Source organism: Alligator mississippiensis, chromosome 1 (genome assembly GCF_030867095.1).
Source record: "Alligator mississippiensis isolate rAllMis1 chromosome 1, rAllMis1, whole genome shotgun sequence".
Lineage (NCBI taxonomy): Eukaryota > Metazoa > Chordata > Crocodylia > Alligatoridae > Alligator > Alligator mississippiensis.
In genome coordinates this window covers 233,231,040-233,303,128 of record NC_081824.1, presented here as the reverse complement: position 1 = coordinate 233,303,128, position 72,089 = coordinate 233,231,040, and positions in this window count along the sequence as shown.

The window sequence follows — 72,089 nt, the reverse complement described above, 5'->3', positions numbered from 1 at the left end:
TATTTCCCATAGAAGCATGCACTATTTTTGTTTTGCAAAGTATTCTTGAACAGCCATCCAATAAATACCAGTCATAGGAAGCTATATGTTGAGCAGACTCTTTTTCTGGAATAAACTAGCTTCCAAGATAACATTTGCAAGACATTCAAGGAAGTACACAAAATGGGATTCAGTCTAGGGACCCAGGAACTGAAAATAATATTTATCCTGTAATCTGTAGTTTGTATGCATGATAGAAAAAGCAAAACGTCAATGCATATATAAGAGAGTTGTACACACCCAGGCATGCAGGGGCATGGTCAGAAAAAAAAATAGACCAGCCAGGTAATTCTGCTTTCAGATCTCACTCAAAATCCCAATATCAGATCCTGGCTATGAATACAAATGAGCAGTATTTAAGCTTAACAACCAGCATTTACCGCCCATCATCTGTCCAATAGATCTTGTAATGAGAAAACCTTCTCAGCAAAGACCCTATTCAGCAAATCATCTCAATTTGGCAAAGCATTTATCCATGTATTTTAAAATTAGGTGTGGGCATTTCTGCTTTGATGAAGGAAGGCCGAAGGCATTTCCATTGTTTCTGAATAACAGACACTTTAAACATGTTCCTGTTAAGTAGACCTGTCTTTTCAAATATCTGTTCTCTAAAATAATTGTTACGCTTGGACAAAATGCAGTAGTCCTGTCTTGTGCAGCATGAACTATTACCATCGTAACTTGGGTGCACTTCACTCAGTAGTTTACACTAATTAAATCAGTCAGAAAGAAATTTCAGCTGAGTGTGCATGTTCCACCCAACTGTAATTACCATTTAGGTGATTCCTAACTTAAAGTAAAAGAAAAATCCAATTAACCAACATGCCACACAAAGAAAAACATTTGGAAGGCAGTGTCAATAAAGCATGCTCTGCAATGTCAGCTAAACAAAGAATTGGGACAGATTGGGTCTGGGCTTTTCAGCTCTCTATGTCAAGATGGCAAACGGTAATTTTCCAGCTAAGCCAGAAGTGGCTGTCTAGCAACTTTTAGAGCCTGGCAAATTTAGCAACCCCAGCTGTTAGGTTTCATTTTGCAAAAGGGAGTAAAACTTTTGAATGATTAGGCAGCAGTCAGAGAGTTTAAAGGCAGTTATTTTTTGCCAGAGAGGGATGTGCTATGGTCCAATTTGTCAACTGAGTCAGCGTAGGCTTTAGCTTGGAATGACCTGGCACTGTCACTGCTGCTGTTGCTACAAAACACAATTTGATTAGATTCTGAAAGAGAAAAGGCCTCTCTCTCATTCTTTGTTAGACCCTCAAATTGCCGGCCAAAGCAAACACAATACAGAGATATGTCTTCACTGCAGACACAATCACAGCTGCAGCAGCATTTCATTTCAATTTACTTGGGAATGACATTCCAGCTTTAAAGCGGCTCATTTCTTAAGAAACAGCCTCATTGGACACCTTAGTTACCTGTGGACAAAAGCTCAGAAGTATTTTTTTCTATTTCTCTTAGTCAAATGATTGATGTTTAATCAGGTGCTGGTTCCCATGGATTCCACTGTGGCAAAAACAGAGTAGTCTTGATTGCCGCTTGTTTTTGTAATGTTTAACTTCTGTGTCCACGTGCATGGTTTTCTCCCTCCCCTTGGCAATTCTAATGTTTCCTCAGAGTGAACCTTACTTGACTGTCACTAGGCATAATGATATGCTTACTTGCACTCAATTCCCAGTCAGTCATGGTGTGTGTGCTGTTGAGAATTGCAGCCTAGCAGGCAGACACCAGAGATATTGCTGGAACTCATACTGTGGTGAATCCTGTTTGAATCAGTAGATTGCAGTCATTTGGATCATTGCTGGATCAACGTGGGGAGCTGCAACCACAACACTCAAAACCTCAGCTCCTGCTCTATCATGCTGAGCAGCAGAGTGTTGTGCACCTGTCTGGCAAAAGTCGTCACACACATCTTGTTGACACTCAGCTAAATGCAACCACGCGTATCATAATTGCAGCCCTCCGTCAACTCCCCTCCTCTGGCTTCCAGTCCTTGCAAATATCACTCCCTCACACATCTGTCAACTGATGATGACCCAAAAGTTGGTTGAAACTATTGGTGCTGCACCTTACCTACCACTATACCATGACCTGTTTGATCCACCCAAGGCTGCCTTCCTTTGTGATGCCCCTTATGGAGCATCCTCCCTGACCACGATTTGTCTGCAGATGCCCTTGGATCAAGGAATGGGAATCGTGGGAAGTCACAAACAAGTTCCTTGTGATAAACCCCACTCGTCAACCTGCTGGCTTTGAACTAGCATGGAGAGAGTGGGCCCTGCTAAACAGGTTCAGGACAGGCCAAGGCCCCTGCACAGCTACACTTCACTGCTGGGGCCTCAGTGCTAACCCATTGTGCACTTGTGGAGAGATACAAACAATGCCACACATCACCAAGGAGTGTCCCTTCTACAGACTAAGAGGTGGATTAATAATTCTGAGCTCAGCTAACAAGGAGGCTATTGCTTGGCTTTGCAGATTTGCATTTGCTAAATAAATAAATCATTTGGTGTAATATACGGCTCATGTTTAAGCTGTATTTTGACTCCATACAGCCTACACTTTGGTGTGAGACTCCTTTTCCTTCTCAAGGAAGGCTATGTTTTCTTCTCCTACTCTCCTTCCCTTACTTCAGTGGAGGACTGTTTGAGCTGCAGGATTAACAGCAGAACAAACAAAGTTCTGCTTTTCTCCTTTGGGGATACCAACAGAATCCAGTACACTTAAGACATGTTTCTTAGAGGAGCAGCCATTTCAGTTATTCAAATGGTACTATCAATTTGCCAATTTACATCCATTTCAATATTAAAAACACTGCTTAAGTCAGGTTTAAGCATGCCAACTCATATAGCCTGCTCCTAGGTGCTTGCATCTCAGTGGGTGCATCTACATGTGCATTTGCTGCAGGGTGGGTTTACTCTAGAGTAAACCCATCCTGAGCAGGCATCTACACATGCAGGGATGTGGGAGCAGATTTGATGCAAATGGCAGCGATCTGCTCCTGCCCTGGTTGGCCCTGCAGTGCCCCTGTGCTGCTGCCAGGGGAACTGGAAGCTCTAGCTGCAGCTGCCTGCGTCCAGAGGCCATGTTTAAAAGGCAGCCCCACACACTGCTTCCGGGACACCAGGTTTCCTGGCTTGATGTAGTATGCAGAGCACAGTGGCAGCACATGGTGGCTTTGTTGCTGCAGCCTCCTCCCAATGCACTGTACTGCTCCACCCCCAGGTACTGGAATTGATCTTCACCACTCTGGGCTCCTGTTCACCACTGTGTTCACTCTGCTGGCCTGCTGCGGAAACCACCGCCTGGCCCAAGTCAGTCTTGGCCCTGGTGGCCCTGCCACATGGCATGGCCACCTGGCTTGGCTCACTGTGCCATTCCAGGCCACCTGCCACTGTGCTGCTGATGCCCAGACCCTGTGCTGCTGCCTTGACCCCAGCAGGGATGCCAATTACATGCTTCTGGATGCCACTGCTGGGGCTGTCCATGCATTCTTGGGCCTCCAGCCCTACTGCAGCCTCTGGGCCTGCCCAACCAGCCAGGACTGTGGCTGCATGTCATCCAGACCACCTGAGATGATGAGCAGTAGCTTGAGTCATTCCGGATGAACCAGGCCACCTTCTAGGACCTCCTTGAGCAGCTCTGCCTGCACCTGGAGCAGCAGAACACCACCATTTGGCAGCCTGTCCCCGTGGACACCTGGCTGGCTATTGCTCTGCTCAAGCTGGCCTTGCCTGCCAGACTTTGCTATGTCAGCCACTACTTTGGTGTGGGCAAGGTGACTGCAAGGGAGAACATCCTGGAGGTGTGCAGCACCCTTTAAGTTGTGCTGGGGCACACTGTACTCCACAGGCATGACCCCCTGGTGGTGGTGGCAGGGTTTTATAGCCTGGGCTTCCCCCAGTGCATCAGAGCCTTGGATGGTACCCACATCCCCATCACCTGCCCATCCTGTGGTGACCATCCCTACTATAGCCAGTGGGGCTTCCACTCCATTGTGCTTCAGGCTGTCATTGACCACCACAGTGCCTTCACAAATGTAAATGCCAACTGGGCAGGCAGTGCCCACAATGACTGTGTTCTTCAACTCTGCCCTGCCAGCCCTGATGGAGAGTGGGTGTTTCTCGTTGGGGGTGCTGGAACTTCAGCTGGGCGCAGTGGTGGCCCTGCATGTCCTCAGTGGGGACCCTGCCTATCCACTCCTCCCCTGGCTCATGTAGCCCTACACTGGTCAGCTGGACCCCTGACAGGCACACTTCAACTGGTGCCTGGGCCAGACCTGCACTCTGGTGGACAGTGCCTTTGGGATCCTGAAGGGATGTTGGCACATGCTCACTACCTGCCTCGAGGTCACTGAGGCCATCCCCTAGGTCATTATTACAGTCTGTGTGTTGCATAACATCTGAGAGGCCTGGGGGGAGCTGTTTTGCGAGGCTTGGTGGAGGAGGTGCAGCGGGTGGAGGACACCTGGTACCAGGAGCTGCGGCAGCAGTGACAGTGGTGTCTCCCCAGGTGAGCCCTTCAATTACCAGTGGAGGCCAGGGTACCAGGTGCAACAGAGACTGGCTGACCAGCTTCTCCTGCACTCCCTGCTGTAGTCTGACTGGACAGCTGCCCATGGACCCCCACCCTACTGTGCATCCCCAACACCACACTCACTGCAGACAGTTCTCTGAAAAAGCATTTTATTCCTGTCCACAAACACAGATCCCCCTTCCCCCTCCCTCCCCAGCAACAAAGCCCATCTCCTCTCCTTCCCCCACACCAGACCAGATCCCCACTTTCCCCATTTCCACAGACTCCCTCCCCCACCCGCTCTCCCCACAGAGCCCCTCCACCACCCACCCCACCCAACACCAATAAGATACCCTCTCCCCCATGCAGCTCCTATGTAGTACTGTGTGTGCTCTCCTGGGGTGGGAGGAGGTGGGATGGGGGTGCTTAGGGGGAAGAGCCTGGGAACTGGTGCCCAGCACCCTGGCCTCTGGCTGCTCTTTTGAAGCTGCACATGCCACAGTGAGGCTCATGGGTGAAGGGATCGCTTGGGGGTGACAATGGTTACTGCTCTGCCAGCACACTCATCTCTATCTCCTGCAGCCAGTAGGTCAGGATAGCAGGGCCTATGTGTAGTCCTGGACCCACTGCAGGCAGCTCCTGCTCTGAGGCCATGTGAAGCTGAGACAAGCAGCAGGGCTAGGCCTAGGAGGGCAGGGCTGGGGTGGGGGGGACCCAGGGCAGGGGCCAGGGCAGGGGCTCCTGGTCGGTGGAGGCATTGCTGCACCTTAGCCCAGGCCCATGGGGGCTGCTGCTAGGGAAAGGGCAGTGGGCAGAATGAAGGCGACAGCCAGGGCCAGGACAGTGTCCAGCACCCAGCAGTCTTTCTTCATTGCCTCTATTGGCCCAGCCCTCAGGGCTGCCTGCTGCTCCATGGCCTCCATCTGTCTCTCCTTCAGGGCGAGGAGCCTGTCCCAGAACTCCTGGTCCACCTGGTCCCTCCGCTGGTCCTTCTCCTTGCTCCAGTCCCTGGCCTCCTCTCAGGCAACATCCTCTGTGCATCAGGCCTGCAAGTCCACCAGACACTCCTTGGCTGCCTTGATCAGCCAGTCCAGCAGCTGAGTCTGATCCTGGGTCCTGCGCTGCAGGAGCCATTACATCCATAGGGCCCCAGCCAAGGCTGGCAGTGAACCTGACAGTACATCCCAGCTGCAGGTCCTACAGAGCCTGGAGAGAGAGCTTTTTTGTGAGAATTTGCAACATTTCTGAGATAAGATGCTCTGTACCAGGGAGCTGTGTGCCGCCCAGCCTAAGATCAGGGATCGTGCATGCATGGGTGCCCAGGGACCACGATAAGTTGGCCAGGCAGGCCTTGGCCTAGGTCGCCACTGGCTTAGCCCCTCATTCCCTTTAGCTCTGCAGGGGCTGGCAGGCTGCTAGGTGCTGGCTGCAGGCAGCCTGCCTCCCCCATCCCATTCCCAGGCTGGGGCAGGTCTGGCTCCTGGCAGCACCTGTTGCCACCACTCCAGAGCCACTCCCCTGCACCCTCTTCCTGCAGGCCAGGCTGACTCCTGTGCTGCCACCAAGCACATGGTGCCTGACCGTGGGGGCAAGGGGCTCCCAGCTGGGTGGGACACCCTGGGGCAAGCCCCCACCCATGCCAGCTCTGTGGCCTGAGTGTGCCTCTGCTTTAAGTGTCCTGGGCATGGCACAAATAGCTGTTTGTATGGACTAAGGGGTGCCCAACCCACTTTGCCCTGCTGCTACTGATCACCATTATGCCCCTGGCAAACCTATGAACATGGCACTGGTCCCTGAGTTTTGATGGTGTGGAGGGCAAGCCCTCAATGCTATACAACTTCTGCGACCACCTGATGGGCTACCTGTGGCTGAGCTACACATCTCTGCCTCTGGAGGCAAGGAGGACATCGCTGCTGGCATCAATGTGTTCCTTGACATGTGGGGTGCACAACATGCCACCTAGCTTCAGGGGCACAGGCTGCTCAATAAAGAAATTCACTGTCTCCTGCCTCCCTGTATGCTGCAGGGTGGGGGGTCCAGTGACCAGGGGGAGCACAGGCAGGCCAGGCAGGGAGGGCCCTCACCGCAGTGCGGTTCTTACCAGGTGGGGATCACAGGTGTGTCCAGCAGCCCAAGTCAGTCCCCATTGCTGGCAAGGATGTGCAGCTCCCAGTGATGTCCTGGAGTGAAGGCACATGGCATCTGGCTGCCCAGGCAGGGCTCCACTCCAAGGAGGAGCTGGAGCTGCTGGAGGCCAGTGGTTCCAAGGCCAGGTTGGCATCCTGGGCAGGGATGAGCACCTGGAGGTGGCAGGGCAGGGTGCTGGCCTAGGCTCCTGACCAGCCAAGGGACCCTTCCCTAGTGACATGTCACTGTAGGTTCCAGGTCACAGTGGAGACTCAGGCAGGCCACCCAGGCCAGGGTCCCAGAGTGCAAGGATGTCATTCACCTGCCTCATAAAGGTCATGGACTGCAGGCAGTCCCTGACCTGCAGTGGTGATCAATGATGGTGGCCCACTGTGCCCAAAAGGCCTTGACCTTTATGGGGCACTGGTGTGCCAACAGGTTGTGCCTGCAATCCCACATGTGGCCTGACAGGCCCTTCTACGTGTGCACATTGGAGTGCCCACTCTGTGTAAACTGGCTAAGGACCTCAGCCTCTCTTCACAGCACAACAAAATCTGTGATCTCCTCCTGGGACCAGCTGGGGCCCCAGATGGAGAATGGCATTGGGGAAGATGCCAATATGGCTCCCTCAGTGACTCAGTGGACCTCCATGCAATAGTCCTGGTGCTGGAAAGACTGGGCCAGCACCCAGCAGAGGGGCATAGAGCAGGACAGACAGGTGCATGGCGAAGCTGTGTCAGGCACCAGCAGTGGGTCTGGGTAGGCTGTGGCAGGTGGCCTGGGCCCAGCTGGAGCAGGACCCAGTGGCCAGAGGCTGGCTGCAGGTGCCCCAGTGTGCTGGTGAGGCTAGCACCCAGAGCAGGGGCACAGTGCTTGCCTGGGAACTGCATAGCGAGGTGGTGATGGAGTGGTACTGGGGTGCAGGCAGGCCGCTGTGGCTGCCCTGGGGCTTCTTCTCTATAATGCATTGGCCAGAGGCTGGCTGCAAGTAGCCCAGGCCCCAGCATCCCCACAGGCTCACATGCAGAGAAGACTCGATTGAGTCTGCTCCAACCCGCCAGATTTCTGGCATGTCGCAGGACAAAAAGGTATTTGTATAAATGCCCTTAGTGGCAAGTCAGAACTGTGCAGACATGAAATGGTATTAATCCTGAATGTGTGACTGCTCATTCTACAGATTCAGTATGGTCTAAGGGTAACGTTTAGCTTCACCCTCGGAGTGAAACTGGGGCTGGCTTTCCTACTTCTCCAATGGCCTGATATGCTACACACTGCGGTTCCTTGTGGAACAGCTTTGTGCCCTGCAGTGCCTAACACAATGAGGCACCTGATCTCAGCTGGGAGCACTAGACATTACAGTAGCACTACCAAATCACACTAGAGTTTGCCTGTCTTTATCATAGCTGCAAATCCTAATATAGTTGTCAGGATAATGAAATTTAAAACTCAGAGATCCCAGGAGTTGTTCCTTTCTTCCTTAATCAAAAACAAATGGACTGTTACATCCCCTATGACAACGCCATTCAATACCCACAATTAGCCTAATGAGAAACTAATAGCCCAAAGGACTGTTCCCAGTGAACACTTATGCATTTCCTTATGTTCACTAATAGAGCATCCACCCTGCTTCTGTATGGGGGAACCAAGGCACTTCTACCCAACTCCAGAAGTAGAACAGGATTATAAAGTGCGATTTATACTCAATTTACTCACACTCTCTCCAAATGAGCTGCATAAAAAGGTCTGTAAATGAGAGAATCAATGAAGATCCATTCCCCTCCCTCTCCTCATGTACTAAAGAGAATCAGAGATATCACCCTACACCAGCCTTAACTCGTTGTGATGCTGGCATAATGGCTGAGCAAGGGGAACAAAATAGATTGTGACTCCTGGTTCCCCGTTTTGCGACTTTTTTCCTTGGAGGGTTTTCGGAAGAAATTGGCACCAATCCTATTCCTGGTGCAGAATACTTCCCCTGCCAGCCAGCTGCACTAGCTAATGCACTGCATGGGAAGGTAAGGCCCCCACTACTCCCTGCCCCAGTCCACCCGCTTCCCACGCACCTACATGGGAGATAGAGTAAAAACCATGAAGATTGCTTCCCCTCCCACCTTGTTACAGATTCTAGTAGTACCCAGTGCAAAAGAGCAAGGTAGCATTGTAAGGAAGGCACTATTATTTGGGTTGTTGGTAATAACAGGAGGACTGATATACTAGGTCTGACCAAAGATCCATTGGGTTCAGGGTCCTTTCACTGACAGTGGCAAGAGGCAGAAGCTTTAGAGCAGTGGTCACTAACCAGTGGATCTTGATCCACCGGTAGATCTCAGAGCCTCTTGGAGTCGATCTGAGGCTGGGGGGGGGGGGGGGGGTGAGTGCCTGCGTGCATGCACATGCATGCCCCAGCCCAGCAGGTCAGTCCATGGGGGAGGGAAGGGGCGGGGGCTAGATAGAGGCCCCTGCAGTGAAGGACAGTGCTGCAGAGGCAGGAGTGGGGTAGGCTGAGTGGGGCCCTGGCCGGGTGGGACTTACCTGCTGGGGAGGCGTCCCCTCCCCCCCACAATTTTTTCTCCTTCTGCCTTGATCTGCCCCCCCCCCACCCCTCCACTGCCTTCCCTCCTCATAGACTTAACTACTGGGGGGGGAGGGGTGGTAAGAGAGGGGGAAGTGGTAGATCTTGGTTTTCTTTTAAATGCCAAAGGTAATCTCCTACTTAAAAGGTTGGAGACCACTGCTTTAGAGGCAGAGTTTAAGATACAGGACATGGGTAGATGGATCCATTCCCTGTAAGACCCAATCACCAGGACTTATAGGTCTATGGATGTCCTGAACCTGAGGTTACATTCTTGACTGTTGTGTTTAGTAGCCCCTATTGGACTTTGGCTGGGATGGTTTAGTTAGGGATGATCTTGCCTTGAGCACGGAGCTGGATTAGATGACCTCCTGAGGTCCTATAATCCTATGACCCATCATCCTTAAATGAATCTTAACCTTCTTTGTGCATGGTTATACTATGAGTCTTCACATCATCCTGGAGCAATGAGCTCCACAAGTTATGCAGTATGCAATATGGTACTTTCTTTTGTTCTTTTTAACTTGCTGCTAGATAATTTAATTTCATGCCTCCTAGTCTATGTATTATGGGAAAGTTCTTTATTCATTTTTTCTAGTAAGCAGGGAAAGAGAAGGATTCCCTGAGAGAACTCCATAATTGACAAATTAAATGGCCTCTTTACTAGGATAGCAAATTACATGGATGGTTCAACTGGCATTAGCATTCCAGCCATATCCATACATGCTGACCTGTTGGTGTCTCTTCCACACGTTGCCCTCCTAGAACCTGTGTTTCTTCTTTCAAGTTCCAGACTGGTTGCTGCATGCAGTAATAGCGTTGGCATCTAAGGAATAACAAGCCACATTCAGCAAAACACTTTGACACCTCCTTCAGCACCTGCACGGTCCAGTGAATTTCACTGGGGCCACTTGCATGCTTCAAGTTAAGCATATGCTTAAGTGCTATGCTTGCTAGCTCTGGTTTAGCAGTTTCTTGATGCCATTCTAAGACATCTCTGTGGGCTATTGTCTCATCATCTTCTATTGGGAAGCATCTGGAGTCAATCTTGCTGAAATATTTAATACGCTCTCACACAAATCTATGGGGTCTTCTAAACAGGAACCCTACTGAAACATACCTGTGCTGACAATGAATATGTATTATTTCATGGAGCAGTCATAATGCAGTGGAACTGATTCTGTTTGTATTTTCACAGGTGTAAATCTAAACTAACTCCATAGACCTTCCACAGACCTGTAACTCACAGGAGTAACTTGTCACTAATGCACCCTGGGCAGTGGTGGCACACAGTATAAGAGAGGCAGCAGCAGCAGCTAGAAGTTTGCTGTTGCAGGGGGAAATACCACCTTTTATTTTGCTGCTGGCAAATGTGCTAAGCAGCCATTTAAACATTAATTTCAGCAGCAAAAAAAAAAAAAAAAGGAAAATTTCTCCCAGCATTAGCAAACCTCCAATAGCTGTTCCTGGACCGTGCACTGCCACCATCCTGGGCACTGTTACTGCTGCTCTGGCCAACTCACTGCCACAGCTGGAGCCACTGCAGTGAAGACGCAGGATGTGAAGGGCATGGGGTGGGCAGGAGACAGGAGGGTGATGCACCCCCCCCCCCCACTTGATTTCAGTGACCCCACCCTCATGGCCTGCTAACCCACCCACTGTTATACTACTGCTGTAACTGAAAGCAGAACTCTGGCCCTGCGGCTGTTATGTGAAACAATAGAAACTTTATCTGGCATGAGTTTAGGAATAACATCCTTTCTATCTTCACTCACTCTCAGGAGAGCCTGAAAAAACATGTTATTATGGAATTCTTTTTTACAGTTCAAGTCTGCTTTCATGAAGCGATTGTTGGATGTTTGGCACTGTAGCAAGAGGAGAAAAATACCCTCTGTGTGTCTCTATGGTATCTCCTCCATTCATTTATAGTTCCCCAGCAGACAGCATCTGGCAGACCAAAGCATAGCCTGTCACATCCACTTCCCAGCGATTATTTCCACTGCTTGACATTGGCATTGATCACTGAGACAATAGACCTGTTACTCTGATTAGAAGCTTGGAGACAATCACTTTGAACAACATTTCAGACACGTCTAAGCACTAGGCCAACAAGGAGGTGATTCCAGACTCAAGCAAATTAATACCTAGATAGAGTGCATGGAGATCAGCCTGTGAGGAACAAGAGAGAAAAAAAGACTCACTGTCAGCATGAAGAGAAGTTAACTTGCATAGCATGTAGAACAATTCTTGCTGGCTTTCAGCCCTGGCACTGGAACTCGGCATCTGGCTAATGTCAGGAGATAAGTGGGATGGAGCTGGTTCTGAGCATTGTGGGTTACAGAAAGGAAGGTGCATCAGACAGCTTTACCCCTGTGGGGCTTGTTCTACTGCTAGAGAACACCAGACTGCTAGGGATGGGGATTCTTCCCCTTTGCATCACTTATATGGTGCAAAGGAAGCTGGAGAAGACTGAAACTTTAACTCTGTATCGGTACTGTATTATTATGACTGCTGGGCAAGATTTTTCCATCACAATCATTTGCTGATGGACAGTGCAGATTCCACAACAAATATATAAATAAAATATTTAATTAAAATTGGAACTTCTTGTTTTTATGAATGGACCTGAAATATTTAGTTTTGAACTGTTTAAAAAATAATTAAGCTTTATTTACCTATGGCATATTGTTTGATGTAGTTGTAGCTCTGACTTTATTTTTCTGCTGTGCTCTAGAGGACCACATCTCCCATAATGCACCTTTCACAACACATTATCAATGCACAGGACTCATTTGACTTTGAGGACTATATGGGAAGTGGACCTAACCAAGGAATGTGGCCCAGAGAAGGAATTGGGGAGCGGGGAGGGGAGAAACAGAGCTACAACTCTCTTCTGGCCATAGTGAGATGCTGATTGCTGCTGCAATGTGTTCCAGCATGCTGAAAGGAAATGTTTCTATTCCAGGAAAGTCAAAGTGTTTTGTTCTTTGATTGAAAAAGTCCACATGAAATTATTTGATATGTTCTGTATCACACATTTTTTTAACATTCATTCCACAGAAAATTTTGATGTTTCAAGTTTCCACCCTGTTAGATGAAGAAAATGTATTGGAATGGTCCTTATGATGGAAATATTGGATGCAGCTCATCTCTTCTTTCTTGCTTGCTTCTTTGGATTTACCCTTCCTCCAGTGTTGAGAGGTCACTTAACATCATAATGGTGCATGGCCCTTGATAAGATTGCCGACTTTAGACAATTTTTTAATACTAACTTGCAAAATTTTACTGACTTCCAAACATTTTACTTACATGTGTTTTTATTGACATGATGCATATTTAATCCTTCTGCCAGACCCTGGAGAAGGGCTGCATTCAAACCATAGTAAAAAAGTCTGGCTGTCAGTAAAAAGTGTGCAGATTATCAGTAAAAACATGTTTCTTGGGTGGGCAACCCTGCTTGACTGCAGCAAAAGTTTCACACACTGCTGCCCATACCTCAAGTGTCCCTTACTCACCCTCACATCCTTTTATCCCTGAATGCACCCCTCACAAAGTTCCCCCACCAACCCCACTCCATCCATTCCAGCACAGACCCCTAATGAAGGACCACTGTCTACCTACCTGTCACCTAGAAATATGACAGGCAGATGGGAGGCAGCACCAGGAATGACTGCAGCAGCAGCAGCAGCAGCACATGGTGGGGGGTTGCGGAATGAGCTATGGAGTATCCTGTGATCCACAAAGCCCTGAGAAGAGCTCCCTTCAGGGTGCTGTGCTCCTGCCACTAGGTGGCACTTCTATTCTTTGTCTGTGTTCCAGTGCTGCATCCAGCTTCTTTCCCACCATGAAGCATTAATCAGTTTCCATGACTTTGTGTTTTTATGGGCAGCTCAATTTATTTATGGACTTTACGGACAGGTGTTTTTAGCCTAGTTATTTAAGGAATGTCCATAAATTTACAGACACTTGGCAACGTTGGCCTTTGGTCAGGCCTCCTCTACAGGGATGAAGTTCACGACCATGAACTTTACCTCTTCTTCATAATCTTTAACAGAGAAACTAAATATAGACCTACTGTTGTGCCCCTCCATTGACTCTATACTCTGCCATTTATCAGCAACATTTTATTTAAAGTCCTTCTAGTCTTCCTGGTAGCCTCCATATCACAATTGGCTTAAATTAACTTTGAATGGAAGATTTTGTGAAAATCTATATTCAATGGTGGATTATGCTCCAAATATGTTATGGGCCAGCTGCTCTGCTGGGGTAAATGAAGCCAATAGAAGATCTGACCCATTAGTTTCATTTTTCCTCCATTCACTACATTTCCAGTTGTTCACGCATGCACGCGCGCGCACACACACACACACACACACACACGCAATACATTATGGGCCATATCCTTGTCCACCTATGAGGCACATGAGTGGATTTAGGTGCCTAAGCATGACTCTATAAAACCCAGCTTGCATCCCTGAAAAACAGCCAAGGCAAAAGGTGGATGGGTATTTCCCCTCTTTGCTGCTTTTATGTGACTTTGCCTTAAACGTCAGATGACGGCAGTGAGTTACAAAAGCTAATGCATTCATGGATTTTCAGGGACTCTAACAGAGGGAACAGAATCACATTTAACCCCTAAGTCTGCTTAGATGTCCAATAGATGGCAAAGAATCAGCCCCTTTAACTTCTAAGTGAAAAATAAAGGCAGCACTCCTGGACTTAAGTGGGACCACATACTGTTACCCATACACACAGCAATGTTTTGCTTCTTAACAGCTTCTATTCGCAATAACTTATATAGTAACATTGTATGCAATGCAAGTAAGGAAAGAAGGTTCAGCTTCTGTGCAAAGATTTGATCTGCATGGCCTTACTCCCACTTATGACCCATTTACATGAGTAGAATGGTGTAAACTGGCTTGATGATAAATTAGAAACAGGGCCTTAACATTTAAAATGCTTCCTACCGTGATTAATGTCATTGTTCTACTGGTGACAGGCTTGTGGAAGAGTAATTCCCAGGATCACTTCCCTGATTTTTAATGGTTGCTTCATTGACTTGCCTTCAGTCCCGTGTTGCTTACCTTGGTTTCAGTTGTTGATTAAAGGGACTTGGGTGCAGTGTGCTTGTTTGCTAATTGTTCCATACAGCCCCTGCAGGTCCCCTGTTCTGATGAGTGTGTCCATGTACAAGAGCACGGCTTTCAAATCTGGTTAAGCAGGTGCAATCCTAGCTGGGCAGGGCCAGTTCCTTAGCTTGTTTGTGTCAGCACAGGAGTCAATGGAGCTGAGCTAATTTACATCAGCTCTGGATATGGCTCGGTGTGCATAAAATATGTTCTAAATTGTAATGAAAATGAGCACAGATAAGGCCAGTTTCTAATGGTCCCTGATTTCACTCTCTGATGACTGTGAAGGGGTAAAACAGAGGTCTGCAATTTATTTTTTCAATGTGGAAAGATAAGCAGTAATTCACATGTAAACTTGGAACTGGCCTAAGAATTTTCCTAAAAGCTTTCTGTTCAGCACACAAGATAAGCTGTAGTTCAAAAAGTCTGAAGGCCTCAACAGAAACAATCACAGGTTATGCCCTGTGGGCTGGAGTGACAGATGGAGCTGTAAGAGCCTGGAAAAATCAGTCTGGTGAGCAAAGTTTTGTTGACAGTGTGTGTATTTATGAAGTTCCTGAAAGCCTCAACACAATAGTCCACAACAGTAACATCCAAGGAGGTGATTCTTCTGCTCTACTCAGCACTGGTGAGACCGCAGGTGGAGTACTGCGTCCAGTTCTGGGCACTGCACTTTAACAAGAACATGGAGAAGCTTGAGAGAATCCAAAGAAGGGTGACCCGTATGATCAGAGCCTTACACGGTGAGCCATATGAGGAAAGGCGGAGGGATCTGGGACTCTTCAGCCTGAAGAAAAGAAGGCTGAGATGGGACCTGGCAGCAGCTTACTGCTGTACGTACTAGGGGAGTACATCAAGGGCTCGGTGAGCAACTGTTCACCAGGGAAAACCAGGAGTAATGGCCACAAACTCTTAGAAGAATGTTTCAGGCTTAACACTAAGAAAAAAATTCTTCACACTTGGGGTGTCCAGACTGTGAAATAAACTCCTTTCAGAGGTGGTGCAGTCGCTTACCCTGGAAATCTTCAAGAGGAGACTAGACAGTCACCTTGCTGGGGCCACTTGACCCTAGTCATCTTTCTTGCCAGTGCAAGGGGGCTGGACCCCATGATCTTCCTAGGTCCCCTCCAGCCTTATAATCTATGAATCAATAAGTTGACATCAGATCTACCAAAGCATGATTTCCATGGAGGAGTCGTTTGGGAGTTTGTCGCTTCCTTGTGAATATATCCCTGTTGCTTGTGATCTGCCTTTGCTCCAGCCAGGGACACAGTCTGGCAGTCAGCCTCTGGATTGCATTAGAGATGCTGCAATGAGGCATTACCCCACTCCAGAGAACTCCCTTGCTGCAGATACCTGGCCCCTGTGCAGTGATGCTAAACAGGCACATAGAGCAGCAGGGAGGAGGATGTTGCAGAGGTTTGGTGCATCTGTATGCTACCAAGTCTTCCAGGCTGGGTCAGCCTTTCCTAGATCAGATCCAAATATTTTGCAGGCTGGATCCAGCCTGGGAGCCAGAGGTTGCCAGCCCTATTCTGGAATGCTGCAGTACAGGTGATGTTGACTCAGCCTTACTTCTTCCCTGCTCCCTGGAGATAGTATGTTGTTCAATGATCACTCAGAGACAGGCTGTCTGTCAGTGTCTGGGTGCTTAATGATCTGCATTGTGGCATTCGAGTCCCTGAGCAGCACAACCACCCTGTCCAGCAGGCTCATGCTAGACCCTCTAAAACAGTGATTTTAAATTAGAGTGTCAGGGCTTCCTGAGGTGCCGTGACATCTTTTTAAGGGTGCCATGGAGTGCCATGCAACATTAGCACTGCTAGGTATGCAAACACTTACACATAACTCACAAGATAAACCCAGATATTTCAAGTAGGAATCCATAGTGTCAAAACTATTTTGTCCTGTTGTAGTGTTTCTGAGTTCTTTGTAACACCAAATTGCTCTGTTATTTTTCTGTAGTTAAGAAATGCATAAAAACAAAAAGCTGGCATTTTCCAAGTGCTGCTTTGATTTTAACAAAGTTGCGAACCACTGTTCTAAAAGGTACAGCTCCCCACACCTGTCTTTGCCAGCTAAACATAACAATTAACCATACAAAGGACAGGACGGGACAGTGGTGAAGTGACTACTCATGGAAAGCGTTGTTAGAGGCAGGGATACAGCCCACATCTTTTGACTGACACCCAGTATGAAGGTCAATGCATTAGGCTGCACATCGTCTTTACTGGGTATGTCAGGAAACTGGCTGTGCTCAGTGGGAAAAAGGGGGAAGCACTGCATATCACAGCAGGACAGAAAACCCTGGCTTATGAAGCATGTTGGGCCACATGTGCTGAAACATAATGGTGTAATGACACTGAATACATACCATGCCAGGCAGCTGTGCCTTCAGACACATCATGCTACTTAGCTATGCTAACTACCCTGCCCTATGCACCGCACAAATGCAGGAATGCTGCTCCCAGTTTAGGAGGTAGCTTGCCAAGAGCAACATGGCCTGCTTGAGGGCACCACTGCCTGGCACAGCAACTTTGCAATTTACACATGCTTGAAAAGTTTTGCTACGTAACAGAAAGTCTTTAATGCTGGCAACCTCAGACAAGTCTGCCCCCCCCCCACGCAACTGAGGCTTTCTTCGGAAGTGCTGTTCTGAGTGAAATGCTGGCCTCTCAAACAAAGGTGTATTTCAGACTGTATTGATTGGGTGTGCTCAAAAGCAATTGCTAGTAAAGTGCAGCTTAATCTCTACACCAAGGAACTGCCTTTCCTTTCCCCCTACCACCACACTCTGAACAAAAATGAAAGCTGCTCTTCTAAAGCAGCAGTGAATAATTTCAACCCTGCTCTTCCCCCTTAAAATAGGGGCTGTCATGCAGCAAATGGTAGTTGATTGACAGGCAGGAACTGCAGGCAGGAGAATTTATACTCACATCCATGCTTAGCTCAGAACATGTCAGACCTGGATGAGATTTAGCTGTGTCCTATCTCAGAGCCAGGGTGACATGAAGGAGAAAAGAGAGCCTGGCTCAGAAAACAGCAGCTGAAGTGGTCTCTGAGGGGCTCATCCTGCTCATTTCTGGTGCTTTTTCATCAAGTCATTAAAGATTTCAATTTTACACTTTAAAGACCTTTGCCCCCTGTTCTCCCCACTGTAGTGGAGCATGTCTCAAAGTGGGCAGTTTTATACCACAGGTCTAGCTGATGTAATTAATTTCTGGCACAAGCTTGTAGAGTTGCAATGGCATCAGCTCAGGGAATGTATATCTTCTGATGTTTAAAAGCCCCGTATACCTGCTAGCATAACTCCACTGAACTCAGTGCTAGCAGAACATGTACCATCTACATATGTGTAAGCATAATACATACTGGGTGGGTTCAGCTAAGGAAGATTGAATCCCCGTGCCCCGAGCTGGTGTGGATCAGTGTAGCTCCATTGACTTGAGAGGAGTTACAAACCAATTGAGAATCCAGCTTCTCCTGGATGCACATGCATATGCGTCAGCCTTGCAGAATTCTGCTTGCCAGCTCATAAAGAGAAGGCTGTGTGTTTATCAGTGGGTGAATGAAGTGTTGTAACCTTCCAGGGGCAGATCCAGAGGGGGTGCGGTGGTGCAATCATGCTCCCCCGCTTTGGATGTGTGTTGCATGGGCAGTGAGCTGTCAGACCTCACCAGCACATCAGTGCAGTTCCTGCTGAGAGCTCCAAATGTGCTTTGAGTTCTGTGAGCTTGAGTCTTCTCAGAATCCCCACTTTCAAGCAGCTCTGGAGTCTGCTGCTCTTCACTTTTTTCTTTCTTTTTCCTCTGACATCTAACAACTCAGCAGCGGGGGAAAAGAAGGGAGAGTGGTAATGGAAGGGGCAGGAGGCTCAGCTCCTGCTTTCCCAGAGTCGGGGGGCTGTGTACTACTTCCTTTCCCCTGCTAGTGAATTTGGGGAAGGTGCAGGGGGAAGGAGAGAAAGAACAATCAGAAACAGGGTCTGGAGCTTAATGAAGGTACTCTGGGTAGATGCTGCACCAGTGAGCTCATAGAGCTCACAGAAGATGTGGAGCTGCACTGACTTGCTGATGAGCACTGAGAGCTCACTGGCATCCAGGATCACAGTGATGGACGGTGGCCTCACCACCCCCCCACCCCAAGAAGCATGGCTGACCTTCTGTCACCGTGATGCTGGATGTATCCATGTTTCTATCTTTATAAGCACCATAAAGGTGAAGTAATAGAAACTTGGTAAAAGTCTCTAAAGCACCTCAGCCCGATGCACAAAAGTCCCATTTCAGAAGTGAATTAGGAGCTTAGTTTCTTAATGAAAGTCAGTGGGTCTTAGGCATCTCAGGCCCAGCCCACAAACAATATTTAAAGGTCAGATTGCACCTGTTGGATGTGTAGGTGGATTTAGGTACCTAAGTGTAGTTCTGTTGCACTTGGCTTGAGTCCTGGAAAAAGAGTTAATGGAAAAGATCTGTGTGGATGGGTGGGCAGGTTGGTGGAGGTAGGGGTGGGGGGGAGGGCTGTTTCTCATTGTTGCTTTTTTCTGACTCAGCCTTAAGGGTCAGAGAAGATGGTGTGTAATGGAATTAAATGCATTTTCAGGACTTGAACAGGGTGGAACAGGATTGCATTTAGGGACCTAATATGTAGATTAGGATCTGGTCCTAAGTGTCTGATTCCCAACAAAATCAATGGGACTGATTTAAAGCAGTAGCAGGCAGGTACCAATAGGTCTCTGAGGATCTGGGCCTAAGCCAGCAGACTACTTTGGAAAATGTTATCCACTGTAATTGGGCTAGTAAATTTCTATGCAGATTTAGCAAGGCTGACACCTGTATATGTAAATTGAAGCCAATTTATTCTTTTCCCCCAAAAAACATATTTTTGGTTAAAAAATGGCTGCTTGACTAAGACAAATTTTTCATACAAAACATTTCAAATTGGGTCAAAATTTTCCAGTTTTCATACTGAAAGCCCAGAAGTAATATGCTGGAAAGGACTGTCATGTAATGTTTGAAGAATTAAAAAAATGCATTATTTTTCTGAATTAGTAACATGAAAACCCTTACAAAATAATTGGCAGTATTGAACAAGCCCATGACATGTGCAACCCTTGAAGTCTCTTCCTGAAAGCTGACTATAAATATATGCAGATAGAAGTGTTGTTAATGTGTGCTGAACATGAAAAGAAACTAAACAAAAGCAAAGCAACATGTAACAGTGCAAGACAATATTTTGCCATGATACAAGGCAGGGCTTTATATCCTGATCATTTATTTTTTATATGATAGTGGAACTAATCCCATTAATGTAGCCTTCTCTCAGCCCTGCAAGCAAGAGAAGATGAAGAGTGCATTTGGAAATGTTCTGTATGAAGTGTTTAAACAACAAGATGATTTCAATGCAATTCAAAGCCTAAATTATTAGTAGGAATAGAAAATATGAAAATGTCATTGGGGACTGTATTGTGCTAAAGAATGCAGCCAGCTTAAAGTTGCATAATTGTATAAAGGCCAACTTGAAATTAATGAAATTGAGAAAATGGAAATAAGCCATGTTTTTCTTATTGAAACAAACTATTTTACTGTTACTAAAATGAAAGGAAAAAGTGGAAATGAAATGGTTTAATATTTCCCTGTCAGAAATATGGTCAAAAGCAACAAAAAATGTTTCAGTATGAACAATGTTGCATTTTTCTATGGGAAACGTGGGTGTTGATTTCTTTTCAAGCCACTACAAATAGAGGCAACGTATCGTGGTTTTTAGACCATTGGCCTGGGACTCAGGGACATGAGTACAAGTCTTGGCTCTGCCACTGTCCTGCTGAGTGACCCTGGCCAGGTCACTTTCTCTGCCCGTGACTCAGTTTTTTCCATCTGGAAAATGGGGCTAATGATGCTGGCCTCCTTTCTAAAGCACTTTTAAAACTACTGAAGTAAGGGGCTCTGTAAAACCTAGGCATAAAGAAAAGCTACAAGGGCAAGCAGCAAAACTCCGCTTTGGAACCTACTCTGGTTTGAGGTTTGGGTATTGGAAGGGGGCTAAGGAAGTTAGGAGCCCAGCTCCCATGGGAAGGTCTTTGAGATTATTAAGCTTCATATATTTCTCCTCTGACCTTACTGTGCCTCACCCACTTAGTAAAGAACCACCATGCACAGGAACAACGTTTGCTCAGCTGTCTGTGTAACACCTTTCCCAAGGAGCTGAAGATGTGATGGTGGTGTCTTTTGTGCTCCAAGGGCTAGAGCCTCTAAAGTGCCAAAAGTCTGGGCCTGATCTAGCAATGTGTTTAACTGTGTCCCCTCATGACTGCTCAGATGCATGTTATTAAGCACATACCAATTTTCCCTGCTGAACTGGGAGCTGCGTGCCTCCACCAACATGCAAGCCCCAGTCATGCTACAATATCAACTTTAAAGTGTAGTAACATGGTGCACAAGTACAATAGGCAGCATCATCTCAAGTAGATCAAATGCTTCCAAAGCTCTTTCTTTTCCTTTCCTTCCTTGCTTCCATCACTCTCTTTGAATCCAGTCATTGCTGCTGCGGTGTAGCTCTTCATTTTTGTCTCTGGACTGAGATACTGTTATTCTAGATCAATAAAATAGCTACTGTGGGGTTTCAGACCAGCCTGTCCTTCATTACTCTGATTTATGGATCCTCTGGGAGCACAGCATGGCAACGGTAGGCGAACTGTGGAGTCCGTGAGTAATTAGAGTGGATGAATTTATGATGTACCACAAGTTTTAGGGAATCAAAGAGAGACTGAGACAGAGCTGGCGCTGGCCTATAAATTTAACATGGAAAACAAGTTTTTTTCAGTTTACTTTTTTGCATGGCGGGTGCCTCTTGGTATCATTCAGGACTTGGTAGCTAGGTTGATTAAAAAAAAGGTACAGGAATTGACTTGGTATTTATGTGTTTTGGCTACAGACATATGGAAGTTTATCGTGTGTGTGTGTGTGTGTGTGTGTGTGTACACAAGAGTCTGACACCCTTATTTTTCCTAAATACTACCCTTGAGTAGTCCTGTTTGCATTCACAGGCCTGTCTTCAATATTCTGATGTTTGGTAATTGCTTGGAGCCCAAGGTGCTTGAAGGGGCATCTCCTTTCTATCATGCAGTGCCAGCTGCCTTTGCTCAAGATAACATGTGGTTCTCCAGTGATCCACACATCTCAACTGAGAATTGTTGAATTTCAGGGATGGAAAAGATCTTGCAGGCACAGGTAAGATGCAGGATGTGTTGTTTCTAACCATGCCAGACAGATGCCTGTCCAGATTCTCCTTGGAAACCTCCAGTGACAAAGATTTCATAACTTCCCTAGGAAGTTTTTTCCACTGCCCTACAGTTCCAACAGTGAGGGAGGGTTTTTTTCCCCCCAGATATTTAATCTAAATCTACTCTGCCATCACTTAAACCCACTGCCTCATATCCTGCCTTCTGCAATGAGGGAAAAACAGTTATTCTCCTGGCTCTTTATGGCAGCCTTTCAAATACTCAAAAACTGCTATCATACCACCACCAACCTACTTTTCTCTATGTAACCTGTGCCAGCATGCTACAGCCAGGTGATGCGCCGGATGTTGGGTCCTCAAGGTGCCAGTAGACCTGCGAGCCCCTCAGGGAGACTACTGATTGAGGTATCCTGTGGAGAGGTGTGTCCCTCACCCTCACTGCCCATGAATTTGCTCTGAACCCAATGAACACATTATTCTTTGTTATACACAACCAACTTATATACAAAAAAATAAATAAACAACAATATAATAACAATAGTTAATAACAAAACTAACAATTTAGATAAACTTCACAACTACAAAATTAGGTAGCTAATTCCAGCACACTGGGTGATCCTACTTGTGTTAAACAACCTAAATAACTAAATTCACCTTGTTATAGCTCTTTAAAACTGTTTCCCCCATAATCCAATTGATTTCCTCCTGGGCACAATCCACTTCCCATAACACTAAATACCAACACAGCTATAGCTATGATCCACCACTAGATGGCAGAGGCAAGGCTTCTACTGCTCAGGGGAAAATGGGGTCTTTTAATCATTCCTGGTAACACAGTGAAACAAACTCTAAAACAGCTACTGCAGGCAATAGGCTCCGTTTGTTTACTGCAGATTGTTCTTGTACTCAGTTTCCTTCTGAAAACACAAGTGATTAGATGTCCCCTTACACACCCATGCTGGTTTGTTTTCTTTCAGTCCACTCCCTCTTGGGGTTGTCTTCCCCTCCCAGCACATCCACCAGAAGACAGGGGTTTCCCTCTGCAGGTCTTCCAGCTCAGATTTCACCTGAGGGTCTTAGTCAGACACAACTCACAGCCTGGCCATTAACTGTTCAAGGGTTCTGCTGCTTTGCTCAGCCCCAGCAAGCCTACCAGCCTTGCTTACCAACCCCTCCCCTCTCTTTCCCTGGCACCTATGTCCTTGGTTGCACAGCACAAAACCCAGTGGGGAATCAGCTTCTCATGGGATGACACAGGTTCTACCCCATCCTGATGCCTGCTCCCAGGGCAAGTTTCAGCTTGGTCTCCCCTGGCTTAGGCTGAGTCTGTGCTCCCTCTCTCCAGGGCTAGAGTCTGCTCTTTCTTTTCTTCCTCCGAGCTTCTCTTCCTCTAAATTTTTTTTTTCTTTTCCCTCCCTTAGCTTTTATGGCTCAGTAGCAGCCAATCAGAGCCCCCAGTTTGCAATGTGGGCCCTGATCACAATTTAAACACTCCAATAGGAAACATACATCATGCAACACATACCATCCTGTCTGGTAAAACTTATGTACCCTCTGCAAAGATTTGCAGAGTCTTAAGGACGACTTACCCACTCGACTTGCAGCCAGGCAAGCTTTGCAGCTGTTACATCCAAATGCATCATACCTGGATCTGTTTGTCTTTCCTCAATGTTCTGTGTCTAGAAAGCCTCTTTAAAGCACAATTCCAAACCACAGTCTGCACAGGGTCATGATAGAGGCTTGTAGTTCATGTCAGAGGTGTAACAAAGCAACTGGATGCCATGGCAGTGGGATGCATGGGGGCAACAGTAACTTCTGGCTGCCACTCTGCCACCAGTGTAATTGCATGACTGTGGTGGCAGCTGATATTTTTCCACCACCTTCCCCTTCTAGAGCTGGAAACTTCTGTGGTCACCCTGCCCTAGTTACACAACTGGTTCATGTCTTGGACCAACAACATGAAACTAACTGTTCTTTTCAGTCTCGGAGAGCCAAACAGGGTCATGGCTCTCAGTGGGCATGTCTACACATATGCTTTACTGCCCATTAGCCTATTTTAATGCACATTAAAGCACAAAAAAGTGTTCTTTAGCTAATGCACATGAAAATAGGCTAATAGGCATTTTTCTAGTACCTCACAGTGGAGGTACTAGATTTAATACACATTACCTAATGCACATTAATGAACATGTAGATATGCCCAGTGACCAGCCACTTGAACATCCTTGGTTATTCAGGTTTCAGTGTTTCCACTTCCTGCTGCTGTCTTCAGATAACTGACCTTCTACTGAATTGCATATTTATTGTCAGTCAGCAACGGAGAGCTTCTTGGTGCTCTTAGGGGTATGCTTTTACTTCAACTAGCATTTGCAATGGTGTGAGGCATGACTAATGCAAGGCTCTGAGGAGGCTGGGGTGGATTTTTATGGTCTTTCCAAAATGTAAAAAGTTGGACAAGATCCTCAGCTGGCGGAAATCAGTCTCACCACTCCGAAATCAATCACTTCCATGTCAGCAGTGCAGTCCAAATCCATGCCAGACAAGGAGATGGCCTGCTCTCCATTTCAGTTCAAAAACAACACACACAATAAGCTTTTAACACAATTCTGCTCTTGCTGTCTGACAAACACTCCATATGCTAACCCACATTCTCTCTCCCAGGGAATGTTTGCAAGCTATCTTTAATGTGACATTTTCATGCTGCACCTATTTAATAAGAGCAATGAAGAATGATGGAATGCTGAAATGGTAACACAATGCCCATGCACTTTCACCTCTCTTATTCAATAAATCTCCTAGGGAAATACTAGTTGATAGTTTTTTTCAGTGCCTTGCTATACCAGTATGCTGGATTCTTTACCTTGTATGATCATAGCTCACCCCATCACTTATAGTTTCAATTGTTGCTTTTTAAAGAATGCTTTGGAGCAGGAGGTGTTTGGACAGAATTCAATAGCCTCCTCTCAGATGCTATTCTGCTATCACTGGGCTTTTTCCCCCTGTCTTCATGTTCTCCGATTCACTCAGTCAATGCAGTGCCTTGCACATGTTGTACAACACTGCACTTCCAACATGGTATGGACTGTGCATCTCTGCAAGGCAGCCTTGTGGCTGGCTCAGGTTCCCTGCTCTGCCACAGAGCTCTTGGGTGATTTCAGGCTAGTCACATCATTTTTATTTCCTCCCCCACATCCTTCACCCACCTCTTTTTGGACTGAAAGCTCTTTGGGGCACAGGCTGTCACTGACTGTGTTTGCAGCTCTCAGCAAAATGGAGCCCCCTAGATGCTGTTACTACTAGTATGTCTACAGCTACTCCTGTATTATTGCTTTACTGTTATACTATACTATAATATTACAGTAGTGCTTCATTAATACATATAATACCGTATCTACTCAAATCTAAGATGACATTTCCCCTCTGCATTCAGCATGGGCGAAAACCCTTGTCTTAGATCCAAGTACAGGTCAGGCAAACTGCTGCTGCAGCTCAGAATGGGGCAAGAGTGGCTCATGCAGTAGCTAGGAGGTGCATGGGAAAGTGTGGGAAAGGGGCCTGTGATGTGGGGGTTCAAGGGGGAAAGGGTGGCAGGGGATTGTGGGGGAAGGGACTTGCAAAACAGGGGGAGTGCAGGGAAAGGGAAATGTGGAACATGGGGAAGTATGGAGCAAGGGGAGCACAGTGCATGGGGAAGTGCAGGGGAAAGGGTGAGTGGTGAAGGAGGGAGAATGGGGGAAGAAGTGACAGGGGGGCATAGATGAAGCAGGGGGAGCATGTGTTATGTATTACATTACTTCTTATGTACTATTGATGCTCTATTTATTATGTAACTTCATAATGTTCTATTATTTCTGTTGCTATAATGCAGTCAGATGCCTAGTAGTAGCAACATGAAGTCCCAACACTATGATGCTTCTATGAAGCTGTTGCTTTTATAGAGAGTATCATCTGAATACCTAGTAGGGAAAGGGTTCCCAGGGAAATGTTTCTGTTAAGTGTGTGTTGCTCTTATCAAGTGCAGCTGCAAATGGATGTCAACCAGCTTACCTCAACCAAAAAGCAGATTCTTTTCAACATACCAGCTCACTAGTCTCTCGAGAATTGGGACTAATGGGTTGCTAATAAGTGACCATGTGTTCCATTTTAGCTGGTACGGTCCTGGATCTCACAGGCTAGTACCAATCAGCTGTTGGGAGTTATAAATGGGCACCCTAGAAATGCAGGGGTGCAGGGTGCAGTCTGGCTGGGAGCTGGAGTGGTGTGGAGCACCTTGCAGGCAGGCAGGCAGGCATTGCTACCTACCCAGCACGCAGCCCTGCTGACCTGTGAGAGTGCAGTGGGGGAGTGGGGCAGTGTCCTGCATGTTCCAGATGATGTCCCAAATTTCCAGGACTTCCATATGGTCAGCCTACTGTTAACACTCAATATTGCTCATGGATCACTGCAGCCTTGTTATCAGACTTTTCACTGTGAACATGTTGAGACAGACCACACCATGCTTTGTCTATGTACTAACTGGGGCCCACTTACATAGCCTAACTGACTGCTAGTAATCTGTGGATCACTCTGAGGGGCTGTTAGAGTGCATGCAGCCTTTGTGTGTCTGAGCAATACTCTGGGTGAATGGTGTATTTTTCATATCTTCTTAAACTCTTTTGCTATGTCATTGTGTGCTGCTTAGCAGCTGCTGTGTACCACCCCAGAGGGGCTGGCTTTCACTGCATGGAACTTCATATTTCCAGCATACTTCACCAACAGGTTATGAAACTTTATTAGCGGCTTGGACAACGGGGTGAAGAGCAGCCTGTTTAAATTCATAGATGACACCAAGATTTGGGGTGAAGTGGGCATGCTAGAAGGGAAGGACAGATTACAGCAGGACCTGGACAGGTTACAGGGGTGGGCAAATGAAAATAAGATGGGATTCAATACTGACAAGTGCAGGGTGCTGCACTTCGGCAGTAGGAACCAGCAGCATACCTACAGGCTGGGGAACTCCCTTCTTGAAAGCACAGTGGCAGAAAGAGATCTTGGAGTCATAATTGACTCCAAGATGAACATGGGCCGACAATGCGAGAACACGGTCAGTAGGGCTAACCTAACCGTACCTTGTTATGCATCCACAGATGCATCTCAAGGAGGTGATCCTCCCCCTCTATGCAACACTGGTCAGGACACAGTTGGAGTACTACATCCAGTTCTGGGCGCTGCACTTCAGGAGGGATGTGGACAGCATTGAGAGGGTCCAAAGGAGGCCAACTCGCATGATCTGAGGACAGCAGGGCAAACCCTATGACGAGAGGCTACAGGACCTTAACCTGTTCAGCCTTCAAAAGAGAAGGCTGAGGGGGGACCTGGTGGCCATCTATAGACTTACTAGGGGGAACCAGCGGGGTTTGGGAGAGACCTTGTTCCCCCAAGCGCCTCCCGGAGTAACAAGGAATAATGGCTGTAAGTTGCTAGAGAGTAGGTTTAGACTAGACATCAGGAGACACTACTTCACAGTCAGGGTGGCTAGGATCTGGAACCAACTCCCAAGGGAAGTGGTGCTGGCTCCTACCCTGGGGGTCTTTAAGAGGAGGCTTGACATTTACCTGGCTGGGGTCATTTGAGACCATTTTTCTCTCCTGCCCGCGGCAGGGGGTCGGACTAGAAGATCTACAAGGTCTCTTCCGACCCTACTTCTATGACTCTATGAAAGTTAACAGATATCAGTTTGTAAAAAAACCAGCAACAATAATAACAACCAAAAGACTGATTTACTTATTCATTCATTAATTTTAAAGACTATGGCAAATTTAAGAGAAAGTATAGCACCACTTCCCAAATAAATATCAGATAACTGCCTCATGGCTTTGAGAAAGGAACACAGGTTTTATAGCGGCCAAAGGACAGGAGGGAATGCTGTGGCAGTAGTATCTCCAGCTACCATTGGCACCAAACCCACTCACAGCTGGGTTGGGTGGGGGTGGCACAAATCATACTCATGCATCTGAATCAGTCATGAGACATCTTAATCGGCCATTTCACCACATCTCTCAGTGGGGATGAGAGAGACCCAAGTGACACAAGAGCTATGCTAGGGCCAGATGCTGCCATTTCATTCCTTCAGAAGAGTTATTGGAATTGGGGTCTGTGAAGTGAGGAGCTGTTCTGGCCTCTGCAGGGGACAGTAGCAGAGGCTCTGCCTGAATGCCTACCTTTGCTTCTGTACTTTGATTTGGACTGCATACCAGTGACAAGATCATAGGGAAGTAAAAAGACGTGTAATATCCTGCAGTAAAAAATGTGAGATATCAGGAAAGATCTTTGCCTGCAAGGTAGGTTCTCAATAGTTCACCTCATACCCTAAATAATGAGGATTTCTCCCATCCAAAATTCATGTTAATCTTTTCATTTTTTACTGCAGCAGCCCAATAACCCTCCCCACCTTTTTTTGACTCCTTCTGTTTGTCTTAATTAGATCTTGTGGCAATGAGTTCTCAGGGTAGCTGTGTATTGTGCAATAAAGCATTTCCTCTCATCAGTTTAAAATTTGGCATTTCTCAAGTTCACGGAAGCTCCCTCATTCCTGCATTAAAAAGTAGAAAGGGGTAGCAGTGCTTCCTATATCTTCTCTGTCTTACTCATAGTTCTCTATATCACGTCCTCTCTAAGTAAGAGGCCCCAATTATCTTAACTTTTCCCAAGTCTTTCCAGTGGTATCTCTAGTTTTTTTGCAGCCAACACACATGGCTTCCATCCACATCTCTGAATATGTGTGATTTAGCTGGCAAGCACATGTTCATGTCTACCAGCCTGTTACAGAAATAAAATAGGCATTAAACTCTGGGAGCTATATGCCCGTGTAATAATTGGCTGTCCATGTTATTGTCACTGAGATTATAAAAACAGCACAGTACAAAGCATGTGCTGGGGACCTTGGAAAACACCTTGGAGACAGTATATCAGATCAGGAAAGTTTAAAGGATATAGAATTGGTCACTAGAGAATGTGGTGAAAATATTTTCACTGAGTACAGTGAAATTTCTACTACTCAGAAATTGGGTCAAAGCTCCATTCTGGAGAAGACATCAAAAAGGAAATTAGTTCACCTCTTTCCCAGTTCTGTGTGCCACTCACAGCTGGTAATTTAATTGTACCAGGATGTCATCTGTCAGATGAAAGATCTACATGGGGGGCCACTGGCCTTGCTTCAGGTTGCATCGAGCACATTCTTGGAATGAGTTCTAATGCTGTGGGCTCCCAGAGACAGTGCCCAGGGTAAAGTTCATTCAAGAAGCCATCAACTGCAGGGTATTGCAAAATATGTCACAGATAACAGAGGCAGATTTCATTCACCACTACAGGGAAGCAATGGCAAGCGATAAGTTGAGTGGGTGAGTATTGTTCAGTTATATGCAATCACAGTCCATTTTAAACAAGAGATGCTAACTAGGCAAATAACATAGAAACTACCAACACAAATAAATAAAGTCTCCACGCAGCTTGTTCTCCAGTTTTTGTTTACCAGGGACAATATTCTGTTTGGAGAATGAAGAAGCGCATAGAGACCTCTGCTGACAGAATAATATACTGTAAGTCAACATATCATTGAAAAGCCAAATACACTACATTTAGTATTTATCATACCTCCAACTTTAACAAAATCACTGGAATTGTTTCAAACCTATTCGCCCACTAGTTTATGCTTCTGTAGAACTGTTCATTTGGTTACTTCTTTTGAAAAGCCATCACTAACACACACACGCATACACTTTAAAATACCTTTCTAAGAAAATACCATCCCAGATATAATATTCTTCTGGATTTTATTTTTTTAAGTTTTAAGATTAATTTTATTTTCTTTCCTTTCTGTGAGACCTATAAGAGTCAGCAGAGTTTCCAGTAAACTCTATATGCCCTTTGTTTGATATCAGATCAAATTCTCTTCACACAAGAACAAGGACCTATGCCATATACATTTATAAAGCATTTATATAAGTGGTGTTGATACTACTTCTCTTCTGATGTTCTTTTCTGCTACTGCTTAAGAAGCACAAATGAAAAGGCATTTTCCAGAAAAGGCTGTGATAATAGAGAATTGAAAGGAACAAGACACAGCTGATTGGGCTTTGGTTATAAGGTAGTGTTGTCTCTTCAAAGAGAATTAGGCCTGCGCACTCTAGTATATCTTTTTAATGACACAGCTGTGTGTCAGAACAAGCTACTTCCTTATTACCAAGGCTTTTCAGTTAGCCAAACTTCTACAGCTTATCACAAGACCATTCAGAGACACTCATGCAGGAGCTGATTCCTGTTAAGTCAATACCACCACTAACTTGAGCAGCACATAATGATGCCTATAATTATGAACAACCTGTGTCAGGTCACTGGAGCACTAAGCCTAATGCCCCATCTCCAGTGACAATAAAATTAGGGCTGGGGGAAAGTTTTTAGCCTGAACATTTTCTAATGGAAAAATGTAAATCTGATGACTGGATTTGTGCCAGTTTTGCTGGGTTTGTCCTGTTGGGAAAAAAAGTAATAAAAAATCTACATGGTTTGACTTTGATTCAAAATGCATTTCATTTTGAAAGGTTCTTCAATGCAAGAAATGCAAGAAAATAATGCAAGAAAATAATCCTTACAAACTGTTCACATTCAAAACAAAATGTTTTGCTTTGGTTTGAATGACACATTTTATTCAATCTAAACTTTTTTCTTTACTTTTTGGTTTACCAAAACAATCCCAAATACCTTTGTTACAGGTGTAGCTAAAATAGCAGGGGTACTTTTTGTTTTTGCTGTTTTTCCAATTTTAGATAATTTCTAGCAACCCCACTCCCCCACAAAAAAGAGAACTCCCCTTCCCAAATTATTTACACAGCTCTAAACTTGGTGCTTTAAAGAATGCGTGAAAATGGTCCACGGGCAAATTCCTTCCTGTTCTCTGTCAGTTAACACCCAAAAGCCTGAAGTTAAATTGTGTGTGTTACTATAAAAACAAGGTCCACTGATTATAATCACAGGTGTCTATAGTTTCTGGAAATTCTGCCATAAGCTAAACAAAGATCTGGGTCCCCGTGCTATTATGTGCCAGTGTGTTAAACAAGCTGATTACCCTCTGTCTAAAAAAATGTATTTCTTTGGGTCATTTTTCACCATGTTCCTATTGATTGTAATTGATTTTCCCCTGCTTCTTTCAATTCTGAGAAACTGAGTTTAGCTGGAGCTGCCAGGTACTTTTGTAAAACAGGTTATTCAGTGGCTAAAGATGAGTAAGAGATTCCAAAGAGAGACTCTCAAGGAGCTGTGCGTTTCTAAGTCACCCACGTTCCTGGAAATTCACCCACAGGCACTGAAATTGAGGCATTAGTATATACAGGATAGATACTCCTTGCTGCAGCAGCCTAAGATGGTTTAATGGAGAGGGTCTTAACCTCCCTAGCTGTGACTAAGGAGGTGATTGGAAACAACTGGTATAAAAGGCTGCAGCCCAGACAGAATGGGTTTGGCTTGCGGAGGGGCTGGGAGCAACTCTGGGGAAGCTTTTGAGGTGCAGGCTAGGAGAGCAATTGTGGTTGGAGAAGCTGATATGAAACGAAGAAAGCAAGAAAATGTCTCAGGGAAAGAGCAAGGGACACTCCTTAGTTTCTTAATAAAGGGTCCCTAACTTGAGTTCTCCTTCCTGAAAGAGGGGATATGCTACTTCTGAAAGCAGAGAGCTGAAGGGCTACACTGGGTCAGAGCCCTGAACTTGGCTTCTTAGTTTTCTGAACTCTATCACCTTAAAGGGGGAGATCTTAATAGTGTGGCCAGAAAAGAGCAAAAGTGACCAGTGCTGCTGTTCTAGAGGTGGCATAGACAGACAATCATTTTTTAAGCTCCCTATTAACTGGTCTGAGTCAAAATGTGGTCTTGTAATGAGGTTTGTGGACTGTAGTAATTAATGGCATTCCTTTTCTCTGTCCTCAAAAAGGTTCATGAAACTTCCTCAGCTCCCTAGAGCTTGGATTGCTCTCAAAGTGCATATACCCATGTGTAGGCAATTGTAATGCCAGGAAGCCAGTTCACCACGCCACTGACATCCAGGCAGGCTTTCCCCTCTGTGGTGGTAGTCCAAGGAGTATTTGAAAGCCATATTTCTATAATACTCTACCTGGACTTTCATAATAAAGATGCAGCTTAAAAATGTTCAGACAGATTGAAAAGTCAAGTACAGAAGGGTATGTATTTGTTTGCCCAACAAAGAAATTAATTTTCATGAAGCATAGCCGGGGCTTTGCAAAATCAGGTGACACTTTTTTATGTGACAACCTACAATTCCAGTGGAGTTGATTTGGTATCCTGGCCTATGAGCTACCTCCCATGTTCGCAGCCTGCTCACATTTGGCCATCACAGCTCCAAGGTGAGGGCCTGATCTCCAGTAGCACTCTGCTACCCCTTTCCCCAGTGCAGAGCGCAAACTGTAACATCAGCTTCCTGCATGGAGGCAGGTGAACACTGAGCCCAGAACTGCCTTCACCAAGTTAAGGGTCACAGAATCATAGAAACATTGAACTGGAAGGGACCTGTAACATCATCAAGTCTGGTCCCCTGCTGTGAGCAGGGAGTTATTGGGCTCAGATGAGCTTGACAAGCTTCTTCTTGAACACCTCCAAGGAGAGTGACTACACCACCTATGATAGGAGTGTGTTCCAGATTCTGGTGACCCTTCCAGAGAAAAAAGTTTTTCCTTATGTCCAACCTGGATTTACCCTCTTTTAGTCTATGCCCATTAGTCCTTGTCCTCCCTTGAGGTGCCCTCCTGAATAGCTGCTCTCCTAGTTCTTGATGCACCCCCATAATGTAGTTGTAGGCAGCTATCAAGTCACCTCTCAACCTTCTCTTCCTCAGGCTGAACAGGCCCAGTCTCTCCTCATAGGGCCGATCCTCCATGCCCTTAACCAAATGGGTGGCCCTTCTTTGTACCCTCTCAAGCTTAACCACATCCTTCTTAAAGTGTGGTGCCCAGAACCAGACACAGTACTCCAACTGAAGCCTCACCAATGCTGAATAGAGAGTGAGGAGCACCTCCCTGGATCTATTGGCTGATGTATGCCAGAGTTTTATTTGCCCTGTTGGCAGCCTCATCATACTGTTGGTCCTCTCATTAGCCTCACCACATGGACTGCTGGCTTTTCTTCTGTTTGAGCCGGTCATGAAGCAAACAGCACAAGATTGACCAGAGGGGAATGGAGGGAAGCCAAAAATTCCCTTAAGTTTGGCTCAGTGCTGGGATATTACAGCTTTACAGTAAGGGAACTGCAGTGCTTCCAGTGGAGACAATGCAGATTTATATCTGAATGAGAGAGGGTTTTTTTTCATAGTCAAGATAACTATTGACACACTGGACCTGATTCTCAGCCAAAACTCTAGCTTTACATGTCTGTAGTTTTAAGTGATATGATTTCATATATACACCAGCCTTTAGTAAGAGAAGAATCAGATCTTAGCACAGGTTGGCCATGAGATCACAAATAAAACAGAGCTGTGTTTTTAACCCAGGTTTGAAGAACTGATTTCCATCAGAGGGCTAACATGTCCCCTCCTGTTCCTCATTGTTTTGATCATGAGATTAATTAATCAAGGCCTCCTTAACATTCAAAGATATTCCACTCTTAATGGTAGATGTTATATATTAAATGTAGCAAAAGCAATACATAATGAATATTTCATGGCCTTTCAAGGCTAAGCTGTATAAACTGTTCCACCTGACTTATCCAGGCATACCACACATGCATCCATTTTCAACACACTCTAATTAATCACAGGCCAGGGAGAGGCATATAAATCATTACAATCTTCCTGCTACAGAAATTGAGAGAAGGAAAACCAGTGGGTTGGAACAGTACATCTCGGGATTCTTTTACCATCCAAAAAAGCAAAAAAAGCGAAAAATATACTGTTTCAACCACAAGAAAAATCAAAGCTCTTTGCACTAGGTGTTGTATAGGCACAGATTGACTGTTCTCCAGGGACCAGATTGTGCCACCCTGACACTGAATATTCCTTAATTTGCAAGTAAAGCCACCAGAACCAGCAAAGCTGAAAGCAGAGCAAGATATTATCAATGTAAGATTTGGAGCCATAAATATTATTGGTTAGATGCACAGATTGTATTACCCAGCATAGCTCCATTGACTAAAGCAATTGTAATCTACACCTGAGGAGGATATGACCTTTTGTATATCTGCATCCTGAAATTACATTGCATGTAATTGCTGGATTCCAGTGTCGCGTGTGTTGAATTCATGCATTATTGAAATGTTTTCTCAACACTTTCAGGGGAAAGGAGGCTTCTTTAAATGCAGCCTGTAGGACACAAAGCTATCTGGATACCAATTAAATTGCACTGTCCCCAACCAAAAGAGAGTGATTTCTGTTGGACACATAATCAGAAGAGACGATAAGTAATAGTGAATGTGCCCTGATTCTGCTTATGACTGCTCTTTCATTAGAGAGATTTCATTTGGCCTTTCATTAGTGACATTTCTTGCTTTCCATGATCATTCTTAAATTGTCTTTTTTCCTTACAAATACTGATGGCTCCTTTGAAAACCTGATGGATGAGTTCTTGTCAGTAGTCATCGTGCTAATGCCGGAGAAGTAGAAGATGCAAAGTGCTGGTAATATGGACTTCAGTAATTCATGCAATTCACGCTCCTAAATATGAAAAGTGGTGGGTGGAACAAATGACAATAAAACAAAACCTTTGACCAATGGTCTTATGTCCCTGACTTTTGACTTAATTAGGAGTGAGACTGCTCCTATAGACTTGTTTTTCAGAATGACATCAATCTACTGAAAATGCTCAGTGGATAATAGCTCACCTCTTCTGTGTTTTTCCTAATCCTGAAATTAAGCTTCCCTGTGAACAATAATAGTTATATTTAGCCTCCAGTTACACGGGTTAATGGATGCATGCAAGGAAAACATGGAGATCTTTATTCAGTTTTGGAGCCGTCAGTTGGCGTTACTGTTGGGTGCAAGGTTGCTGACACCTACCCATGCTGTTGGATGCCTGTCTCACCTTCTGCAGAATCAGTGCTGCTCTGGACTTGCTCAGAGATGCTGAGGAGAGAAGGAATCATGGGCTCAAATTAACATTCACTGGGGCTCCCTCATACTTTTTCCTAGACTCCTTTCTATAAACGAAATCATTCTAGTGCTTCTGAAATACCCACTCCTGGAAAGCAGGCTATTCCAGGCAAGGGCCATATCTTCCCCTGCATGTGACATTGAACACCCTGTCACCCATAAACCACTAACAGTATTAAATAACAATGAAACTCATAGCAGGATCCCCAAAGCTTAGCCCCAGGAAGGTTTCTGCTGAGCTCACCTCTTGGCTCAGCGGGGCCTGTGCCACACCACTGTACAACATATAGTGACTTAGCACTTCCTGTGATAGACGGCAGCAATTCTACCATGCGTTTTCTTTTCCAAGATATGGCGTTAGCATTCTTAATCCTAATTGTCTGCATTACAAACTGCTCTGTTCTGATATTTATTCAGTGCGGAGGAAGTCATTGCTGATATCAGGCCTCATTGGAATTGATGGGAATTTATCAGACGTGGATCTCCTGTTCGAGGGATCAGCATGCAGGTCAGGTGGGAGAGAAGAGCCAATCAGTTACGGTGCTTATTCTGCAGCCCCTGTCCCTACCCTTGCCCCTCACAATCAACCCACAGCCCACCCACCTCCCCGCCCCAATCTGCTCACTCCTTACCCACAGGGTCAGGTATGTGGGTGAGGGACATATGGGGGTGGCTTGGGGGTGTGGGGTTTATGAGTGGTTTGTGAGGGGACTGTGGATAGGGAGGGCATGTGGGACAGGGTGCTCAGGAGGGGTGGATCTCCTGCCCCCCACAGGGTGCACAGCCCCCCCACCCCCACAGGGCCCACAGCTCCTCCCCCCCCCCCAGGCCACAGTTTACTCCCAGTCCCTACTTACCAGGGACAGCACCTGGGTCACACTGCCTTGCACCACTCCTGCTTGCCCCCCTCGCATATGAACACGGCATGCTATGGCAGCTGGGGCACCATTGAGATGCTCTGGCCAGATGCCAGAATGCCTCTGGAGGCCCAAGCCCTGGCTTGCCTCAGGGCACGTGGGGGAACCGTGCCCTACCCCACTTTTTTCCAGGGTGTGGCTGTATTTATTTATTTATTTATTTATTTGATACCTGGAAATCTAGGTATCAAATTTAGAGCCCACACTGCAAATATGCAGCATGGGAAATATTTTTTTGTTCTCAGCATGCCTCTTGCAGCATCTCAGACTGGTTTGAGATGCCGCAAGAGGCATGTGTACACTCATCCAGACTCACCCCTAGAGATCACCAGGGGGACAAGCTGGCAGTTGAGGGCAGTCTCTGGCACTATCAGCTGGTGAATGGTTATGAATAAGCCAGGCCTCAGTTGTGCTCCAGTAGTTCCCTGACAGCATGAGGTATTCCTTTTAAATATACAACTGAGTTTGGATGGCATGGTTAATGAAACACCAAGTTCTTCTGCTGGCTAATGGAGTTGTATCAAAAGTACTTAGAATTAGAGGTCACCTTGAGCCAGCTACAGTCTGGAGGGCTGGAGCACAGGAGGTCTAGACAAGGCATAAGAAGCTAGAAAGTACCATGTGCCATGTGGTACGGCCTTGGTTGAGATTCTAGAGACATTATGGTCCCCCTCTGTTGTGCTGAACATCAGCATAGCTGAGGGGCTCTGTTGAGGGCCATCCTGCCCAGGCCAAGAGCTGTAGTCACATCCACTGAGGAAGAGGATCTGGAACAGTATGGGCCTCAGGAGCTGGAGATGGACCAGCCCAAAACTCAGATGCCTTCAATGCCACACATCAAATCAACATGGGAGAAAGAGTGTCTTCCTACCTAGTTAGTCACTTGGAGATGTGCGGGTTGGGTTTAAGGCTCTTCTGAGACAGCCTGCAGGCAGTAGTTTCATCTAGTTTAAATACAGACAGTCAAAAAAGCCAGAGAGTGAATCGATTCAATCTTCATAGTTTTCTCTAAGCTGTGTAGATTGAACCAACAATGAAGCGAACTGATGTTTGCTTTTGAATCTTGAATCTTGCAGTGGCCCATACTAGAAGACCAGGGTGCTAGAGCATGCAGAGGGGTAATTCCTCTTCCCACCCTCAGCACTGGACACTGTCTGGTGCTGGCTTAGCCCTGGGCTGGAGAGACTGTTCCCCCGACCCCTGCACTTGTGGGGGTGGGGCTAAGCCATTGCTCGACTATGCGGAGGAGTGGGAGGGGAGAATTTCCCCTCTGCACCAGCAGCAGGTCCTGGGGCTCCCTGCCTGCATGGGTAAATCCTCACTAAGGCAAGGGGTTCTGGGCTGGCCCCAGGCTGAAGGGACTTGTATGGGAGGTGGGGGAAACCTGCACACACCAGGGCTTAGGGCCAGGGGTGGAGTGTGGTGGGGGGGGAGGGCTCTGTTTCCCTGCCTCCCCCCTGCCAAACGTGCCAGGCTGACAGGTACAGAGCTGCAGAAAAAAGGCTTCGCTGCCTCTGGTCTGTGACAGTCCAGGAGTGGGGCTGGCCCTGCTTGGCTAGAGCAGACAGCTTGGGTTACAGTTAGCCTGCCCACACTGTGGGGAGGGGAGGGGTGTGTGTGTGTGGAAGAGGTGCAAAGCATCCCAAAATGCTGGAGATTGTGAGTTAACTTTGAGTTGGGAGGGGATCTGGGACAGAAGTTAGATAGACTGGTTCAACCTAAATCACTTAAGTTTCATACTGCATTCATCCAGGTCTATCTTAAACCAGTTTCGGCCATTTTGAAACTGGTTTATGTGCACTGAACTTCTGTTCTGTTACAGGTTAAAACCAGTTTCTGATCACTTAAAGCAGTTTATCTGTAATGTCTGCCCCTAGCCCTAATGTGGCTGATTTATTAATCAGGCTTTCCTAACTGCATTCATCTTCCCTCTACATGAAACACTTCTCTTCACTTCAAACCCTTGGGCTTGGAGCTTCCCAAGTAATTGGCAAGTAATTACCCAGGGCAGGAAATTTTGTTTCCCAGGATTCTGAGCTAACGTTTGAGGTTATTTTTCCAGAAGGAACCCATAGGTCATTGAACTCCTCCCTTACTGCCGATGGGGCTTAGAGAAAAGCTTACATATACATTTATGGATATGTTTTTGTTCTGGCCTTTTAATCCAGACCTGGTTAGATACACACCAAGTTAGAGGGAGATCAAGGACTTTACATGCTGGACCATCTCTCTGGATTTTTTGCGGGGTTCCTATCCAACCCCTTATGGAAACAGAGGCCAGCAAAACTGCCTCTGATCTGTCTGATTTCAACAAAACTCCATTTTATGGTGGAAAACTTTTTCAATCAGAACTTGAATAATTCTTGCTGGAAGACACTGGGATCCTGTATGCTGCAAGCAGCAACACAGCTGACTTCCCAAAGGGGCAGCATTCCTGATAGACAGAGAACAATGGATACTGTGGGGGTCACTGATTAATCCTCATGGAAAGCGCGCCAGACACTAAAAAGATCCATTTCATCTGACCTCAATTTGGTGCTTGAGTTGGCAAGGAAATTCCTGTGGATTTCTAACAGCTGTAGACCAGACTTCTGTCTGATTAATATCATGCTATTTTATAGCACTTTTAACCAGAAACTGTCAAAGTGCTTTGCAAAGGAGGTCAGTCTCCTTACTGATGGAGAAGGCAGCTGTACCCATGACACAAGGAATACATTATCACATAGATGATCTGACTGAAGAGACAGGTCATGCTCTAATTCTGTGCAGCACTTGAATAGGATAGTGAAAGAGTCCCACATGTCACCCTATTTTTTAAACTTTCACACTCTGCTTGTCCCCACATACTTCTGGAAGCTCAGAAACAGCCATTAAAATGCTAGCACTTCTTAATGGTTACCACTCCATTGGCATAAGCCACAAGAATTTTCCCACTGAGTGGGGGGGGGGGGGGCCTCAGTGGCTAACATCACTGCTAAGTCAGTGGTGCCCAAACTTCTGGCCCATGGGCTGGATGATTGGCACAGGACTTTTCTGAGGGCTGGACCCTGTTTGGGGTAAGTTGATGAGCTTTCTCCTATATGCCCACATCCAGACATAGAGCTACCTGTGCATGTTGGGTTGAACCCAAGGCATGCATCAGAACTGGCCATGAAGCAACCCTCCAGGAGCTAGATCTGACTCTGGGCTTACCAGCTCTGGCTGTGGAGTGGCCCCATGCATAGCAGATCTGACCTTATGCACTGACCTGGCATGTGGGGCTGTCATCTGGCTTGTGGGACTCTTCATAGAGTCCAGAAATTTAACAGCAAGGGAGTGGCTTCTGTGGCTTCCAGAGCCATGACAATTAATGCTTCCACTGCTCCCTGACTTCTGGGCACTGCTGGACCTGTGGGGAGCATCTGAGCTGGATGACACAGTTCTGTGGGCCAGATCAGGCCTGTGGGCTGGCAGATGAGCACCCCGGACTACTGACCCAAATCATATGAATAGACAATGGGAAGCATCCATAGATCATGAAGGCCAAAATGGAGGCAACAGATCTTCCTCTGTGACAGAGGCTAGAGAATTTACCTAAAGCAGCACTTTTAGGAAGACCTGCATTTGTAAGACAGAAAAGGAGAAGCCCCTTTCCTCTGCAGGAGCAGTGGCTAATCAGTCTCTGTTTAAAAAATCTGTTAATTTCTAATCTACATATGACATCCAGTCCTCTAATTTTTGTTATGCCATTTCCCAGTAGATTGACCGGCCTTTTATTATGTGATACATGCTCACCCTCAAGGCACTTGTACATCATAATCAAGTCATCTATTGATCTCTTTTCTGCAAGGCATTTTCTCCAGTCCTTGAATAATTTCCATGTCTCTTCTCTGCATCCTATCCAATTTTTCAGCATCCTGGGCACCAGATACCTTAGTGATAGGCATGAAGTAAGAACTTTAAGAGGACAGGATATAATTGTGTGGTACCTACTAGCCAAGGCTTATTTTTTTCAATGCTGGCCAAGGTATTTATTCTGCTCTTGGATGACTACATATAACATTTGGGGACCTCTTTGAGGCACAAAAAAAATGATGCAGCCTTACTTGCCCATTTTCCCAACTGTCTTTAGGCAGAGGGTCTGGCTGTGTGGAGATGCAAGGAACAGAAGTTCCAGTACTGGAGAGTGCGTTATCTGGAAGCTGGGTTACGTCCACCACATGTCACTGTCAACATGACATCACCTGCTAGATGTATCTACCATCAGCTTGGTCCTCATGACTGCTGATGGTTTGCCTGTGGCCATAATGGAGATGTATAAACAAATGTCCACTTAACAACCTAAGGGCTAAATGTCTATATCAGCAGAGCCTGCTGAGATTAATATAAACTTGTCACTGCACAGAGGATCTTTTTCTACAAGACCATGTTGACTGTTGTGCATTCTGAGATGGTGGAATCAACATTAGTGTAATAAAAGGGTATACAATACTCCTGGTTTGCTGAACTACTTCCCTTGTTGAAGAGCTCTTGGGGTTGGCCCAACACTATGTAATAGGAGAAATGACAGTCCAATGGCCAGGTACTAGTCTAATATTCAAAAGATCTAGGCCCAGTTCCCTGCTCTGCCAGTGGTTTCTGCTGGTACCTGGAGGAGTCACTTAACCTTTTGGGACCTCACTCTCCATCTATACAATGGGGATAGCATCGTTTCCCTGCTTCACAGGGCTTCTGTGTGGTTTAATAAAGTGCTCAGACAGTCTAGTAAAGGGTGTCCTAGATAGATTGTGGGTATAGACTGAAACCAGTACTGGTTTATCATTTCCTTTAGGTGAAGGGGACATTCCACAAACAAACCAATTTACTCATGCCCTCCCTTACAGATAGCTGACAAATAAAACTCTAAGGACAAAGAGTACTAGACTATAAGGCAAGAACTGTTCCTCAAGGCTACTGCACCAAGTCAAGTTTGATAGGCATGAGTGGAACAGATTAGAAAAGGTTGCCCTGAAGTAGTTCCAAAGAGCAGGAACATCCTGTCATAAATGGAGGATTTTGGGGCTCAGTGCAATTGAACTCTGTGGGCTGAGGGCATCCATAGGCATGATCAGTTGGTCAAGGGACAAGGTATGAGTGCCTTCAGCATCACTGTATTAAGATGGCATGGATCCATGATGACTTACATTGGGTGAGGCTCTGTCACTGTAAATGCTATCAGATTACATATATATTTGTGGTCAGTGGGTGGGAGGACTAGGGAAAAAGTGCTGGATGGTGCCTGAGCCAAGGCAGAGAGGCCCCTTCTAAAGGCCAGGCATGGGTTTTATTGGAAATAGTGGCACAGTTCCCTTGGACAGGGTTTGAATTAAACTCTGACTCTCGGGGGCAGGGGTCTGTGGCAGTGGCAGTCAGAAGCTTGAAGGAGCCTCCACCACCATCTGAGCTGCTTAGAAAGGCACAGGGTGGCCCAGGGGCTCTTGTTTCTTGGGGGGGGGGGGGGGGGGGCAGTGCTCTTATCTCTACTGGGCTGGGGGGCAGGCTTATGGGGAGCTCTCATTTCTTATGGGGTGGCTCAGCCACCTCCTCCCGAAGTTCCCCCTGTATTTTGAACCCTGACCTTGGACCAGAATGGGGAAGAAGCATGTTCTCAGATGGAGTCTCCCAGAGTAGTAGCCAAACAGAGCAAAGCTATCCAGGGGTAATTCCTGGGAATTTGAGTGTGAGAGGGAGAGCTGTTTGCTTTGGTAATGTATTCAGAGAGTAAAATAACCAAAACAAAATCAATGAAACAATTTGCTTTTCAAGCCTGTCATCTAATTCAACTTGGATGATGGACAAGAGTGTTAAAGAAAGAGTGATCAGAATCTAAAGTGACAGGATGGCAATAGTACATGCAGTGTTTTCCTTTTCATCTGGCTCCAGCCTCCCAACTGCAAGATCCTTACCCCAGCTTTAAAAAGAAGTAATGGTAACACAGTCTCTCACCCACAAAGTTGGAAATGAAGATCAGGTTCTTGCAGAAAGGATATATAGACTGCCAGTACGGGAAGAACAGGTCAGAGGTCAATTTAGAGGTCAATTCCTATGCTCCCATCCATACCCCACAGAATGTACATATGTTTTTCTTTCCTTCTAGTTTGCATCTACCACCTCGGTGATACTTGCACTAGTAGAGTGAGAGAAGAAGCTGGAAAAGCTAGTGATTTATGTAAAATGCTCCTCCGCTGCAGGATGAACACACTGATTCCTTCGAAGGAACAGATGACTTTGCCTTTTGACCCTTGTGGCTGCTGAGTCTCACCTTTGTTGATTTTGGCTGTTATTTGCATGGCTTAGGCCTCTTTTCCTACATGCCATGCAAGCATACAAAGACACAAACTTCCCTGAAGAGATTTCTGCTGTCCCTCCTCCTCCTTCCTTATCTGCTCAGACAGAAGCCAAGCCTTCCCAGCACCTCTCCTCAGCTTGGCTGCTGCTTCTCCAACCTAGGTTAATTTTTAAGCCCTTTTTTTCCCATTGTCTGTCAAGTCAGGGCTCAACACTACAGCAGATCTCCCCAGGTTTCCTTTACTTATATCCTGCATGCTATGTTGTAGGAACTGGGGCATCTTGTGGTGCTTTGAGATCCCTGAATCCAAAGTCATGGGAAATCCTTACTTTGACTTCAGCAGCCTTTGCATTAAGTCTAAGGGTGGGACCTTTGCTTCCAATAAAAGATTTTTTCATTTATAACCGGGGTGGATCTGGGTGGCAGGGGAGAGGGAGAGGGGGGGTGCACTGGTACACTTATACCCCTCCTTGTTTCTAGCTTCACCCAAAGTTTAAAACAAACTGTCTGGCAGCAGCATTTTTAGTTGGGCAGCACTGAGGGTATCACTTGACTTCATGGGTCATTGTAATCTACTCAACTCCTTCTAAACTCTTTATTACACAGGTGTTAACAACCCCCTCTTCTTTTTAATGGTCCTGATGTTCCACCAGTTAAGCCAGCTTTTGTCTGCAATTCTCATGCCTATGAGCTGCTTCTGGTCATGAAGCTCCTATTCCACAGCCCTGCAGCTTGTTTTTAATTCATTACAATGAAGTCATATTTGGCTTTGCTTCAATGTTAAACTGAATACTACAGCCCTAGACCCCCAATGTATTAGTATAACTTCTAATCTCTTTTTAACTGGAGAAAATATGTGTACAGGCTGGAAATAGTGGTGGCATTTGTTTTGTGAGAAATTTTGACATTTTGAAACTTTTTTTCCCCTTCTGAATCAGAGAGAGAATTCTGAGACCCTGTTTCTTAATGGAACAGCAATTCTGGAAACTGAGATTTAGAAAGACTGTTTGGCTAATGTGTATTTGTTGTGTTTCAATAAGTAAAACATAACATTTTGATTATGCCACAAAATGCCACTCAGTTATAGATAGGGGTGCACCAATAGAGATTTTGGGGGCTGATACCGATAACTGATATTTAAGGAAGTGTATCAGCTGATACTGATCAGATATTTGATACAGCTGCCATCAGCTGATAAGTCCAGTGTGGTGAAAGGGGAGAGGAGGGGAAGGGAGGGGGTGTGGGGGAGAAGATCAACGCCTCACACAGTGAGGGAGGGGGCAGGCACTGCTCAGCTGGGCCATGGGGGGAGGCACAGGATGGAGGTGCGGCTCGTGGGGTGGGGACACCTCCTGACACTGCTTGCACCCCAGGTGGGTGGAGGGGAGGTGTGTGCCCCCTGATCGGCACAGGAGGGCTGCAGCTGCAGGGTGGAGTGGGAGCTGGTGCTGCATGGGGCTTTTCTTGCCAGGGGGCTGGGTTCGGAGTGGGCTCTGGCTGGCGCTGAGAGGACGTTGCCACCTCCCCAAATTTCACTGCAGCTCCACTCCCAGCCCTGCACCACCACAGCCGCGGCTTTTCCCGGCACTCGGGTGGAGGTGGGCCATTCAGCTGGGGCTGCACTAAGTGGCGGTGCGGGGCTGGGAGTAGAGCTGGGGTGGTTGCAGCCACCTCCCATGCTGCTGGAGCCCACTATGAGCCCAACCCCCAGCAAGAAAAGCCCCATGCACTGCTAGCTCCAGCTCCACCCTGCAGGTGCAGCCCACCCATGCCACGCAGATCTGGGGGCACATGCCCCCCTGCCCTCCCAGGGTGCAAGCAGTGGCAGGAGCTGCCCCTACCCCACAAGCTGTGCCTCTGTTCTGCAGCCCCCTGCCCTGGCTGGGCAGCACCTGCCCCTGCCCCCACCCTCACTGCAGGGGGCATTGATGCGCCCCCCCATTCCCCTTCCATCCCCCTTCCCTCCTGACTTACTAGCTGGAGGTAGCTTTCCATGCTGCCAGCTCTGCTCTGTGCTGCGACGGCTGCCTGTAGCATGGGCATTTATCGGCCAAATTATTGGCCCCTTGGGGGTCAATTTCCGAAATAGGCAATTTTCTTTATAGCGGTACTGATCCAGTATCATGAACTGGAATGCTACTGATGTTTAGATTCCCCTTAGGTTTTAGAGTCAAGACTCCTTTGAGACAAGTGGCACAATTCACACTTCTCTTAGTGTTGTTTTTAGAAGCTATCTGAAAAATCAGGTTTGCACATGCTTCATATTTGAGAGTGTTTCTTCCCAACCTAAAGGATAAAAGCATTGTTGTTTAAACTTAAATAATCTTTTGTTTGGTTTGTATTTATTCATTCCTGAGCACCTGATATTAAGAGGATGCCAATTCTGCTAGTTCCCATTAAAGGGTTTAGTTCAAAATGAAATAAAAAAAGATGGAACACTTTTTAGGTGCACCTACATGAGATGCTTTACTGGTCATTAGACTAATCTAATATATCAGCTATCCCTCAATACAAAGATGTCTGCCAGGGGGGAATTACAGGTGAGCTTTAAGGTGGCTGAGGAGTCTAATCTGTGCTCTGCAAGTTTTTCCAATTTTTCCACAGATATGACAGGTGGTGCCTTGTGGGGTAGTGGGCACAACTGTTAGCCAGGATGTTATATGCTTTCCTGTCTCCTCTGCCATTTCTTGAGTTCCCAAGCATGACAGTACTCTTATAAATGGGCTTTAGCTTGAGGTATGGTGCAGCACTATTGATACTTGTTACCAGCTAGTGCTTCCCAATTTGTAGGGTTGATGCTACCCTTCTTAAAGTATGCTTTCAGGGTGTCCTTGTAGTGCGTCTTCTGTCCTCCGTGGGTTCTCTTACCATGACTAAATTGAGAAAAGAGAACTTGCTTTCGGAGATGAGTGTTAGCCATCCACACACAGTGACCATTCAGGCAGAGTTGATGTTTCATGATCTTTGCCTCAATGCTGGTTATGTTAGCTGCAGAGTGGATGCTGGCATTGGTGCAGTGGTCATCCCATCTCATGTGAAGGATCTTCCCGAGGCAACACTGATGAAATCATTCCAGGCACTTAAGATGCCTTCAATATGTCACCCAAGTCTCACACCATAGAGGAGCATGGGAATAATGTAATGCACAGTAAAGCATCACCATTTACATGTACATGTCAACTGCTGCACATTTAGTCTAATGTGCCATTTGCTAGTACCAATACATACAGGTACTAGAAAAAGAGTGCATTAACTAATGCACCAGAGCACACATGTAGAACCTGGCTGGGAGCAATTTGCCACTGCTGTCTGGCTAAACCCTGATCTCTGTGGGAGGGGGCAGCTGCCTCCCACCCATGTGGAGATCAGAACTCATCCCAATCTCTGTGGGGTGGGGAGAGCTGTTCTGGCTGTAGGGCAGCTGTCTCCCAGTTGTACAGTCACAGGTGTCTACAGAGCTGGGACAGCTCTCCCTGCCCCACAGAGATCTGGATGGGTCTCAATCTCCATGTGACTGGTAGGCAGCTTCCTTGCAGCTGAGAGCTCTTTCAGTGGAAAAATCCTCTTCCAGACTCACGCTTTTAGGTTTTGTTCTCTCCCCGCCACCTGCTTTTCTCTCTCCTTTCTTTGTCTCAGTCTTCTCACCTATTTGTCAATCTGGTTCCCTGGGTTGCAGCATATGTGATCTGAGTCAGGTCAGAGGGTGTAGACTTAGCCTCTATTGTTTTGAGCTTCGGGTTAAAGGAAGCACCCCAAGATTTCACAGTGGGTCAAGCACCCTCAAGGTCTACAAGGCCTGTGTACCCCAGGGGGCACAGGGCCTGAACAAAGACCAGAGCCCGGGTGGCGGCAGCGGTTACCCCAGGCTTGCAGGTGTGCTCCAGGAAGGTGGTCGGCCTGACATAGGGGCCCCAGGGAAAGCACTTGAGGATTGGTTTTTGGTTGGGCACGGTGAGGTGGGTGGCTCAGTGCAGGAGTGCCCCCTACTGGCCCACCACACTCCCTACCCCGTGGAGTTTAGGGCTGGTCCCCATATACCCTGTGAGTCTAGGGCTGGCACCCTGGGCACCCAGGGGGCTAGAGCAGGGCAGGAGCAACTCCAAACTGAACTGTTCCCCTTGGGACAAAATTTGCTCCTGACGGGCACATGAGCAGATGCATGCCTGGTAGTGCTTTAACAAGATTGAATTTTCTGGGCAGAAAGTTCAGATGCATTAATTGAATGTGTAGATGTGACTTTTAAGTTTAGAAATAAGTTTAAGTTTAGAAATTCAGAGTGCAGCTTTTCATTATTACCTTTTTGGCTGCTTTATATTATGGAAGAACATTATGCATTATAGAGATCTGGATTCTGTAGTGAATTCTATAGGTGTGGAATCACAGAATAATTTGAAATTCCTTTCATTGGCATTTTAATGTCATTTTCTGGTATAGAATTTTTAGATTTTTGTTGTGGGGAGTGTGCACATGTTTATGTTTTCAGGTTTTAGATTCTTTGTTTCAGTGCCTTAGTCAGACCCTTATCTCTTTCTGGCTTATGAAAGCAAAGAAAATTGGAGTGATTATTTGAAGTGTGTTGTACATTATGCAGGTCTAATCAGTTATCATCAGCTAATCAGCCTGACTCAGAGGAGAGAGAACACTGAAAACCCAATCCACTTTGCTTGTTAAAGAATTCCATTTTCACAAGGTTTAGTAGTGAGTATATATATCAAAGGCACCTAAATAATTTAGGAGCATGAGTCATTAAGCATAAGAACTGTGCTTCTAAATCACCTGGGTGCTTTTGAAAATCCCAGCTAAAGTTATTAAAGTTAATATCCTGGCCAAAGGCCATTTTGGATAAAGATATTTTGCTACCCTTCCCTACTACAGAGGAATATAGTTTTATAGAGCTGCATTTTTAAAGAGTAATAAGTGGCATGATATTGCAACCATTCCTTGATTGCATGAATGAAACATGTGTTTTTTTTAAACTAAATTTCACTGCTTTCATATTGGCAACATTTCTACACAATTGGAGCAGTTTTACAAAAAATGTTGATGTTTTTGACTGAAGCTGGTTGGGGAAACATTTTTCTCCAACATCTGAGTGTTTTTTAAATTGTCTACAAAACTATAACTCCTGCAAATCTTGAAAAGTTTGGGGAAGGGGAGGCATTTTTCTCAAAATCTGTATGGTCCAGAGGTTCAACAGCACAACTTGAGGCTACATCAACACTGCAGACTTCTTCTGGCATAGCATTATTGCTGTCAATCCTGCTTTTTCACCAGTATAGCCCTTTTCCTGTGATAGCTTGGGGTGGAGAGGGGAAGGGAACAGGTTATTCTATCTACCTGTAATCAGCATAGCATTGCTAGTATAATTCTTCTGTTGGGCACCGGTCAGCAACAACAAGGGCTGGATTAAAATTTGGGGTCTAAATATATTTTACCTTGGCTCAAGCCCGCACCCAGACCACCTGGGAAACACTAAATAAATTACTAGGCTGTCCCGCATTAAAAAAAACCCCACAAAACAAAAAAAAACCCCCACTCTCCTCAAAAGCAGTGTTAACACAGAAAACAAATTTATTACTGAAAACAAAGACAAAGAAAACAAAGGAAACCCTAAAAATAATTTAAAACACTACCAACTACAACCCCTAGTTCATAGATTGCATCCTCTTGATGAGGCTTCACCCATGCCCAGGCAGTCTGGGACTTGGGGCTCACCCAAAAGGCAGTTCCAGGGGCTTGAACCCTTATACCTGCCCTTCAGCAAAGGGCTGAACAGGGGGCTTCACTAGAGAGTCCTTTGAGCTGCTCCTTGGGTTGACTGGGCCACAGGAAGCTGCTAGAGAGTATGAGTCCTTCTGCATTGCAAGGGGTCCGTCTTTGCTCCCTGTGACTCTGTAGGGCAATCTCCACTTCCATGTGATGGCCTTGAGGGGTTAACTGCAGCTTTATCAGTATGCTGCACCCCTAAATTCCTAGTCCCATAGATTTAATAGATTTCTAGGGTCAGAAGGGACCTATTAGATCATCGAGTCCAACCCCCTGCTCTGGGCAGGAAAGAACGCTGGGGTTAAGTCATACCAGCTAGGTGCTTGTCTAATCTCCTTTTAAATGTCTCTAAGGTAGGGGAAAGCACCACCTCCTTTGGAAGCCCATTCCATACTTTGGCAACCCTCACTGTAAATAATTTTTTCCTGATGTCCAATCTAAATCTGCTAATAATCAACATAAATCCTTCAGTTTATGGCCATTGTTTCTAGTAACCCTAAGGGGCACCGTGGTAAACAGAGTATCCCCGATTCCTGGCTAACCCCACCTGATTACTCCCCAATCCAAACTCTGCTGGGCAGAAACTGCAAAAAGAAAATTTTTTAAATGAGGTCAGGCCTGCCTCACCTGGCCTGAACTGGGCAGCAAAAGCTGGCCAGGCTTATACCACACTAAGGCCTAAACATATAGCTGGGGTTCAACCACACAGCTGGGCTGAAATATCATAGCTGCAGAAGCAGCAAACAAAAGCCCAGACCTATGGCTGTGGCCTGGACATCAGGTTTCAGCTATACCCCATGCTGAGATGATACAATTACAAAACAGAGGGGGCCATGCCCCTGCAGCCAGTAACTACCAGGACCTGTTCCTGGGCAGTTTGCTCCAGTAATTAACACTCCCATGGTATTAACTCACTTAAGAAAGGAAAGAGGGAGGAAAAGGAAGAGGGAGGAAATAGGAGTCTCAAAGTCCAAAACAGACTTTCTCTGCCTCTACCTGAAGCTTTCCTTTCAAATAGTGTTTGGTTGCCTCTTCAGCAAAGAGTCAGGGAGAACTCCCCCATGGGGAGCAAGTTTTATGGCTCCCAACCTAGCTGTGCAGCTTTCAGCAACTCCAGGAGAAAGAGCCTCAGAATCTTAGTGAGTTGTTCTTATGTACCTGGTGTGACATCACCTATGCCTTGTCCAATCCAGGAGGGACACATTTCTGTCTTCCTCCCAATCAGTCTGCCTGGAGCATCCTCTGCTTCCTCTGGACAATGAAGCCAGAAGGTTTTACATATTTCCCCCAGATAGGGGCCCCAGCTTGCTATGGGCTGAGCACATGGCCAGAACAACAGGGGCCATCTTGCCCATATCACAACACACACGCATAAAAAAAAACAACAATGCACAACCAAGTATGTGCGGGTGTTACACTAGTATAGCAGTGTTCATGCTAGATGCATTTTGCTGTTTTTAATTAACTAGAAACTAGAACATTTTACTTCCAAAAAATCTGATTTTATTGAACGTTTTTTCTTTCAATTTTCATTGGAAAACTGAAAAAATTTCAATCAAAAAATTGTTGAAGTCGTTGAGGAAGAATGAACATTTTGTTCAAGGAGGTGGGGGAAAATCCACTTTTTAACAAGCATTACAAATAACATAGGGCTTGTTTTGCAGAATTGGAAAGTTAAAGCTCAGAAAGATGAAGAGATGTGGCTGGCCACAGTCCTGCTCTTTTACAATCAGGAGTGCCATAGCTCTTCAGCTACAGATGAATCCCCTAAGGATTGATGCTTGCCTGAGAGATCTTACCTTTCTATGCCACTTTTATCTCCATTCTAGAGATGAGAAAAGTGTCTGCCACACTACCTTGCACACTGCCTTGGATTATGGGATTTTAATTCTAATAGGTATCATTAGCCCCATCCTAAAACAAAGAGACCCAGAGAAGTGAGGCATCCAAGTTGCTGTCATGTTGGAGCTAAGACCATGTCTCCATGTTCTGTGCCATGTGGGTCATGCTATCCATGTTTGGTTAAGACCAGCAAAGTGTGTTTTGAGAATACATATCTATATTAGAGTAGACCCCAATAATATCCGTAGTTTTTATGCACTGCTTTTTTATCTCAAAGGAGTTCAGCAGTATTACTGCCATTCAGAGTCAGGGAAACTGAGGCACAAGGCAGTAAAGTGACAACAGGCACCGCTGGAAATCAAGCTACCACTGTGTGAGGTACTTGACATACATGTTTGAGGTTAATCCAGAAGTCTGTCACAGAGCTGGGATCTGTGATAACTCTTAGTCTGCTGTTTTAATCACAAGACTCAGTACAGATAATGTAGATGCCTTATAGGTCATTAAATGTATATAATAACTCACTTTCAGTTCTAGCCTTGAATAACAACCAATATAGATGTGTGGGAAGTGTCACCTGGTGGTGCTGTTACACATCTTCCAAATTCTCTTTAGCTTCAAGCAAGTTTTTACTCTTGGTGAGGCACACTGGGCCAGATTCTGTCCCACCTACTGGATGCATACATGGACATAGAAACCTGCATATGATTGTATTCCACCCTGCTCAAATTCCATGAAAAACCATTACTGTCAAAGGTGGATTGCTTCTTTTGGGTATGTCTACACATGCACATTTACTGCACAGTAACCGAAATTACTGCGCAGTATGGGCGCATATCTATACATGCATGCCCATACTATGCAGTAAATATGGTGACTTATGCTGACTTGAGCATAAATTTAATATTTGCATCATGTAGTAATCAAATTTATGTCTGATTAGTTACTGCACAGTAATGCACTAGTAGGTGCCTTACTGCACAGTAACACTATGTGTGTGGACTGCCTTGGGACTAACTTAGTCCATACACATTGTTAATGTGCTTTAATGCCTGCATGTGTAGACTCCAGCCTATCCAGTAATTAACTGTACAGTAAAATTTAAGCCAGTGTAAATGAAAATCTAGACACACCCTTTGTGACTCAGTCTTATGGGTAAGCTGCTGGTGTATTACAAAACTAAGCTTGTTAATGTTTTGTCAGGGACTCAAGAGAGCATTGGAATGGGTGGAATAGAATCATTCTTATAGGCACCAAATAGGTGGGCAAGGATTTGATTCTCTGTGTTGTTAGTTATGGGTTATGCAAAGCTTTTTTTCCATCATTGGCAAATCTGAATACATTAAATTGGGCTAATAATAATATCCAGACTCCATGCCAGCAATTTCTTCTTGACCCAGAAGTTACTCTGAGACATGAGTGACTGGTGCCTCCTGAATCTGGCGGGCACCTGCAGAAGCTGCCGATGGCAGCGGCCCTGTCAGGGGGAGCACCAACCCTACTAACAGCATCGGTGTTGGCCGTCAGGAGGGCACCGGTTCCATCACGGGGGACACATGCACCCCCGTGTGCCCCTTACCAATCGCTAATGCTCTGAGAGACCTTGGGCTTTTGCTATTTGCCTGGCAGATGGGTGACACTTGTGTCAGAACAGGTCAATAGCATGAATCTAACCAGCCCACAAACTGGATTGCAATTCCACCAAGCGATAGATGCCAGAGCCATTACATCTGTCCCCAGGCTTTCTTCAGGAATTCTGTTTTAGAGTAAACAAGGCATCCTCCATTTGCTGTCAGAAACATATGATGCTGAAGGCTGAGTTAGCTGAGAGGGGAATGTCTAATGGACCTTAGTTCTGACATTGATCAGCTCTTGCCCACATTAACTGCATTACTGGTTGCTGCTTAGTGACAATGGTCCCCTTTCTGGGCTGACAGATGCAAAGCTGAGCATAGCAAGAGTGATATTATGGCCTTGAGAAGGGAAAAATTGCAGGAAGAAAATATTTCTGCATTGTAGGGACTTTTATTTGCAGCCAAAGCAATGCTGACATTAGAATCAAATCCTTGGGGGAGGGGGACTGGCACAGCGACACCTGGATCCTACCAGAGTAGGCCTGTATTTTATACTTTTCTTGCATCAACTTCAACATACTGGAGGAAAGCTTTGTGGCTGGAAGTTGGGTTTTTTTCCTCCTACTCTGTGCATTGTGTGCTTGGAAGAAAGCATAAATCTCTTTCATGTTCCCAGATGTATTGTTCTCTTCACTAAAACTGACTGACTCCTCAAATTCAGCAGCTACCGTATTTTATCTTTAACTTACTTACATCTGATGTCATAGACACCTGTGTCAATTCTCAGCTGCAACCTACTCTGCAGAGCAGGCCTACCCTGCAACCCTGCATTACAATAGGTGAGGGGACATTTTTTGTCTCTGTAGCCACCTTCTTACACAGCAGTAACTACTACTTCCTACATTAGAGGCTGGAGGTTACCCCTATGTTCTGTGGTCTGTAATCACATGATGATCTTTTAACCTTTTTTTTTTTTTTGATTGGCCAGAGTTGGGATCTTAAACCAAATTGAAAAAGGAAGTTATATGATAACCAACAGTGGCAGCAGCATGGGAAGCAGGCTTGCTGCTGGTTCTTTATGCTGATGAGGAGAACTGTGTATATAGTGAAATTCCAGGATGCACTGATCCTTTTTCATTTCATAATAACCTTGTAGGGAGTGATAGATTTTCCAAGTTTGCTCTGCCTTTGAGTTTGGAAATCCAAGTTGAAAACTATCTGATGAATTAGGTTGTCTACAAAACCTTCTGCCTCTGTGAACCACTTTGTCTCTAAGGCTAGGGACAAACATTCAAAAAGCCTGAGCCTGAATTGATTCAATCTTCGCAGGTTAGTCTAACCTGGCTAGGCTAAATCAGTTTTGTAACCAGACAGATATCCCAGAAATGCAGGCACACGCCTGCAGTGGCTCAGGCTAGAAGCTGGGGGTGCTAGAGCAGCCCTCCATTCCCTTCCACACAACTGAGCTGAGGGGTGTGTGGCTAGGCCTGACAGGACACTGTGATTAGGGAGGCCCCCCCACCCCTTTATAATAGAGCATTTATCAGCTCTGTTGTCAGCATTTAACACCCCATCAACAAACAAAGCCTGGCTCATTATTACAAGCTCTTCTTAAGCAGCTTTTTCCAAAGGAAAATGCATACCAGCCTCTGGCTTCTTTACTATTCATTCTATCCAGGAAGAGTATACACACGAACTGCAGATGCTTCCTCAGCCTAATGAAGGGATTTTAAACCCAAAAGCTTGCTAAGAATTTTTTTCCAACTATTTAGTTGGTCTAATAAAAGATAATCAAAGAACCTTGTCTGCCTTTTCCAAAGGAAGGAATGCAGGGACATTACCATCTGAGCTGCTTTTTACATCCAAAAGGCCCTAAGAGGACCCTGTCCTATCTGCCTTACTTAGCATTAGCTAGCATACCACATGCTGGCTACAGTCTGTGCTGTGGGAGAGAGAGGGAAGGGATCTTTGCTTAAGCGGGGGTGGGGGGGTAGGGGGGGCATGGAGAAGCCAGCCAGACCCTGCTGTGCCTGCAAGTCTGTGCCAGAGCTCCAGCCAAGGAGCAGAGGGGAGGGGCCAGCTCTGCTGTGGACCAGAGAGCCCCACCCAGCCCAGAGAGCATGCTGGGAGTATCTGGTTTAGCTTAAACCAGCAGAGGATCTGAGACAGACATTGTATAAACTGGTTTGACTGAGATCATTTAAGTCTGATACCTCAAACTGGTTTCAGCCATTTTCAAACTGGTTTATGTGCACTGAACATCTTTTCTGTTACAGGTTTAAACCAGTTTCTAATCACTTAAACTGGTTTGTGTAATGTCTGTCCCTAGCCTAAGAGGCCACCCTGCTTTGCCTTCTGCCTGACTGCAGACTTAACACTAACAACCCCTTTCCAATCTACTTTCCATGACACCACACAGTGTTGCCAAATCCCGTGACTAAATCATGAGTTTCACAAGTCATCAGCTCCTAGAGTAGTATGAGAATGAAAGAGTCTAACATTTTCGTTTTAAAAACGTAACACTCTAACTTTCAGGGGTGTAGGTTGTAGCCATGTTGGTCTAAGGACATAGGCATACCAAGTTTTTTGGGTAAATCCGATATCTTTTATTAGACCAACTCAATTTTGAGGTGGTCTAATAAGAGATGTTGAGACTCTAACTTTTTGGGTTTTTTAATTAAATTTAAAAAGCATCCAGCCCTTCTGGAGGTAGAGAAATGTATACCTTGCAATCTTAAAAACCAGGTGGCAATTTTTAAATCTACTTTGAAATTAAAATCTCATCTCTTTTAAGAGAATGTCATGAATCTGTGGGGTTTGGCTTATCATTTTCGAATGTGTGAGGTCAACAGTAACAAGCTGGTTTTACAATAGTGATGTACTATTTGAAACCCAGTGTTTCTTCCTTAGCCCACAATCCCCCAAACTTGTTTTAGGGTATTACAGGATTAGGCCCATTGTCTTCCAACGTAGTCTCAGAGAGTAGAGACTTCACATCAGGACAGGAATTAGTATAACATGCAAGATTATATTATAAGAGGAGGTAGGTTTTTCCAGTAGCAGAGAAATAAGCCATGATTCGCTTAAGTTTTGCCTACTCACTTGGAAACTGTATTCTACATCCAGTCCTTAGTTAACTGGTTTTCTGTGCCAGGGTGGCTCCTCTAATAGGTCTTGGGTGCTGAGTTCAGTCATACAGGTCTTAAATGTACATCCTTACTGGTGCTAGAATGCCAGCTTTCCCCACTGACTCGTTACAAGTTAAGTCTATGAAATTTCTATCTAATGCTTTAAAGCAGGGGTGGGCAAAATGGTGGATCTGGTCAGCAGCTAGACTTCATTTCCCAGAAGCCCCTGCCTGCATCACTGCCACCTTTCCAAGAAGACCCCTGGAGTGGTGGCACCGTTTCAGTGCGGGGCCAAGGTTTCCATGGAGACTGGCCCCAACAATGCTGGCAGGGCACATGGCTAGGCAGGGAGCTGCTCTGGGCCGGGTCTGGGATCTTGCAGTGGTGAAAGCGTGGTCCAGAGCCAGGGCAGAGCCACAATCCACTGCCTGCACACCCCTGCCTGTGCGGGTAGTGGGTTGCAGCTCTACCCTGGCTCCAGACCATGCTGTCACTGCTGCAAGATCTCAGCCATGGGGCAGCCCTGCCCAGCTGTGCACCCTGCCAGTCCATGAAAACCCTGGCCCTGTACTGTCAGGGTACCACCGCTCCTGGGGTCTCCATGGAAACTGTCTGCAGCAACGCAGGCAGGGCTGCTGGGAAATGGAGCCGGCCGCAGGCCCAATTGGGACTTTGCCTGCCCCATGCTTTAAAGGCTGAATCAAGCTCTGAAACTAGCACCCAGACAGCAGTAAAAGGTGATTCCCCCTTGTACAGCCTTCCATGGAGCTGGGCTTAGAGCAGCAAGCGGACACTGTGTACTGGTCACCACACCCTCTGGGACAGATGTATTGGGAGAAGCTGTTGTGGCTGCACCTCAAACTGTGTGTCAGCAGCCTGGCTGGGCCTGTAGGAGAGGCCGGCAGCAAAACATTCCCATACTAGGGCTCGCATTTCTGATGCACGGGTCCATTCCTGGGGTGCTCCTGACTCTTGCCCTGGGCAAGGCACAGCCCTGCCCTGACTGTAGTCTAGTAGCTGGGGGATGATACTCCAGCACTATTCAGGTGGGCAGTGGGGAAGAGTATTTAGGCAGCCTGAATCTCTCTGCCTTGTGGTGCCACTTCAACTCCATGTCCTCTTATACTCCCGGTTGTTCTCAATAAGCAGCCCCATCTGAGTCTCAGGCAGAATTTCCAACTTCTCTCTGAAACATGAAACGTACTTCTGTGGCCACCAGCCAGGTATTAACTGTTTGGCTTTTTTTTTAGCAGTTTTATTTAAATATTCTAGACAAATTGTTCTGCCAGCACTGTGCAAAAGGGGACAATGCAGTACTCAGACTAGTCTTTTTAGGTGGATAAAAACTTAGATATCTGGCTTAAGATAAGGAGCAAAACTCTTTGCTGCCACAAGAGGCTTGAATCATTAAAGGGGAGATCCTTTTAAATACACTCTGCAGTCAGCACTGTGCACATGACTCCAGCATATAAAGGGTGTCTGAGCCCTTGTGGGAATTTTGCTGATTGAGCCAGTTGGGTACAGAGGCAAATCCAAGGGGAGCCAAGGACTGATTACTGATGAACGGAGTTGGTACATAAATAAGTAATGCCAAGCTGAAGATACAGGGCCAGGCTCCCAGTGGGTGTAAATCAGCATAGTTCTATTGAGCCTCTTGCATTTACTTCATTTGGTAGCAACTGGCCCTCCTTCCTTGCTGTACTTCAACCCAGAGCTCAGGGAAGTGCTGTCATGCATCTACCTAGGCTGCACAAATCAGGACATCTGCCCCCATTAGAGGGCAAAGGCAGAAAACTCTCAGCTCTCCAGGCATTCTGCAGTGTAATGTTGCCCTGCACAAAATTCTGGAGTTCTGTGAGCAGCAATGAAGTGGTTCCCCTTCATCTTTGGGGTCTATGGATCAGGGTCTCAGCCTCTGAAATAGACAAACACATCCATTTCATGACAAAAGTCAGCCAGAAACAATGTTGATTTGGTGGGGTGTAAAAATAATTAAGGAATCTAGGCACTTAAAGGGCTGCTGCACAGAATGAGGGCCAAAATTCAGTGTTGTCTGTTTTTCTTGCAGATGTCAGCGTAAGTCTTAGTAGATGTAGTATGAAAAACAAAGGCTTCAATAAATCTATTCAATACCAATCAACGCCGATATTTATGAGCAGCTTCCAAAAGAATAAATCTTCCCAGTCATAAAATAGACAGCTGAAGTTGCTAGGAGAGATTTTTTATTCTTGAACAGCCAGAAGGGCCTCTTTGCTTCTGCAAACCATCTATAACATGTGCTCGATTGCCTTCTTGGAGGCTTGCACAGGTTTGATTTGGGATGTCTTGCCCCAGAGGAGAACCAGCTGTGACTGCTTTGCTTCTATAGCCCAATATGGAATTTAGTATTATGAAAATGTTGCAGCTTCATCCCCAGCATGTGAGAATTCTTACCAGTTTCATTGGCCTGGTTGGGGGAGGGATTACCAGAACCAGAAGATAGGTTGTTGACTTATTAAAAAATTATGAATATTAGCCAAAACATAGAGGGGCTGATGTTGAGGTTGCCTTTGAACCACTCCAGCAGCAATACAGAGATATAGCAGGGTCCTTTAAGCTAATTTCTAACTTTTAAGTCTGGGAAGAAAAGACAAAGGGGGGATTTGATAACAGCCTTCAAATAAATGAAGTGAGGTTATAAAGAGAATGGTGACAGCCTATTTTTGCGGGTTACAGGGCCCAGGCAGTAATGCAACTAGGGTGGGGGGAAGTGACTGGTACAGCTGCCCAGGGACTGCCTTTGGGGAGTGGGGGTGCACAAAAATAACACCACCACAGCTGGCTATGTCACTGCAGCCAGCAATGCAGCTGCCAGCACTGCCCCTACTCCATTGCTGCATGTGGCATACAGCTACCTTGTTATGCCCCTGGGGCAAGGGCAAGAAGTAACAATTTTAAATTGTAATGGACTATTTAGTTTGGATGTCAGGAAGAACTTTCTAACTCTAGGGCTTATTCAGCATTGAGTAGACTCCCTAGAGGGGCTGGAGAGTCTCCAACCTTGGAAGTTTCAAAATCAGATTAGGTAAATGTTTGTCTAGGACAGTTTAGTCAGGGATGAATGTGCCTTGAGTGTGGGGCTGGATTAGATACCCTCTTGAGGTCCCTTCCAGCCTTACTTCTCTATGATTCTTAGTACATTCATTGGCTTCAGTGGAACCACTCACATACTTGACATTTAAGTGCTTGGTTGAAGCAGGACCTTAAAAGCATCTTAATCAGGCAGAGATGGATTTCTGGCAGCACTGGAGAGTCCTTGGCTGTTGTAAACCCAGCTATGACCTGACACAAAAGGATGTCAGGGTGGAAAGGGGCCACCCTTAAGGGCTACAGGAATTGTTCCAACTATAATAGATTTAAAACAGTCCTGTCACTGCTCTGATTGCACTGGAGTGCTGTTCTTGCTTCTGCCTGCCCCCAGTATTGTATTAATAATTTGCAAAGACTGAAATTGGAGCATTCCTCTCCTACAGTTTATTAGACCCCTTAGGAGCTGCTCATCTCTTTCCCCCATTTCTAATATTTCTGGGGCTCTCTCAAACTCTCCCAGGTAGCTCAGCATTAAATTAATCTAATTCTAAACTGATCAGTGTTCCCTTACAGCAATATCCCATCTTGTTTTCCTTCCTGGCAAAAAAACACTGTGCTGAGAGAGAAAAAATAAACCCAGTCATAATGGAGCTCAAAAAAACTGGGGAACATCAGATACTTCTGTAAGCATAATGGAGAATCAGAACAGTAGCAAGATTTGTGCTGCAGACTGGACTAAAACTCTAGTGTGCATAGTTCTGTTGAGTGGAGAAAAGAGAGAAGCCTGGACATTTTCCAACCTTGTCCAAATGGTTGGCCTCAGCTGTGGCTGGGAGAATTGTTTGGTTGTGGAGCATCATGGGAAATGTAGTTTAATCATGGAGTATGGTCCCTAGAGGGACTTGGGGTAAGAGGTACCCTATCTACTGCTCCCATGAACCACCACACAAGCCCTGCCATACCTAAATATATCCTTTTTCAACCTACTTGTTTTGATTGTCAACCATCATTTTTCTATTTTGAGCAATTTTTTAGTATTTGAATTTTCTTAAAAAAACAAACCTTTATTACAGAGGGGGGCAAAAATGAGACTAGCTCTAGCATAAAATTAAAACAAGTTCTAGCATTATACAGCTAACACAAATTGTATTAAAAGGTTTAATAATAGCTCCTAACAGCAAAAACGACACTAACTGTTCTAATAACAACACAAATATTACTTTGTGGCTTCATGGAGGTTAAAACGAAGGCACTTTTGCCCAATGAGTTTTTAATGCAGGGGGTATAATAGAAAAATTAATCAAACCTATGGAAATCCATCTCTGGTAACTTGCTAAATAAACTAAATGATTGTCATAGGATAAGTAACTATTTCACAGGAAGGTTGTTTTAATATTTTAAATATTGCCTTAAAAACAGTGTAAAAAAATTTAAAAAGCTCCCTAAAATCCATAAGAGTTTTAAGGAAGGAAACATTAAAATAACACTGGTCTACAAGTTTCTGGCATCTAAACTCAGCTGATCATTACTCACCATTATTTGTACTGAAGAGGAGTTGAGAACAGGCCGGGCCCTGTAGGTACACAGAATGAGAGATGTTCCATTCACTGCAGTATTAACAGTCTATATAGACAAGGTACAGAAATGATTGCTAATCACCAATGTATGTATGAGGAACTATGATGCAGAGAGGCCAAGCAATTTACCCAAGGTCTGATAGGGAATTGGTAACAGAGCCAGGAACTACTCCTACATTTCTTGTATTTCATGCTGCCTCCTGTTAATCACAGCCTGGGTAAAATATAAACTAGTTAACAAATCTGTGAAGAAGAGAGAATATTAAGCTTTCAACCTTTCCTGCTTATGAAATGCATCTACCTTATATTCTACCTCCTATCTTTTCTGCGCCCAGCAGTTGAGCTATCCAAATCCCAACTTCACACAGACCAGCTGCTTATCGCAAACCCAATCAGTGGAAATCCAATGTGGGGATACTAAAGGCAGAAAGCAGCCCTGATTACTACAAACAACCATCTCACCTGCCCCACAGCAGGAGAGTCGATCTCTAATTTATGGCTTCCCCATCCATGGTGATGGATAACTCCTCCAGTCTGTAAATCAAAGCTGTGGTGCCTGGGGCAAACTTTCTAATATACTTCTCCTCCTCCCAGGAGAATGATGGAGAAGGATGCCTTGGCTTAGAGAAGCTCTCTGAGTAAGCAGCCACAGGAAAATAAGCATTAGTATACAGTGAAACCTGGGGTGTTTTACTTATTTTTCTCCAAGAAGCAGACAGGAAATGGAAATGGTAATTGTACGGCATACAAAATACAAGAAGGCAGAGTTACAAAAGTATGTGTTTGGGTAGCCCATATCAAAGAGACATCCTAAAGCAGACGTTTATGTTCCCTCGGACTGAAAAGGCACTAGGTTAAGGTGCTTTCAGATCCCAATAAAATAAACTATTATTAAAAACTCATAGTCTCAGGTTCTATTCTGCCTATCAGCATATAAGTGGCCTTAGGTGCCTAAATATGACTCCTGTCTGAGTCTCTGAAAAATAGTTAATGCAAAAGGTGGGTGGGTCCTCCTCCTCATTGCTTTTCTATGACTGTAGCCTAAAGGCAAGATGATGGGGTGTTCCAAAAATAGATGCATTCATGGATTTCCAGTATGTGATCAGGGTTGTGAGCCTGCAGAGTTCAACGCTGAAAAGAATCATTGACCTCCTATAATATACGGACCACTATATTGCACCCAGTTCCATCAGTACTGAGCCTGGTATAATTTGTATTTGGCTAAAGCACATCTTTGATAAAGTATTGAGGTTGGAGTTGAGACAGAGCATTTACCACCAATAGTTAGTCACCCTCACTGGTTTAAAACTTGTGCCCAATGTAGTGATAAAAGTTATAATTTAAGAGATGCTCCCTATTTTAGAAAAGTTAGGAATTGTGAGATGTTCCTTCAGTAAGGAAGTAATAGTTGGTTAGAGAGACAAAATGTCTGCAGAGGCTTGCCTACTGATCCTCAGTGGATGTTGTTGTTTCGTTCTTCTTATTCATGCCTGAATGTCTTTATTGAACTTGGTGGTCACCCAGTTTCTAATGTGAATTTGTTCAACTTCAGCTCCTAGCCAATAGGTTCTTTCTTTGCCCTTCTGTTATGGAACCCTTTCATGACCATGATTTCATCACAAGAAAAGGTGCCTTTGAATTCAAGATACACTGGGCATGTCTACACATGTATTTATGCATGCCTAAACTTAATGTGCCTTTGCTTAAAGCGCATTTAAGGCAATTTAGATGCACGTCAACATGTGGATGCACTAATGCACATTAAGGTGCATTAAATTTAGGTGAAAATAGCTTAAGTCACATTAGCACATGCACAGATGCGCTAATGCACCTTAATGTGGTGTGTATCCATTGGCACACACCGCATTAATGTGCATTAGCGCGTCTACACATGCACTAATGCAAATTAGCTATTCCCGCCTAAATTTGATACTTGTTTTGTGCAGGTATCAAATTTAGAGTCACATAACCATTTTTAAGGTGCATTAAAGGCACACACATGTGTACACGTGCCCGTACTGTGACTTAAAAATAGCGATTTTAAGCTAAGCCCACTTAAAAGAGGCCTGTTTAGACGTACCCACTCAGAACTTCTGAGTCTTAATTTAAGAGAAAAATAAAATAGTAAATAAAGACACATCTATGGTGCATATAAGAGGTTTTTTGTAGGTCAGCTGAAAGGGGTTTTTTTTGTAAACTTGCCACTAAATAGTTTGGATGTTGGGAATAATTTCCTAACTGAGCACAGTTAAATGCTGGATCAGGCTACACAGAAAGGCTGTGGAATCCCCATCCTTTGATGTTTTTAAGAGCAGGTTTCAGAATCATTTGACTGGGATAGTTTAGTCAGGGATAATCCTGCCTTGAGAAAAGGTTTAGACTAGATGATCTTTGGGTTTCCTTCTAACTATGTTCCTGTGCTTGTATTAAAAAGTGCATCTTATTTGAAGGAGTAAGGCATACATTGTAATCAAGGTATCCATCAATCTTTCTGGTAAAATAAAGGGACCCAATCCTTGGGGTAGGGACTGTCCCTTGGTTAATGTCTGGAGGATATTGGACCCAACATGGCCCTGCCTGGCTCCTGTTAGTATTATGGCAGTATAAATCATTGTTGTATAGAACAGAAGTAGAAAGGGAGAGATTTGCTTATTATCCTGGGTATAGGGGATGTATGTAGCTTGCACTCTGGTATATGCTATTATGAAGCATCTATGCAGAGACTTTTGAAGTGGTTGCTGGAATATAATTTATTCCCTACAGGATTTAAAGCAGAAGAGGCCATATATTTAAAGTGTTTTGGGAATATTTTATGTATTTGCCTCAGAGAAATGCCCAGTTCCTGACCTTTGGCTAGAACCACCAGGGATTTCAGGCCTGATTGTTCAGAGCAGCACTGCTAAAATTGCTTTAGCTTGAGTTGAAAAGATATTTTTGTGCTGGTTTGTTTTTATGGCCAAACTAAACTCCTTGGTCCTTTCCTTCAAAACTGGCATTTAAATCCCACACTTTAGGAGCATAATTACCTTCATATTGAAAATGCGTAAAATATGAATAAGACAGCTGCGCAGCTGTTAGCCTTGTCCCCACTGAAGTTAATTAGGGCTTTACCTTTAGCTTTAATGGGACCAGACCCTTCATACAGCTGTGACTTGGTAGGTTGCCTCAGGGCTGGCTGGAAAACAACGATGCTGCTTTGAGGAACAATGGGAAGGCTTTGACACTTGCTTTCATTCTAATGCAGAATGAAATTTAAAACTTTGGATCAGGAAAAAAAAAACACTAAACTGGCAGACACCTCCTTACCTACCTGCTCCCACATGTACTGTGAGTAAGATGCAGCTGGCCAGTTGTTAGGACTCTCATGTAGGATGTACATCACCAAGGGTCTAGATTAGCACAGAGGTCTGGAATGTGGGGTTGTGTCTACAGGTCACCATGCTACAGGTCACTAAAGCACAGCACAGTAACTGCCTGTACTGAGCCACACAGTGAAACTGATGTTTTCCAAAATTGTTTAAGTTCTGATGAAACAGAACTTTCCAGTGGGGAAAAAAGCTTTACTTATTGGTCTTTTCAGCTGAGAATCTAACATGCTGTCTTACCTGTGAGCAGAGTACCTGTTTGGCATTTGTGCTATGGCATTTCTTTTGTCCTGCCTCCCTGGCTTTGATGCCTTTTTTGGAATGATTTCCATGTTAACTGCTTACTTTTTTAATCTAACAACACACTTGGTAAATGTTAGCTGTAAGGTCATCCTTCTATGTCTCTCTCATGTGGTGGTCCCAACAAATCAGATATGGGAGTTGGAGTTTTCTAGCAAAACCAAGCTAGGTGCTTCAGTATGCCAAGGCATTTGTTTAATCAAAGTTTTTGCTCTCTATACTGACTTTTCGACTCTGTGTTTTATGCTTGGTTTTATGCCTTTCTCTGTAGCTCTCCACCTCTAATTACTTTCCCTGGCTCTCTCAAAAGGTCAGATAATTTATTTTGCATGTCTTATTTCAAGCTTGTTTTGTAAATGGATGGTGCTAGAAGTATGTTTGTTCAAAACTGTCTTCCTGCAGCTCTCAGCCAGAAAGAAATCAGTGGCATTTCTTTCCCAAATGAGGCATAGATCTGTTGGGTTTTAATCAAAGTTTTGGAAACATATGCCCCTGGGCTACTAACTGTTAGATGGATAGAACTTAGCCCTTGTGCTTCCACACCTGAGCTTATTATAATACTATTTTCAGAACAAGTGCCTTTAATTTGCCTCCTACTGCATCTGCATCCTACTGCATCCTGCCTGGCTCCTTTCTTTTTGGAGACTATCTGATTCCTACTTCTAGTAGCTTCTTGGAGAAGGACAAAGCCCGAATGCCAAAGTTCAGAAGAGGCTCAAGCCTGAATAAAAGATCATTCTCCCTGGCAAGAGTTTTTTTCAAGAACTTCAGGCATAATCCAGATTGCACCAGGTTGACAAATGTTTTGTGTCTGTTTTTGCATTCAGTTTGTACACTGAGGCTATAGGCAGACTTTGCATTTACGATTAAAATGAGACCAACTGCTGGCATTTGGATGACCATGTCCACTGTTCCTGGATAAATCCTAAAAGTTTTCACAAGATAAGAAGTACAAACAGTTGTCCTGGGACTTTGTAAAGTGCATCTCAATGCTTGCCCCAGGATTACATCATTGATTCAAAGACAGAAAGCAGCAGTGTGTTCAGCCACTCACTAAACCATATTAGAAGGGGTATGTGTGTACACACCGATCCAGGGATCTTTCTGTTCTGGGAAAAACATAGGTACAACTTGTCCAGAGACAAATGCAAGGTCTATTCCTAGCCATAGAAAGCTATGAATCAGACTCCTCTGGTTGTGCTGTTTTTAGGAAGGATATACTCACAGCCTTTTAAACATGGTTGTCTGCCCTTCATTCATTCCCAGCTGGTGGCATTTCCCTGAACTGGGAACTAATCTCTGAAGCTCCAGGCTGTCAGCTGCCTCAGTGGTGCCTGCTGCTAGTGACACCACTGGGAGGCGTCGTCCTCCAAGTCTCCTTGTTGTAATTGTCAGGGTGTGCTGCTAATAGAATTGGGGACAGGCACTGATGGAGGGGAAGGTGCTGAAGCGCAAACCATGCAGGAAGCATTTAGTTTCAGGGTGAACATTTTTAGATACGTTACCACAGCCTGACATGCATGATACAGAAGGCCTTTAGTGGAGGTGTGAATGGGGTTTCAGAGCAGGGATGCTGAGCTGAGCTCAGCTGGTTTCTTGAGCTGCTTCCTCTGCAAGGGGATGTAACAATGTGATGGCTGCCCGCGGCTAGCTTGTTTGGCTATTTTGTGCACGACTTCACAAACAAGAGGTGCTCAAGACCACTCTCCCTCCCATACTCACCTCACTGCCTTAGGCACAAAGGCAAAATGAGATCTTCAAAGTGCTTGAAGTTGCACAGCAGCAACAAGCAGGATACAAACACTTGACAGGGACCAGGATCATGTTTTAAAGACATGGAACCATATCCTAGGCAGGTGTATATCAGTGTAACTCTACAGGCATTCATAGGCAAATTTTCACTCACTGAGGATCTGGCTCAGGGTGTCTTGGCTTTTACTCCTGTAGCCCCTGGGGCCTTTCTACCTGCTCAGCCATTCCGCAAAGATGAATATTTTCTTCCCCAGGGAAAGCATGGGGTAGTGGGGTGGCTAAGGTGTCTTGTCATGGTTCCACTGAGCTCACTCCAGGCTTGTGTGGAAGGCCACTGCTGGCTGACTTTGCCACCCAAGCCACTTTCCTGGTGTTAAATGACTATGATAATTGCTATGGAGTCACTTGGCTGCACTTTCAGAAGCTAATTTGTTTGATTATACTCCAAATGCTAACCTTATCTCAAACTCATAATCCATATACATCTAGGAAGAATAAAGTATCCACAGAACTACTCAGTCCCAGGACACACAACTGTCCCAGCTCAGTACCAATCAAACTCATCATCTACTAGACTACAAAGGAGCTCCAGGGAACGAGGTGGTACCTGGATGACTATGGGGCCATTTTCTTCTCATTCCTCCACACACATCTCCGGGCAGAGTTTCAATGGGCAATGCCCACTTCTCCTTGGACACATCTCAGGGGTAAATGGTTGCTGGCTGGTGGGCTCTGCGTGATGTTCCCCCTTGGAGCACTTTTTATTAACCTTTGACCCATACTTCCATTCCTGTTTTCTCATGTGTGATCCCCTGAAATCTGTTGTGCTTCCAGCGCCCTCCCTGACTGAGGAAGGTTTAGAGTTCTCCTGGCCTGATTCTAGAATTGCACACCATTCCAATCCAGAATGCTCAGCAATACAGAGGACCTTGACAAGCTTCAGAGCATTGATACAAGTCTTGTTACAATAACGTCCTTGCCAAGCAAAAGTTCAGACCCTCCATTCCTGTGGATGTGAACGATTAAAACGTACCAGAAGCATATCATCAATTCCCAGCACTGTATATCATCACAAGCCTTATTATAGATACAAGAGCGATACATGAGGTTACACCCCATTTCCTGTACATAAACCTGCTTTTGCAGCTAATGTTTAGAGCTAAAAATTGCCAGGACCAAGTTTCAGCCTAGGGCTACATATTTTTTTTAAAGGGACACTTCAGTATAAGCCAATTAGCCATTTTTGAGTTATGTAACAATGAAAACAATAGTTAATACTATTTGCTAAGGACTTTGGTACACCCAGTTATGTGAAGATGCTTGAATCTGTTTTATTTAAACATGACTAACATCATAGCTCCTAAGATCTGATAGAAGGCCTTGTTTGAAGAAAATGTATTCAGTAGTCATGTTGGTCTATGGACATAGGCAGACAAGGTTCTTTGGGTGAATCTGATATCTTTTATTAAACCAACTTAAATAGTTGGAAAAAAAAATTAGTAACCTTTCAGGTTTAAAATCCCTTTTTTAAACCAAAAAGCTTGCTAAAATTTGTTTCCCCAGCTACTTAAGTTGGTTTAATAAAAGATATCAGATTCACCCAAAAAACCTTGTCTGTCTGTTCAATAGATATGAATTTTGAAGGGTTCGAATTCGCATTTACACAAAGGCATCTTTAATCCACTCAAACAGAAAAAGGTAGCCTTAAAGTGAGCCAAAATTTATATTTGCATTCCCTGAAGTACCACTTTATACCAGGGGTTGGCAACATTTTGGAGCACCAAGACCAACACAACCACAATCATCACTCCCTCTTTAAGTGCCACTACCATGGCTTTTTCATGCTGCCTGGGTGAAGGCCCCAGCCACTGAAGGCCCCCACCTGTGCAACACCACCAAAGTCCCCGGGGTCTGTGGGCCAGATCCAGCCTATATGCTGCAAGTTGCTGACCCCTTCTTCATACTACTAAAGCTATGCAAAGGGGATCTAGTGTGAATGAGAATCAGACTCATAAGCATACTGCCTATTCTCATACCTATACTTCAGGCTAGATTTTGGCCTACAGCTCTCCATCTGAGCCTAGGAATGCTAGGGAGAGACAGCTAAGAGTGACTGCAGCAGGACTCAGCAGAGAGGACTCAGCAGGCAAAAGCAGCTACAGAGCTCTGAATTTGTGAAAACTTCAGCAATTATTTTTTTTTTTTCTGAGCTTGGAAATGTATTAACTTTAACTTGAAGTCTAGTTTGGGAGTTCAAAGACTAGTCAATAGCCAATGCCAAACTCACAAGGAAAAGTCCACTTCAGCTCTTCCCCTTTTTGTGCTACCTGTCAGGTCTTCATTTTAAAGCATATTTTTTCTCCCTGTGAATGAATTTCTAGTTAACACAATGTATAAGGAACCCATACGGCTAGAGCAGCCTACCAATTAGTTTCCTTCAGCAGGCTGCTGTACTAATTAGTACTAAGCTGGGCTCTTGCACCATTTAAATACATTCTGCATGCATCTCTTCTCAGCTTGCGAATAGAAACCCACCAGCTCCGTCACTATTAATTCCACTTAGGTTCATAGTAACCCACTGTAACAGTCCCAGCACTGGCCAATCCACAGAAAATGCACAGTGTTTTTATAGCTGGTGGTCAGAGTGATCTCCCAGGGCTAATGCCCCTCAAACCAATGTACTAAGCCTAGCACCGACACATCAGACTGCCACAGTATCCTCTCTGCTCTTCATATAAGCTACCATATGCCTTGCGGCTTTTTGACCAAGTATAAACCAAACTCATGTCTTCTCAAACAATAACCAGTCTTCCCTTGGGGTAACTGGCCTGTCCTTGCTGGATAACCCCAGTGGCAGTCTCTAGGAGGCCTACTCACCCACTATCCCTCTGCCAGTGCTTCTCTCAGTCCTCTTGTTTGGGCTGGGCTGCCCTTTCTGTTCTAGGGCTGGGTTTATACATCCTTGGCCCACACCTCTTCCAGGCTCCATGTAAAACAGTCAGGCTTAAAAGGTCCATTCCCTCTTTCCCTTAATAATGCAATAAGGTCTCCTATTACACATTGGAGCTACCTGGGAAGGGGGTTGTGACTTGAAAAGTCAGTGTCTTGAACCTAGCTTCTGCATTTCTCCAGAGATGGAGTCAACAGTGCCAATCTAAGACACCTCTGCTAGCTGGTCCATTTGGCAATGGTTCGTGTGGCAGGCCAGTAGGGGGAGCTCCTGTGTTGAGCCTCCCACCTCACCATGCCCGTCCACCTTCCGGACTCCACGTGTCTCTCCAGGGGTGCATAAGCCCTGGCAGACCCCCTTTTGAGCCCCACCGCAGAGTCTGGGGGTAATGTGTGCTGCCACCACCCCGAGAAGGGACTGTCTGGGTCCTGTGTCCTCGGGGAAACACAGGCCTAATAGTCCTATGGGTACTCGACCCAATACAAGAACTTGGGGCACTTCCCTAAGTCGGGGGCCAAAAAGGATAGACTCCTTTAGTCCGCTGACCCAAGGGGCCTCCTAGGTATAATTAAACCCACCCCTCAATAAGTCTCCTACACCAGTCACTTAGGAATTCAACCCCAATGTCCCAAGCTGACAGGGAGAGATTTCTTTAGAGAGACACAGATGGTGGCATTTCTGCCACAGTTCCACCCACTCCCCATTCTTTAAGCCTCCTGTTTGTTTAAAGAGAAGTAGTAGCATCTCCTTCCCATAGCCTGAAGGGGTGTTTATCTGCTGGAGTGGCTGCCGAACCAAAGTTTGGCCCATAACACTCTTCTCACTTATGTCACTGCAACACCCACATGCACTTGAGTTGTGTATGGTAGAATGTGTAGGTTTTTGGTTGTTGTATATTGTGGAGGTTTTTGTGTGTATGTGTGAATGTGTTTTATGTGGGCAAGATGGCCCCTGTTGTTTTGGACATGTGCTCTGGTCATGGAAAGTTGGGCCTTTTACCTGGGCAAAACATGTAAAATTCTCTGGCCTAATTGGCCAGAGGAAGCAGAAGTTTCTCCAGGCAGACTGAATAAGAGAGAGAATGGACCCTGGCACTCCCTAATTGGACAAGGCTTGGGTGATGTCATGCCAAGTATAAAAGCAATTCAGCTACAGTTTTTGTTGTTGTTCTGGGGCTGCTAAGAGGTGCACAGCTGAATTGGGAGACAGAGAAACTGCTCCCCATGTTGTTGGGGGGGGGGGGAGGGTGGTGTGTTGCCCCACTTCACAGGAGAGCAAGAAAAAACTATGTGAAGGGAAAGCCTCAGGTAAAAGGAGAGAAAGTCTGTTTCGGAGTTTGAGACCCCTATTCCCTCCCTCTTTCCCCTTTTTTTTCTTGAGTGGGATAATGCCACTGGGGTATTAATCCCTGGAGCAGATTGTCCAGGAATGGGGTGCTGGCAGTTACTGGCCACATGGGCCTGGCCCCCTCTATTTTGTAATTGTAATATCCCAGCATAGTGATGCAGCTGAGACTGGTTATCCAGGCTGCAGCCATAGGCCTGGGCCTTTTTTGCTGTTTCACAGCTGTTGCGTTCCATCCCAGCTATGTGGCTGAAGCCCAGCTATATGTTCAGCTGGCAGATTTGGACCAGGGGTGGAGCCTGGCACAGTTTGAGCCAGGCTGAGACCTGGCACTTTTGTTGCTGATCCAAGTCTCAGTGCAGTATAGGTCTGGCCTGCTTTTGCTGCCCAACCTAGGCCAAGTGTGATAGGCCTGGGCCTCCTCTTGTCTCTTTTGTAGTTTGTCCCAACCAAACGGTGTGGTTGGGCACTAGTTGTAGTTCAGGCCCAAGCCAAAATCGGCCTGACCTTTCCTCCAAGTTTTTAGCAGTTTTTTGACCAGCAGAGCTGACAAAGGGATCGGGACTAGGAATTCTGGGGTGCAGTATGCTGATGAAAGCTGCAGTTCACCCCTCAAAGCCAACAAGCAGATGTGGAGGTCAATGCTGTACCACTTCTCCAGGAGCAACACAGCCCATTGAAATGCAGAAGGACCCATGCTCTTGAACAGCTTCCTGTGGTGCCGTGAACCCAAGGAGCAGCTCAAAGGACTCTTTGGTGTGGGCCCCCCTCTCCAGCCCATTGCTGAAAGGCAAGTATAGGGGTACAGGTCCCTGGAATTACCTTTTGGGGAGCCCCAAGTCGCAGACTGCCTGGGCATGGATGAAGCCTTACAATCAAAGAACACATCTATTGGGAAAGAGCTTTCTGGAAAAGGAGCACCAAACAACTCTGAGTAAATAAAAAATACGTTAATATATTAAATATTCCATATCCATAGCAAAAATACAGTACAAGGCAATCACTAGAAAGCATTGTCATTTATAAAGTATTAGCATAGATAATTAAGAATGCTATGAATAGAAACACTGAGGATAAAAAAAACCAGACGGGCACTGCCAGCCTGAAACAGATCCACAGTTGCTCTAGTTTAGTATTGGGTCTCCAAGAGCACCCAGACTCAGATGAAACTAAGAAAAGCATAAGAGACTGAGTACCTTATGCTTATGGAATAGCCGTAAGGAATACAGAGAACATTCCTTCCTAATCCTTTTAGTTAGATTGTAGTGTGTGTTCAGATGCATGAGGGTTTGTGTCCCTTGCAAATGTCTCATCTGATTTTAAAAAGTAATCCTAATTTTTGTTAAGAGACTGATTGTTGAACATTTTGGTACTACAATAAACTCTGATAAGGACCAGGGCCCAGCCAGTTCCAATGCTCAGGATAAACAATCCTTGAGGCTGCAGGAAAACAGGTTCACCTGCACTAAGCCTGGATCAGTGTCCTGGGTCCAGTCGCAGTCAGTTCTAACTGGGAAAACAGGACAACCCGTTCCCTGAGGCCATAAGCAACATGTCCCACCCACTCCAGCCTTTAAAATCAGGCCCCAGCCAGCAGTAAACTACGTGGGCAAAGATTGTAATGCTTGCTCCTGACCCCTCTGTGCTTCCTTGACTTGCTTATGGGAACTCTGGCTCCGACTTCTGGCATACCCTGACCTCAGCTCTGACTCCTTGCTCCCCAGACCCTGACCCTGAACTTCCCCTGCTTGTCAGGTGACCTTTTGCAATTGCCTATGCCCCAGTTCCTAACAGGTACCCAGTGCATTGTTATGTTCAGAATTTCTCTCTTGAGGACAATAAATTATTTGGAATTATAGAAAAGTAGGGTTGGAAGGAGGAGGTCATCTAGTCCAAGCCACTACTCAAGGCAGAATGATCTGTCTGCACCATCCCAGACAGATGCTTGTCTAACCTGCTCTTAAAAGTGTCCAAAGATGGAAATTCCACAGCCTCTTCAAGTAGCCTGTTTTTACTTAACTACCTCAGAGTTACAAAGTTCTTCCTAATCTCCAGCCTAAATTTTCCTTGTTGCAATTCAAAACTGTTATGCCTTGTACTGTCCTCTGCAGCTCCAGGAAGTACTCTATCATCATCCTCTTTCTAACCACCCTTCTGGTATATAAAGACTGTTATCAAATCCTCCCTCAATACTTTCTTTTTCAGACTAAATAATACCATTTTTTCCAAGCTTTTTTATAACATATATTTCCTAGACCTTTAATCTTTTTTTGTCATTCTCTCCTGAATTCTTTCCAATTTGCCTATAGCTCTTCTGAAGTGTAGTGCCCCAAACTGGACACACAACTCTAGATAAGGCTTCACCAGTGCTGAATAGAGTGGATAAATTGCAAGTAAACAACATTCATGTTAATAGAACTCAGCATGCTCATTGCCTTTTTTGCAAGAAGAGCACATTGTTGATCTTGACCCCATCATCTGCTTTTTAAAGACAAAACATTAAAACCCATATAAAAAAAAAAATTGCTGTAACCAGCAAGAAAAAAATCTTTGTATGAGCTGTTGTGTCCTGAGAAGTAGCTGGAAGTATGGGGAATTTATACATACATATAGGTGTAACACAGAGCCTCAGGCCCCTGTTAATATAAGGAGAGAAATGACAGTAGGTAGAGGCTGGAGCAGGGGTTAGCAGCAAGAAGATAGGCAGCAGAGAAACAATGCTGCCTAGGCAGGGAGCTGTCCATTACAGTGAAAGGGCACGTGTGGCCGGTCACTAGGGCTGTGCGAGGCTTCGGACAGAGCTTCAGATCTGGAGAAGCTTCAGATGCTTCTGGGTCCGAAGCAGCATATCCGGGTTGAAGCGCTGCCTCGTTCGGTTCGGAGCTCACGAAGAGCTTCGGAGCTGCCTAGGAGATCATGCCATAGGGTATAGTGGGGAAACAATAAAATATCTATACCATTGTTGTTTTTTGTCCAATTTGGATGACATTTTCAGGAGTGGTAGACTATGCAGAGAGGATGAAGTCTGCCAAGCTTCAAGAAGATCGTTGCAGGGGTTTTGGGTAAACAGCACCCCAAATTGTTGAAAGCAAAACTCCTGTCACTTCTATGCGTTACAACACAGAGGGGTCAAAACTTCAGGGTTGGTAGCTCTTACTGAGGCCAAAAAGCCTGCCAAGCTTCAAGAAGACCGGTGCAGGGGTTTGGGAGGAATTTCCCCTCAAGCTGCTGACAAGTTAAACTGGTGCCATGGGTGCTGTGGGACTGACTGTGTCTGTCTTGGGGCGGGAGGGGAGACACTACTGCAGGCCTGGCTGCTAAACTGCTGTGTTCCCAGTTACCAATCAATCAATCATGATTCACTCAGGGACCAGGGACCAGCTCAATACACAGGACCTAGCTACTTCATAACGATTTAAGGAGCATCAATTACTACCTACAAAACCAGGCTAAGGAG